This window comes from Benincasa hispida, chromosome 7 (assembly GCF_027475165.1).
Source record: "Benincasa hispida cultivar pf3 chromosome 7, pf3_genome.v1.1, whole genome shotgun sequence".
Classification (NCBI taxonomy): Eukaryota; Viridiplantae; Streptophyta; class Magnoliopsida; order Cucurbitales; family Cucurbitaceae; genus Benincasa; species Benincasa hispida.
The window spans coordinates 38,961,466-39,033,554 of NC_143484.1; the positions used below are offsets into that span (position 1 = coordinate 38,961,466).

General features: G+C 30.7%; 4 protein-coding genes across 4 annotated transcripts in view; 1 reads left to right on the forward strand and 3 right to left on the reverse strand.

Annotated features, from left to right (window-relative positions):
• Positions 1-10,064: 10,064 nt before the first annotated feature.
• Positions 10,065-17,139, reverse strand: LOC120082071 (annexin D3). The gene is given in 9 exon segments (XM_039037292.2): positions 10,065-10,514; positions 11,129-11,279; positions 11,281-11,328; positions 12,841-13,038; positions 13,537-13,626; positions 13,722-13,934; positions 14,393-14,620; positions 15,414-15,559; positions 16,861-17,139. Coding segments are annotated over 9 exon segments (1,536 nt in total). The 5' UTR covers positions 17,051-17,139; the 3' UTR covers positions 10,065-10,242.
• A 17,365-nt stretch (positions 17,140-34,504) lies between these two features.
• ANNAT4 (annexin 4) lies at positions 34,505-38,355 on the forward strand. Its single transcript, XM_039035605.2, has 6 exons — positions 34,505-34,764; positions 36,474-36,646; positions 36,748-36,972; positions 37,388-37,621; positions 37,721-37,792; positions 37,905-38,355. The coding sequence occupies exons 1-6, from the start codon at positions 34,722-34,724 to the stop codon at positions 38,112-38,114; spliced, it is 957 nt and encodes a 318-aa protein (XP_038891533.1). The 5' UTR covers positions 34,505-34,721; the 3' UTR covers positions 38,115-38,355.
• A 953-nt stretch (positions 38,356-39,308) lies between these two features.
• LOC120081526 (annexin-like protein RJ4) lies at positions 39,309-43,368 on the reverse strand. The gene is made up of 6 exons (XM_039036484.2): positions 43,132-43,368; positions 42,857-43,002; positions 42,213-42,431; positions 40,652-40,864; positions 40,145-40,237; positions 39,309-39,672 (listed from the first exon to the last, which is right to left on the reverse strand). Exons 1-6 carry the CDS (start codon positions 43,205-43,207, stop codon positions 39,472-39,474), a joined length of 948 nt encoding a protein of 315 aa, XP_038892412.1. The 5' UTR covers positions 43,208-43,368; the 3' UTR covers positions 39,309-39,471.
• A 26,699-nt stretch (positions 43,369-70,067) lies between these two features.
• Positions 70,068-72,089, reverse strand: part of LOC120081525 (annexin-like protein RJ4) — a 2,529-nt gene continuing 507 nt past the window's right edge. The window contains exons 3-6 of the mRNA XM_039036483.2: positions 71,809-72,027; positions 71,038-71,250; positions 70,753-70,845; positions 70,068-70,459 (exon numbers count right to left, since the gene is read on the reverse strand). Of these exons, the coding sequence (XP_038892411.1) occupies positions 70,250-70,459; positions 70,753-70,845; positions 71,038-71,250; positions 71,809-72,027 (735 nt within the window). The 3' untranslated portion in view covers positions 70,068-70,249. The remainder of the gene's footprint in view (positions 70,460-70,752; positions 70,846-71,037; positions 71,251-71,808; positions 72,028-72,089) is intronic.

Below are 72,089 nucleotides of genomic sequence, written 5' to 3' on the forward strand. Positions count from 1 at the left end.
CCTATTTTCTTACTGATTTAGATTACCATTTTTTACCAATCTCTCAATCCTATTGAGATTTATGTGACCAAGTCTTAAGTGCCAAAGATAGGCGTTAGGAGAAATTTTTCTTTTCTTATTTTGAGTTTCTACTATTTTAAACATCTCTATATTTAAAATGATTTTTGTCTCAGTTGGTTTTAACACATACAAGTTATTTTCAAGTTTAATTGTACACATTTGAATACCTTTTGAACTAATGAACGCTTCATTTACATCAAAAGTGACTTTATACATATGTTCCAGCAAACAAGATACAAAGATTAAGTTCCTTTTCATTTTAGGTACATAATATACATTGTCTGGTAAAATGTAAGAATCTCCAAAACATAACTTGATGTCTTCACTACTTCTATTGAAATAACTTCACTTGTTTCCACATTAAAAGTCATTTCGTTTTCTAATAGCTACTTCCAGGAACTAGTTTTCTGAAAGAAGGTGCAAATATGATTAGTGGCGCCTGAATCCAATATCTAGGTTAAGTGAGAATTTTGCACTAAACATGTTTCTATTACAAGTAAATCGAATTTACCTTGATTTACCTTCTCAACTTTCTTCTCCACAAGATAAGAAAATTGCGTTTTCAATGGCTGTCGACGTTACAATGGAAACATTTTTCTTTTATGACTTTTGTCTTGCTCTTAGTAGCAAGAGTATGTTTATTCCCTTTTTCCTTTTTCTTTATTTGGATAGTCTTATCCTTTGAAGATTCAGACTTTTTTTCAGAGGGTTTTGAATTAGAAAATGAACTCTTCTGAAATTTCCTTTGGGAAACAACATTTGCTTCCCCTTTTTTATTTTTCATTAAAGATTGATAAGTCTAAAGTTCATTGAGGAGAGTCATCAATTTGTAATCAATCTTATTTATTATAGTGTTTGTATGAAATGTTAAAAAACTCTTCGAAAGAGATTTTGTTATCATACTAACTTGACTCTTCTCGTCTATGACACCAGTTTGCTTCCGTTATATTGAAGTGGATCATCATATCCAGGACATGTTCTCTAACAGAGATCTCCTTCTTCGTACGCAAATTATAAACGTATTTGATAGCATCATGTCGTGCTGAAGAGGACGGTTGTCCAAACATCCCCTGCAATGACTCCATGATCTCTCTAGCAGTGATCAAGATTTCATGCTTTTTGGTAAGCGCTTGCAAAAATATAGGCTCTGTCTTTTTCATTAGCCCAGACCCATCTGTCATAGGAATCCCGAACATTTTGGGTTGCATTAGGATTGGAAAATGAGGGCATTGCTCTGTTAAAACAAATCCCAGTTCATCAATTACTAGTATTGTGTTTATGTTTGACTTCCATTTTGAATAACCCTCTTCATTGAACTTATCGGAGGCTAAAAGTTATATAATCGAGTTTGACATGCTGAAACATAAACAAATTCTATAAGAAAATTGCATCTAAATCCAATTTTAGCAAAAGTAATAAAGTACCTATATTTCTTTATTTATTTGCAACGATACTTTAGTCAGTCAAAATATATGCTACCGAGAGGCAGTCAAATACTTCTTTACTAAAGCAAGACATTCTTGATCAAATATTATATCCAGAATAACTCTTATTCCTATAGTCATTTAGTTACCATTTTTGGTCGAGAGCTTACTAACACTTAGTAACTCTTGTAAGTGTGACCCTCCATTTTTCAGATTTCATAGAATGGTATGAATATTTTCCCGAATAAGAAGACAATGTTCAAACCGAAATTAAGAAACCCTATTCATTTATGAAGTTTGGGTTGTTCTGAATCCTATGTTACAACCCTCCAAGGTGATCGTCGTAGAAACAACTAGCTGGTGCCGCCTAAAAATGACAACAAGCGCAACATAAGAATCTCATGATTTAAACTAATGGAAGAGACCGTAGGATATGTTGACACATTTCCTGCACCCACTTACTATGAACTATTTCCTCTATTTACCTTGATGTTGACCCATGCAAACACTTTTCGAATGGAACAGTCACGGTAAAAGCGACACAAAGCCAAGCATGGATCTCATGGTGTGAATCCTTAGGGACGTGAGAGCTAAAAAAAATATATATCGTATATATTATTAATCTCCCACTAAAGTGCTCTAATTATAGTGTTCTAATTATTTGGGTATCTCTTGTACTTATGTATATTTCGGCTAAAAAATACCCTAAGTCTATATGATTTATCTAAGTATAACATCTATATTTGGATTTAACCTACGATGTCTAAGTGATAAAACCATTTTATTACCTCTCACCGCTCACGCATGCTCATAAAACTGGTTAACAACACTCGGCAATTCAGCTAAAATCCCCAGGTAGGAGGTGTTACGTAAACCATCAACTTAAGTACCTCCAACTTTAGACAGGATTATAGACTGATTGAGTTCGTAACCGTGTTTTATAAGATAACAACCTATTTTAACTATTAGAACATGTTGTTATTAAACCTAAGTGAGCATACATCTTATCTTTGTTATAGATTTTAAATGTCTAATTCATTTTATAACTCTTATAAACATATAGACATGCTATAATGTATACTTATGCATTCCATACATTAATATAACAATTATATTAATCAAATAAAACCCTAATCATGCATACAATATACATTATAACCAATTTATAACATATATTAATGAATAAAACATGCTTTCCTATGGTGGGGTTTTAAATCTACATGGTATACAATATGCACGTACATGTTTAATTTAAATATAACATACATCACATGCATAAAATATTTAAACAACACTAATATGGGCCAACTTTGGCATCCTAAGTAAGCAATGATGGAATATACAAACATACAACGGAAGCAATCAGAATCAATAAGCACTCTAATTACACTTCGTTTGAGTTTAAAAGCATGCAAGAAAACAAATTTTCAAAGAGAAGGGTTTCAAGAACTTATACCTTTGATGAACCTCTTCAATCTTTGCTCCTTTTTCCATGAATTCGACCTCCAAATCAACAATAGACCACCAAGAGAGTCTTATCTACTATTCTCCAACTTGGATTTGAATGGTGAAACTCTAGATTGAGGTTAATTAGGAGATGGAGGAGAGGGTTTCTGGAGAGAAAACTAGAATTTCTGAAAATTCTAATTGCATCAATCTTTTCCACTCTGAAATTCAGAGTATTTATGAAGTATTATCATGCAAGCACTTCAACTTTCAGCTCATTGACACATCAAAGAACAATATGAAGTGGGCTAGGTGTTGGTTAGTGGATTAATCCTACAAAACTTGGATTATTCCACTAACTCACTTAATTTTCTTAATTTTCAATTTTGTTTTATTTAATTTTCTATGAAAATTAAATTTAAACAAAAATTCAAATCTGAAATTTGAACTTACAAAATCGAAATTTTTTTATTTAAATAATTAATTAAACAAATTTAATTAATTAATTAAATAATAATTTAATATCAAATATTAAATTAATTAAACACCTAATTCATACATGAATGAATCATATTCATGTAATTAATATTTAAATCATCATCTAAATATTTTAATCTCTCCGATTACATTTAATTTCGATAAATTAAATGTTAATTATATTGAATATAATTATCCAAACCCTAAATTGAATTTGAACATTTCGAATTTCAAAACCCTAAATGAAAATTTGAACACTTCAATTTGAAACCCTAATTTCGATTTTGAACATTTCAAAACCACTCAATTTACTAATCCAATGGTAATTTTACGAGCTAGTAGAAGGACCTTATGGACCTACAAATCATGAGCTCCAACGATTTGAGATTAATTGGCTAAACTCTTTAAACCGAATTAATCAATATTCGTTAACTACCAAGACACACCACTATAACTCAGTAGTTGCACTCTCTTCACTATATATATATTTCTGTCCACTTGATTTAACCATAATCAATAAGTCAACCCTTCACAGGTTGTTCGTAATAATGGTTGGGTCAAATGTTGTTTTACCCCCGAAATTACATCTTGCTCATTAAGACCCACTAATTCTCTAATGAACAATTAGTTTAGTGATCCAATCACTAAATCGAGTCCCTCTCTGGCCAATGAGAGAGTGGGGCCCCTTGTTCAAGATTTGGATTCAGTACTTAAGAGAACAATCTCTCTAATATCCCTAAATCGGGTAGGTGTGAATTCCATCTTGCACTCTATGTCCCCAGCTATTTACCTGGTCTTACCCCTGAAATGGGAGGCTTATTGAATCAGCGTTGTTGAGCCAACCTTCACCTATGCAAATCTAAGGATAATCTTGAATAAATAGAAGTTCATAGTTAGCTCAGGATTAGGGTCTAGTTACCTAGGTCATCGATTTGAAACAGTCAGTCTTAAACAGTAAACAGCGTTATAAAGTAAGAGTGACTTATTTCTTGGTTTGATCTTATGCAAACTCATTGCATAAGGTGCCCCCGCTCCTCATTTCACTAAGTGTTCATTTAGAAAATTATCAGTAATTATATGATAATTTTTCAGTGATCGCTTAGGAATTATTACAAGATATGGTCTGTATTAAATTCTGATTTATACTTATATTTTTCTTTTTTGGATCAGAATATGGATCTTCTAGTGATACACATGCATCATAAGTTGCATTCAAAACCTGACCTGTGCAAGTATCGATTCACAGTAGTTAAGTCTAGCTTCAAGGTATGGAAAATTTCACATCGTTGATGAAATTACTCTTCATTCAACTTTATATTTACGTCTTGCTTTTCCCTATGATGCAATTATAGAGCCAGAAGGAATTTCTTCTAAGATCTAGCCAGAAGGTGTGGAAATGGTGGATGAAAAAGTGGCAGACTGGTTAGGAAGCACATATGAGGTTTTGGGAAGGCTCTCATAACTTTATTGACTAGTGTTTGGACAACATGAAGAATACAAACTAGCATGGACGAAAGTTAACTTCATATTTAGGCCAATCAAACTCAAACAACACCAGTTTATGCTTGTCATCGATCTAGAAATGTGTACTATCTATGTATTTGATTCCATGCCAAACTACATCGGTAGTGACATAATTGATGGTTATCTTCAATTGGCCAAATCAATACCTTCAATGTTGATTTCTGTCGAATATGACAAGCAATATAGAAAATTTAAGTACGGTCTATGGGAAGTGAAAAGATCGAAGGTGACACTCAAGTAGGGCAAGTCTCTTGATTGTGCCATTTTTTGTGCTAAGTTTGTAGAATATCTTGTAATTGGTATGAATAGGGATAGCTTAGAACAAACAAATATAGCATTGCTTAGGAAACAATATGTTACTTAGTTATGGGCAAACAAATATTTATGGTAATCTATACTTGAATTTCTTGAATTGAAATTGCACTGTATATTTATGTTCAATCAAATAATATTAGAAACATTACAATCAAACATAAGAAAAAAAAAACATAAATAAACGATCGTCCATAAATGAGTAAATGATCGCCCATAAATAAGTAAATGAACGTTCATAAATAACTAAACAATCACCCACAAATAAGTAAACAATCACCTATAAATTATATATCATTGAGCCTAGATGGGCCAGTGTCTGTTATGCACGTTTTTTTGTTATGTCTTCTCTGACACCATCGTGTACACATGTGGATTTGTCTTGGCTCCTCCCCAGTAGAAGGTATCCTAACGGTTTGACATAGACCGACACTTGGTACCTTTCATGGTTGTAGAATTTCGAAGTTTCGACTCCATTCTTATTTATGTGCAATTGGGAAGATCGGTCCAACATAATCAGCAAGTACACACTCAACTATAAACCATTTTGCACATAATGTTTGAACATTAATGTTTCTCAGGGTTGCTGCAGATATTACATGGGAGCACAAGATTTCCATGCAATTGAAGTCCATACAAGTACATGTTCGTGAACAAAGATCAACCAACTCCCCAAATATCCATCATCCACATTAATTATATGCATGTCCACCGAGGAAACATGATATGTTCTAGACATCAATTATGATTCCTTAAGAATACTCATTGCGTAATCAGTTACAATGCTTGTCCATCTGTTGCATGTGTATGTCGAACATAGAACCAACCTTATAACCACTCATGGATATGCTTCAATAGCTTCGTGATTGGTAGTTCTCGTGTATTTTTCAACACTCCATTGAGACATTCTACTATATTTGTCGTCGACTTATCATATGTACAATGGACTTGATAAACCCTTATCCACCGTTGTAATCTAACCTCCTCAAGATAGGTCATCACCCTAGGATATTGATGGAGCTTAGCCCAAGACATCTGAAACTCAGACATTCTATAAGTTTTCACCGCTAGGTAGAAGTGTGGGATTATGTCCTTATTCTTAAATTTGCCTATCAAATTGTTCTGAATATGGTATATATATAAAGCATGAAATGCATCCGAGAATATACTTGAGGCAACCTTTGCAATTGAGATGTGACGATTTGATATAATCACTAAATTCGAAATGTCTCCTACCAAAGCCTTCAAATGAATCATGAACCAAGTCCATGATGCATCATTCTCACCATCTACAATATTGAAGGCGATAGGAAATATGTTGTTATTGTCATCAATATAGGTTGCTATTAACAACATACCTTTGTATTTCTCGTGCAAATAGATCTCATCAACTACGATTACTGGGTGGATGCAATTCAAGAAACCCTTAATACACAGACCAAATGCCATGAAGACGTACTTAAAGTATTATTTGTCCTCTACTTCAACCTCAAAGATTGTACCTGGATTTGCAAGCTTAAGTGTTTGGCCATATGCCCTAACAATAGCATATAACCTTCTGATGACCCTCGTGTGAACACCAATCCATACTCTCTAGCGTGATAAGCCCACCCGTAACTTATATTCACTCCATAATCTCGTCAAGCGTCCTCAATTATATCCCTCGAGCAATATGTTGGACCAACTTATTCGTATTTAGACTTGATTAAGTGTCCAATAACCCAACTCTTTGCTTGTCGATGATTATTCATTCTCATTTCAAGAGAACATGTATGTTCGCTTGGATACATTTTAAAGGAATCACTTTCTTTTAATTTTTTTGCACAAACCCTCTACTTGCATTCTTCCACTAAACACAGTACAGTTAGCAAGCTCTTCGTTGACTTCTTTACACGGTAGTCAAAGTTCTTTGTTATTGCAAGTATTGACAATTTAACTAGCAAGTCATATTCTAACCAACCTTTATATCCTCTTCATTCAGACAGTCATGAGGTATTGTGATGAGGTTGTTATATGATGGGCCCTCTGATGATCTGGGTATATCTAAAAATTGTTAGGTTGGAATGGTGGAATGCATTTGAACCGAAGGCATCACCATTGGTGGGACAGAAGCAGGTGGGGTTGGAACATGAATGTAAGGTGTTGGACTTATTTTGTGATCTTAAAGATTGTCCATATTCATGGTCAGTATGGAACTGTGGAGTACATCTGGGTTCATTGTTGTGACCAAACTATGCTTCACTTCGATCATCCCTAAAGTTACATGGCTCAATATGATTATCCAATGAAGACATGATGGGAATATTACGTGTTGGAATGATTACAAACCCAAATTTTTTACTGGTTGGAATGGGTTGGTACGTTGGATTGCACTGTTGATACATATTATTTGTGTGTACTCCATGATTTTCGCGAGGTGTAATGATACAAATAAGGCATCTGAGATGCATCACTGCCTTCTAAAAAAAGCTAGGTCTTCATCATTGATTATATCAATCGGAGGAGCTAGGACCAATAGATTGTAACAACATTTGATGTGTATATCAAACATATCCAGATCGATATTCATTCATTGGAGCATAATACTCATTAATTCACTGAACGTTATATCATTTCTGACCTTCAAACCTTTCATATGACCTCTAACATAATTTCTTCTGGACTGATTCTTATTCTCCACAAAATCGTACAAAGATGCAAAGTAGCATCATTGATCTGCAATCAAATTAGCAAATTTTAAGCAATATCCTATAAAATTTTAAGAAATCACCCAGTAATTGATAAGCGATCGCCCAGCTATTTATAAGTGTTCATTTAGTATTGTATACGCGATCGTGTATATATTACTAAACGGTCGTCTATATATTATATAAACGATCGTTTATATATAATAAACGATTGTTTATACAATACTAAAACGATCATTTATATAATACTAAACGAGCATTTATATTGTAATGAACGATCATGTATATATTATTACATGATCGTTCATTTAATACCAAACGACACTTATTGTGAAAGCGATTTAGGACAAGAAATACTGTAGAATATCATTTACATTCTCTCCATTTCTGGATCTGACGAATTAATCTTGCTCTATAATCAAATACAATGAAATGAACAAAGATGAAAGTGATTGACAATGAGAATGTTTGACTGAAACTTTGAGAGAACAATGGGAAAACTTTATGAGGAGTTAGACAGAAAGTGAATAACTGAGAGTGACCTTCCATTCTTAATATCAATGTTATTCAATGCTATTGGTAGAATATTAGTAGAGAATAAATACTCTTGTGGAATGTTATTGTTGCATTAAATACATATTGAATGAATCATTGAAGAAATAGTTGAAGGAAGGAGACAAAAGGCACGGTATGAAGAGTTTTTAAAATTGGGGGTAAAATTGGTATTTCGCATGGACAAAAGGTCAGTTATAGATAAGTTTTTAGGAATAGATCATTCATAGAAGAAAAAAAATTATTTTTGGGTCATTTTGTGAAATTTTTCCACTTTCAAAAGGGGTTAGAACTTTGGTTGTTGGTCTCGGGTTTTATATATTAATGCTTCCAAAAAAAAAAAAAGATAAAAACTCTTACATTTCATGCATTCAATAAATTATAAGGGCACACGAAATAGATTGAACTTTCCAAAACAATGAAATTGGATTTTTTTTCTCTTTTTCTTTTTTCTTTTTCTTTTTTAATCTTTGGCTGAAATGGTTCAATGATCAATCTTGTGGATTTAATCGTGGCTTAATTTTGTATTTTCTTTTTCTTTTTCGGCGAGTATATTTATTTGTTAGGATAAGAAAGAGGGAATAGAATAGGTTGTTTTTTTAGAATTATGTATATAATTAAAAGGGTATAATTGTAAAAGGATTATGATCTGGGGATGTTATTTTTACATGACTATGTTATTTTGAATTCCATAAACATGGCTAAGTGTAGAATATGGCGTTGATATTACTTGGTAGAGATAATGGAATCTATCATGATATTTCTATATTGATGTGATATTATCAACTTTGGATATAAATTTTCGTAATCATGTCTTTAACTAACACATCCATAATTATTCCATTGTCTTTGATTGCATTCTCAACACATCACTCTCTACTGTAGACCATATTTTTTTTCAATGTTTAAATTAAAACTAGGTTTAACTTTTAATTTTAAGATTGAGTTGTCGTTTACTCCATCTCATTTTCAAACCTTTTTCATCATAAATTGGATGTGTTCCACCTCTTAGCAGTGACATGTTGATACCAAATTTGGACAAAAAAATGTATCGAACATTCACATGACAACAATAATAAATTTGTAATTTGGAAGAGAGAGAAATAATTCAAAAGTTTAAGTTCTATATTATAATACAAATCTTAGATCAAGTTAAGTTATAAATAATATATTTATAGATAAAATGATTAGGATGGGATGAATCTTTTCTTATATCTCACATAAGTTAGGATTTTATTAGATACGGGATATGATTTGATTAGATCATTTGCATTTATTGAATTTGATTTGACTAGATCATCTTCATTTCAATCCACTACACTTATTAGATTTGATTTGATTAGATAATCTGCACTAATTTGATCTAAAGTCCACTTTACCTTGGATTATCTTTTCTTATTTTTTTCTTGATCTTTGGCTTATTTGGTTTGATCTAAATTTACTCATAACAAGACCCAACACTACTATTTCTCTCTCATGGATTTCTTAGAAGAGAATCAAGTGGGTTCAGCAGTGCTTAAACTGATCCATTGTTAAATGAACAAAAACTTCATAATTGAAACTTACAATGACCTTTTAAACAGAAACAACACAGAAACAAAGCTTTATTTGTAAATAACTTCATCCAATACTACACTTGACACAAGTTACAGTAATAATAGAACTGACCCCTTCTTTTTTTAACATCAAATTCATTTCTTCTTTATGTCACAGACAGCATTTCTTATTCTTATATAGCATATGAAAGTGGAGGGTGTTTTTCAAGGATGGCTATGGAAGACTGGTGGTTTAATTGGCTTTGGAAATGGCTTCTTGAGGAATGGATGAACTGGAATTGGCTTCTTGAGAAATGGGTGAACTGGAATTGGCTTCTTGAGAAATGGGTGAACTGGAATTGGCTTCTTGAGAAAAGGATGCTTGTATGGAACTGGCTTTAGAAATGGTTTCTTGAAGTATGGCTTGTGGTGATGAAGAAACTTGAATTTCTCTTCTTGCTCTTCTCCTCCATTTTTAGCTGTTACACCAGCTGCACCTGTATAAAACAAAATGCCCTTCATTTACACTATAATTTGGTCTGGTCTTTGCTAAGAGAACAAACTGAAAATGGTTCAAATTTTATTCGACTTAGTGATAATTTAGCAATCCTCTCCATGTGGGTTTAAATATTAGCCAAAGTCAAACATGTATTCTTAAGATGAAATTAGAATACATTGACCTATGCTATTGATCAACCCGAACATGGCCAACTAGCTTAGGCACATACTCTCAACTAAGAGTTTAAAAGTTTAAATCTCTCCACTTTCTATTTGGACCCACGTTAAACCACAATAGACCATAGAGGGTGTTTGGACCATCGACTTCATAAGTTGATGTTAAATAACTCAACTTTGCCAACTTTACTAGTGCTTGTTATTGAAGTTTTCACATTTACTGAGTAACTTTATTTTTTTTCCTTCTCTCTTTTGTACATTTATCAAGGAACGTCATCTTCACAACTCTACACTCCAAACATAGACTTCCTAACTCCATCATTCCAAACACCTCTGAGCTCCCATGTGAGAGGACATATAATAAAGTTTGTCAAGACAAAGAGAAGTGCAAATTTCATTTAAAGGGATGGTGCAAAACAAGCAAAAAATAAATTACCTTTCCCAGACTGAAATTCAGTAACACTTTCCTCTGCTGCATAGCAGAAGTTAACAAACAAAAGCAAAGAGAGAATAATGCCAAGAAAAATGGCAGCAGTTTTCATTGCAAAGAGAAAGGTGAAAAGGCACAACCAAATTTGCTTCAAATTAAATGTAGTTTGGTCGAAAAGGCTTTGTGATGAGTTTGTTTTGCAAATCCTCATTATATAAGTTCATCAGTGAGGCCATTTTGAGGGGCAACTACTTTTGAAGTTGTATTAATGCTGCCCAAATTCTTGGTGTTAAAAGCTGTTTGGTTTAAGAAGGGAGGTCTCTTACTAGTCTCAGCCTCCTTTTTTGTTTAGGATTCATTATTATTTGCTTTGATTGTCAACTACCACCTTTTTTCTTAGTAAAATAGGATCACTAACCATTTTCTTTTGTTCTGTCTTCTCCTTTTCTAATACTAAATTATTGAATTAAAAACTCGGTCCATGATATTTGAGTTTTGTGTTTATTTAGTCTTTGAATATTCAAAGTTATAAATTTAGTTCCTAAACTTTAAAACTTTTTAAAATTCATAGATCCACTAAACATAAAATTGAAAGAAGATTCGGAGACTAAATAGATAATATACAAGTCTCAAAGTTGAAAGATTGAACTTATAATTTAACCTACAAAGACTTTGAACTCAGAATGAATCCATGATCTTATCTCTCTCTATTGGGTAGATATGCAACATAAAACAATATTCTTCATATAACAATCTTATTCATGAGATTATTCCTACTCATACAAATATGTTTGATAGCAATTCTGCACTCAGAAATGCAAAAAGTTTAAGATGTTGCAGTTGGGTTTGCTTGTTGGCTGATAATTTAGGCTTGTTTTGCTGCTTGGCTAGCGGATTTTCCTCATTGGATCTCTCAGTTTGTTGATGATGATAGAAAGCCCTTTTTATTTCTTGCTAAAGTATCTTTGTATTTCTATATAAGAACAGAAACATTCTTCTCAAGCCATTTCTCACATAAGAAGAGATATTTTCTTCTTTATTATAACTCTTTATATTAAACTCCACAATAAAGGAACATTCTTCTCAAGGCACGACATTATATTATTTAGACCCCATTTGATAATCATTTGATTTTTTTTTATTTTTAAAAATTAAACCTATTTCATCCACATTTTTTACAATAATTTGTATTTTTCTTAAATACAATGGTTGAATTCTTAACCAAATTCCAAAAATAAAGATAAGTTTTTGAAAACTACTTTTTTTTAGTTCTCAAAATTTGGCTTGATTTTTTAAACTATTGGCAAAAAATAGATATTAGAGAAAGAAATTTGGAGATGGAAATAGTGTTTATAATCTTAAGTGTTAATTTTTCATCAATTTATAGGCAATTTGGTCCAAAATGAATTCTGTTATATATTCTAAGCAAAGGGAAGGACTTGGTTTTTTATTTGAAATGTTGTTAAATTTTCTTCTTAGGGACACATGGTAGGGGACTATTTCAACCCTAAAATAAATAAAATCGTAACAAGATACAAAGAGTTCCTTTTTATTATTTCTTATTTCTTTAGAAGAGGGATAAAAAATCAATCTTCCAAACATATATACAAAGACGAACAAGTTTATTTATTTAAAGGCCTACAAATCAATACCCAAAACCAAACATGGAAATTGCAGTGAGAAAGAGAAAGGGAAGAAGAAGACGGCAAGAATCAAACTTTAGCTCCAAGCAAGATCATCAACATGTCCTTGTAGTCTCCAGACGTGTCGCCGATAACATCGTCGTCGAGCTTGTTTTTGAACATGTTGGAATACTCTTCTCTAATTTTCATTGTGTCTATCTCAGCTCGACTTACAATGGCTCTGGTTAGTGAATCTTCATCTGTTCCAAGCCCAACAATGGCCTTGTTGATTACCTGGACCAATATTCACAATGGAGAATTTCCATGTAAGATGATAACCCAAGTATTCAACAAAAATTACTCTCCTATTATGAATTCAACCAAATATTATTTCCACGTCCGTCAATGATTTATGTGTTGTTATTCAAATATAGAGCTCTTGACAGTGACCAAAATGGAACAAACTTGAAAGTTCAAAATTAAACGAAAATTTTCCTCTATTTTATTCAATTGGAAATGTCTATTTGTTACTCTCTAGGAAATTGTTTCTTATCCAAATCCAAATAATAATAATAATAATAATAAAACAACCTCAAAGTTCAAAAACCATAATGTGACTTAAACCAACAAAGTATTTCAATCAAATAATTAATAAACAGAAGATACAGAGTTCAAGAAACAAAAAAAAAAAAAAAAAAATTGTTTTTTTTTTTTTTCTTCTTTTACTCCAAAATAAAAATACAAAGTGAGGGAAAAAGCAGACCAACAAACTAGAAGTAAAGAATATTTCACCTTAGCGAAGTGTTTTTCAGGAGTGTCAATGCACCAAATCGCTATTTTGAAGAGAGATTCTAAATCACTATTTCCACATTTCACAATGTCCTGTAAATGGAAAGCATCATAACTAAACTTCCAAGAGGGAGAATGGAAAGACAGAAAAAAAAAATTACAAATCATTTGTTATTTAAAGGTTGAACCTGGTCTATAGGGTTTCCATACTTTTGCTTATAGCATGCAAAGGTTGCTCTAAGCTGAAAGAAATTCCTTGTGCTCAGTATCCAAATGACACCACTGCGGTTTAATTGCTTCGCATTGATAGCGTCGTGTAATAAATTGGCTTCTGAATCAGCAACGACACTGTCCACCACCTCTTTATCATGCCTGAAGGAACTCACCAAACCAACTAGAAGCTACACAATATCCAAAACAACAGGTTTTTCAAGATTGCAACCTCAAAAGTAAACAATGGCATTTGGCAAGCAGAAAAACAAGTCGAGACATCAAGTTTTTCAAAGACATACAAAAAGTATCGAACATTTTATGGAGCAAAATGACAAGCCTGACCAACTTTTTCAGTTCCATTACTCGTTTCATGTAATCATATTTTTGCTAATTCATGATGATTGAATGTATCTGCTGTCAAAGAACAATGTCCTAAAGAATGAACCACTTTCTTCCTTGCAACTTATCTTATATCGTTTGGAGCACCAAGCATCAATGGAGAAAAAACTTCAGTCTCATTTTGTGGAGATTTCATTTATATTCTTTGGCTTAATCAAAACTGGATTTTGAGCAAACGTGCTTGATACTTCAAAAATGAAATACCAAAAACGAAATGCAACAACAAGAAACCTTTTTGCCATTTTACCTTTCTAAGAGGCATGGAGATGGTGGAGAAAATGTCTTCCTCAAGCGAGCAATCAAAGAGAGAACAGTAGGCCTGCCTTACTGCCATCAGATGGTGAGGAGATGTGGCACAGGCTATCTCCACTAATACTTGAAGCTCATGGATGCCTTTCTTATATGACCTCAAAGCTTCATTTGCCAATCTTGCATCCCTCTCTGCAGGATCATATGCCCACAAAATTGCGGCTTTCTACTCATAAAAAGCTTAAATTAGAGATGGATAGGGGAAAAGAAAAATATTTGTGGAAATGAAGTGGCTGTTGCTCAATTTCAACTTTAAGAACAACTCCTTGAACAGCCAAATTTTCACATCCAAAAGCATGAGAGAATGGGGAAAAGAAAGCAGAAAATAAACAAGATACAAATTATTTGGCTACAAAGTTGGACGCTGGAACTGATGATCCCTTATAGAACAAGTATCAAAACAATGGAAGAAATTTGTTTATTCCAAATGCCAATGAAACTTTAAAACTAGAAATCCCTAAGAAGCACGGATATAGACATCTCAAACATGCCAACAGACACGGCGATTCAAAATTATTTTAAAACCTAGGACTCAAACACACCAAGAGCACATTTATTAAAACATACATCTTGAAAATATGTATCATGTTTATACAAGAAGAAAAATCAAAATAAATGAGCTTGTGCATTTATATGCCTAGAATATTTCACTTTTAAATTTATTATTTTGGTCATATATATGTCTATTTGGTTTATTTAACAAGGATTTGATACATGTCTAACAAATGTTGGACTTACTTTGACTATATGTTCAACACATTTTTTGCACTGACAAGTGTTGGACACGTTCCCAATAAGTGTTGGATTGTTCACGTGTCCAACACTCACGCTAGCCAAACCAAAATGTAAGTGTTTCTTATATTGAATGGTTGATTGGCTATGAATGTGAAGTGTGAACAACAAATGGGAAAATATTTCTTGTCTGCAAATATAAAAAGAGTTACTAGTAATAAGCATACTCTAAAATCACCGGAGAGTTCAGCATGGATGCGATCAATCAGCGACTCGTTGTATAGCTCGAGATAAGTCTCTCTAATTGCCTTCCTTTGAGCTGCATTTCTCTGTCCTAATATCCTTATCAATGCCTTCTCATCCGTTCCCCATCCTAACTCATTATGAGAAATAGTATTAGAAATAGACAACACGAATAACAATCATGTATCAAGAAGATAAGAAAGAAAGCATGAAAATTTGATATCTAGGATGTCATTGATCAATGACTTGATGAAAAGTACATCAGAATCCCAGAAAGAAAATCAATGGTAGAAGAAAAACTAAACACATTAAATTCCCATTCTGCTGCAGAAAAAAAAAATATGGCAGAAAACATGGAATCAAATAGTTCTATTCCATCAGAAAGCAGACTATAAAGGAACTTGATTACTTACAACGGCTCAAATGTAATAAAAAATGGAGATGAGTATCAGCTATTGTATCGATATTGAGCAATAGGTCTACTAGGAAACGGGAAAAGAAAAAAAAAAAAAAAAAAAAGGAGAGAGAGAGAGAGAGAGAGAGATTTTAAGATTGTTAAATTTTGGTTATGGCATACAGTACACAAATTGAGAAGTACAAAGTATCCTAGCTAGCAAATCACTCCCAAGTGGAAAAATACCGCACTTAACAAAAAGAAAGAAGAAAAAGCATGATAATTTGACATTCTCTATTTTAAGTACAAGTGGGAGTATGGGTATTTGAATATCCAATCTCAAGAGAAGAAGTACATGTCAATGACTGATAAAATTAGGTTCATTTAGCTGCCTAATTTTGATTATTATAAAAAATGAGAAGAATACCAGAGAATCAAGAAAGCAACAAAATGAGAAACCGTAAATAAATCAATAAGGCTAATATTGTAACTAAAAATTTAACTCTCATTTACCATTAATTTGTTTACTTACTCTTTCTAGTCAATTAAATTTTTAAAATTTTCTAATTTTAGTTCATTTTGAAAATCAAAATACAGATAAAGATTGAGAAAATAAAGTAGCTGTCAGAAAACTGACTCCAGTTTTTAAAATTAGCCCAAAAAGCCAAAATATTTTAAAAATAAATAAATAAAACAGAGAAACAGATACTAAACAGAATTAGATAACAGAAAAACAAATACGACCATTCATACGACTACAAAAAGAAATAAATAAATAAATCAAAAGTTCAACATTGTCTTAGAAACCTAGATGAGCAAAAAGGAAAAACTCCGAGAACTCAACTGACGATAGCTTCAACTTAAACAAAATCCACACATTACATTGAACTAATTTCAGCAGAAAAAGTCACAGAGAAAAACAAAAACATGCAGAATCTAACAGATAAGTTAATGAAATATGAAGAACTTGAAAAATTCAAAAGCCATAAAAAAATAAGATTAAAATGTGAAAAAGGAGTTAGTTCATGGAAAGCAACCATCAAAAGCTTTCTTGAGCCTATCACAGTCCTCGGCGGGAGATGGAACGGTCTCCGGCACTCTCAGAGTTCCCATATTTTCCGTCAGGAACCGCTCTTCCTCCGGCGACGACGAAAAGGAACGGCCGGAATCCGATTTCGAGGATTTGGATTTCCTCCACGAGAAGGATTTGAAGGAGAAACTGCTCATTTTGAGAGATTTGTAACGTAACAATAATCGTTGAATCCAAAAACAGAAATTCTTTCCGTTTCGTTTTTCCCTCCCTCAAACTTCGCTACAATACAACGCAATATAGCCGATTGTGTTTTGTTTTTGTCGTTCTTCTGACGAAAATACCCTTTCTGTCCTCCTGATTTCAACTCCATTTCCCGGTTGATAAAACTTCTTTCAAATTAATTTTTATCGAAATAAAAAATAATAATAATATGATTAAAAATGAATAAAAACCACAATGATTTTCACAGAATTCCCATTGCTCGATGTTTGCGAAGAAGGCTTTGCATCGAAACTTTTTGCAGTTGAGCCCTCGATGTCTTGGAAATTACATGAAGCTACCGTGTTTTATAGAATATTACGCTGGGTGCAAATTTAGTTTTTGATGAGTTGTGTACTGAATTGCAAAGAAAGTAACGGATGGGATGGCCACTTTTTCCTTGAGGCGTTAAGGTTGGGTCCCCAGCTCAAGAACAAAAATCAACGACGAAGACGTTTGTGTTTAAACGTTATCATTAACGGCTAGCGGTGAAGCCAGCTGTATTGAATCAGAATGAATGTATTGAGGCAATAAATTGGTGTAATAATCATGTTTTGTAATAATCAAATGGGGTGATCGGATGTGCGTTAAGAAAATGGATGGCAAACATTATTTTAACTCTTCATTTTGCAATATTAATACAATTTACGATTAAAAAAATATATCGATATCGATAAAAATTTCGATAAGCTTTATAAAAAATGATGAAAACTATTATACTTGGTTAATAAAATTTTGACTGTGACTGAAATAGACTATAATTGACCATTTTTAATAATCATTTCTAAAGTAAAATAATATTTAGATATATATTATAAAATATCTATGAAGATATCGCTGCGAGAGCAAAAATTTAAGAAAATGAGAAATAATTACAAAATAATATCAAATATCATAAATTTATTGCAAAATTAAAATACGTGAAATATTTGTATATAAAATTATTGTACAGTGTTTATTATAAAATAAAGTGATACAAAAATAAAAAATCATAGCAATAAACTAATATGACATAATATGATAAGAATTAAAAAAATTTATAATAATAAACATAACGCAACATAATGGAAAAGAAATAAGAAATAGAAAACTCTACAAGTAAATAGAGAGAACATTAAACAAATATTAGAAAATTCACATTAATTCAAGTTTTGGGGATGGAATAATATGAAAATCCAATGGAAAATATTTGAATGAAAATATGTGATTTCTTCAACATAAAGATTTTGTATTGTAAAAGGAAAAAAAATAACTTTCCTAATTCCTAAAAAAAAAATAAGGAGAAAATGGAAAATCTCCCCTGGAAAATTTCGAGATTTCAAATGTGAATTATGTTTACAATTTAGTGAATTTAAGGATTAGGGTTAGAAAAACAAAATCATAAATGAAATATAATTGGGAGTGTGAAGTTGAAAGGAATAAGACAACAATACGTAGTAAAAAAAAATTGTTCACAAATATACGTCTCATGTTTTTTTTTTTTTTATTTCTTATTTTTATATGTATGTATTTAGATTTACTTACATAATACAAAGTTTTACGAGGGTTGTTTTGAAATAACTTCATACTTCAATGATTAAAATAAATTTTTTAGTTGAAGAGAACAATTGAAACCAACTACATAGTTAACGATATTTTTTATAGTTTAACCTAAAAAAGTAAAAATGACTTTTCAAATTAAAAAGTTTTTATAAATATCTACTTTTGCATACAATGGTAGAATTTGCTAAATGAGATATTTTTTTAATTGATTAAGACATGTATTCTCGACTAAGAAGTTATATATACACGTATGAATGATAAATTTAACAAAAAAATAGAAACTAAAGCGAGCATGAATACCTCCCAGAGATTGAAGGTTCAGATTTCTCCTACCTTTTTTATCCATACTAAAAAAAAAGAAGAATAAAAAGGGGTATATTTTATAGTAGTTCCAAATGGAAAAGAATGAATTAAAGACGTCCAACGAGGTCAATGTTCTTTTCTTCAAGATCAAAATAAATCTAAGACTAACCATTTTGCTTTTGAAAATTAAGTTTATGGACACTGCTTCCACTTCAAAATTTCTTCCTTTATTATCTATTTTTTACCAAGGATTTAAAAACCAAACTAAATTTTGAGAACTACAAAAAGTAGCTTTCAAAAAATTTATTTTTGTTTTTTAAATTTGGCAGAGAATTCAACCATTGTACTTAAGAAATATATAAATTATGGTAAAAATGTGAATGAAATAAACTTAATTTTCAAAAATAAAAACCAAAAATCAAATGATTATCGAACGGAATCTAAATAATTCCTCCACCCACCCCTAGCTAACATTAAGATTCTGGGACTTACCATAGGATTTGGATGCTATCCACATTTCATTATTTGTTGTTATATGGATTTACCATAGCTAATAATTATATATGACGTTTAATTATTTTCTAAACATTTTGTATGTTCATTTATATTTCATTATTTTTGTGGTTGTTAGTTATGATGAAATTTAATTTTCTTGTTGGACATTTGTCTTTCAGCATTTAGTGAACATCTTTTCATGTTTGGTTGTTTTGGAAGCAAAGACATGTTTTGTGACTTTTAATAATTTTAAGTTTGTTGTGAATTTGAGGAAAAAAACGAGACACAACGTGAATATGGATATCTAAAAAATATAATATTAAAATAATATATAAATAAATAAAATAAAATAGCTAAATTTAGAATAAATAAGGAAAATTATTTATTCACTTTCTCCAAAATTCATGGAATTTCAACCAATGTATGTGTATCTACAAAATCCGTCTATAAAATCCATAAATGGCACACTTGGACACTATGCATAGGAGGTTAAATGATACATGGCTAACACATGTGGTAATGAAAAAATGACACTAAGCATGGTACTAATAGATATCTATTATTATTATTATTATTATATTTACGATATTCCCCTGGAAAAAAATCTTAGTAAAAGAAAAAAGTACATATTTCATATAATTTATACTTTTAAAAGAATATATTTGCTCCCCTCATGAAAACATCACAAGATCTCTGAATCACCGCATTTCAATGTTGTGCACCAATTTTTCAAAGGTTGCGGTAGGTAATGTTTTTGTAAATAAGTTTTCTAGTAAAAATCTTCCGACGATAGTATACGAAGACAACACAACATGCATATCACAAATCAAAGGAGGATATAATATCGAAATATATCTTTCTTCTAGTGAACGAACTTCCATTGGAATTTCAATGGATGTGCTTTGTTTATATAAAATCTTTTCAAAAATTTTCCTGTATAAGTTGACTGATGAATAGATATCTCATCTACCAAATGCTCAATTTGCAAGTTAAGATAAAATTTTGTTTTTCCGAGATCTTTCATCTCAAATTGTTTTTTAATATATTATATTGTCTTTGAAATCTCTTTAAGAGTTCCAATTATATTTAAATCATCAACATATACAGTTATAATAGTAAATCCTGACTGTGATTTCTTTATAAAAAAAATGGACATATTCGATTGTTTTGATATCCTTCTTTCAACAAATATCCACTCAGGCAATTATACCACATTTGTCCTGATTGTTTCAATCCATATAGCGATCTCTGTAACTTTATTGAATACACAATTCTCGAGAATTTGATTTATATGTTTCAGGTACCTTAAATTCTTCTAGGATTCTCATACAAATATCATTATCAAAAAATCCATATAAATATGTTGTGAATACATCCATGAGATGCATGTCCAGATTTTCATACACAGTCAGACCAATTAAATATCTTAATGTAATTGCATCCACCACCAAATAATACGTCTCCTCAAAATCAATATCAGGTATTTGTGAAAAACCTTGTGTAACTAATTTTGCTTCATATCTTGTGACCGCATTATTTTTATTTATTTTCCTCACAAATACCCATTTATATTCCATAGGTTTGATACCTTTTGGTGTTCGGACTATTGATCCAAAAACCTGACGTCTTAAAAGTGAGTTTAATTCTACCTCAATTGCTTCTTTCCACTGCAGCCAATCTTTTCTATGTCAACATTCTTTAATAGATTTTAGTTCAAAATCTTCATTTTCAGATATAATATCAAGAGTAACATCATGTGCAAAAATGTTGTCAGTAACTATATTAGTTTAGTTCCATCTTTTTCATGTCATGACATAGTTTATTGAAATCTCATTGTTATCTTTAAGTATTTTCACCTTCCTCACTACTTATGTCGAGGATTTCTTCATAGATATTTACATCCTCAACCAAGTCTTATTGACTATTATTTTTTTTTTTTAGGATTTTTATCTTTAGAATCCACTAGTCTACCACGCTTCTGGCGTGCTCCAAACTCATTAGTGACAACTTGCTGTATTTGGATATCAATTTTCGATGAACATTTGCAGCTCGTATATGTGACTTAGTTGCTTTCTTTGCATCTATAAATGCATCTGGTAACTGGTTTACTATATTTTGCAAATGAATTATGTTCTAAACTTCAAGTTCACATTGATTTGTACGAGGATATAAACGAAACAATAACGATGCATTCCATGTAGAGGATTTTGGAAGAATTTTCTATTTTTTTATAATTTTCCTTATTCATTCCAAATTTAGTTATTCAGTTATTTTATTTATTTATTACTTTAATATTATATTTTTTTCGATAATGGTATTTCCATTTTGCTTCATTTTTCTCCTCAAATTCACAACACGCTATCAGCACGAGCTCTTGTCGTTTCCTTCGCTAGAGGTAGGTCATAAAGGTATGTCGGTTTCTTTTCCTCTTCATTATAATTAATAAATTTAATGTTATTTCGCATATTTAAGATCTATTAAATTTCTAACATAAATATAATATTTTATAATAGTGTTGCCCTGCCATGAAAAATCTCACAAAATTTGGAATATATATTGGATATGATTCCCCATCAATTATCAAATATCTTGAACCCCTGACTGGTGATGTACTTACTACACGATTTACTGATTATCATTTTAATGAGACAAATTTTCCAACATTAGGGGATGAATTAAGAAGTTGGAAAAAGAAATTACATGGAATGCATCATTATTGTATCATTTAGATCCCCCTACAGATCAATGTAAACTTGAAGTTCATAAGATAATTCATTTGCAAAATATAACAAATCAATTACCAGATGCATTTATAGATGCAAAGAAAGTAATTAAGGTACATATACCAGCTGCAAATGTTCCATTGAAAATTGATATCCCATCAAGTTGTCACTAATGAGTCTGGAACACGCCAGAAGCGTGGTAGACCAGTGGGTTCCAAAGATAAAAATCCTCGAAAAATCTCTACTTTCTCCAAAATTCATGGAATTTCAACCAATGTATATGTATCTATAAAATCCACAAATGACCACTTATTTATAGGGAATTTTGGCAAACATGTAGTGGCACACTTTGACACTATGCATAGGTGGTTGAATAATACATGGCCAATACAATACATGTGGTAATGAAAAAATGACACTTGGCATTAGACATTAAGCATGACACTAATAGGCATCTATTATTATTATTATTATTATATTTCTAATAAAATAGCATTTTTCTTTTGTAGATAAATAAATTTTATCATTAGTTTTAAAAAAGTCAAAGCATTCTTCTAAAAAAAATTTGCAAAAGAAATCAAATACAGTGTAATTAAACAAATATACTTTTAATTTTTTTATTAAAAGAGCTAATAATTATCCAACAAGTGCTTAAATATTTGTTTTGAAATAACATTTTTCCTTAAAAAATAAATTGTTTTTCCTTTTCCATTTTCTAGATTTTTTTTTTTTAATGGCGCTTTTTTAGACAAATTTGAGAAGCAATTTTGATGAGAAAAAAGCAAAATAGATTAAATACATTATCCAAAAACTTGAGTTCATGGGTAAAGATAAATTTAATTATATATCACTAACACTTTTAATCACTTGTGGACTTGAAATGTGAAAAAGACTTAAAACGTTTCTGAACCATATACTCTAATACTATATTAAATCACTAATTCAGTAAAAAAAAGTGAAACTCAAAGATAAAGATAAATTTAATTATATATTACTAATAATTACTTCTACGTATTTGAGCTTTCAATCTAATTATAAAATAGGTTAATTTGATTTAGTTCATGTTGTTAGGGATATGACCCTAACGTACTCAACTTGTTTGTGTAATGATTTGTTAAAGTATGATTTTATGCATTTTATTCAATTAGGACTAATGTTTTCCATTCTCAATAATGCTTTTTGTTTTTTATTTTTCTTATTTCTCTTAGATTACTTATGCTCGAGTGGTTTTTTCAAGACGAAATGTTATACAAGATTTGATTTAGTTAACATCAAGGCTATACTTTTTATTCATATCTTAATTTTCTAATTTTATGTATGAAATATATCTTTCTATAAACTATAATCCATACTTCTTCTATAGTCTCTATCTAACCTTCCCGCATTATACAAAATAGATGGAAAGAATTCCCCATGTGTTCACTTATTCATACAATTTCACACGCTTAAAAAAGATTAAACTTAATTGTGACAAACTAATTTAGTAAAAAATCTTCGATACTAACCTCACAGATGATAAAATATTAAATTTACTTCATGCATCAACACTACAAGAATTTAGACTTTTGTTGACAACGAAAATCGTCGAAAAAAGCTTTTTAAAAAAATCGTCGATAAAACCTATCTTGACGGTAATCCAATCGTTGGCAACATCGTCGAAAATACCTTTTCCGACCCAAAAAAGCCTTGTCGTTGCGAAAAAAGATATCTCGACGGACAAGGATGGGGGCTTTTACAGACCTTAAGTGATACCGTTGGGGAAAGTTATTTCTCCTGACGGTAAGAATAATTTTCCACCGTTGAGAGAAGTCAGTTTATACCAACAGTTCCATTTGGCGTCAAGAGATGGTTACTTATTCCAACGCTTAATCTATGATTTGATCGTCGGCAAAAGTTATCTTGAGAGCTATTTTAGCGTGAAATTACACTTTTCCCCACACCTATACCATCGGGAAATGGTTACTTATGTAAACGGTGACCTATTTTAGCTTCGAAAAAAGATTTTTTTAAAAAAAAGCATGAAATTACACTTTTTCTTGACCCCTGTACAATTGGGATTAAATATTTAGGCGTCGGCAATATCTTTTTTCTTTATTTACTAAATTTTATATCTTTTTTTTTTGTGTGTTACAAATACCATACCTGTTTGAATCTTACAAATATCAAATAAACTAAAATAAAAATTGCTAAAATTAATTAGATGTCTACAATATTAAATAATATATAGAAAACATGTTTGAATCTTAAGAATTTGTCAAATAAACAATTACTAATTCTATTAATCTTAAATATAACATAACATCCATGAATTCTTAATTCCAAAATAACATTACATAATATCCACAAACTACCTATAAAACACAATTCTATAACTTAACTTAGCTTGTAGTGAGATACATCTTTAACATAAATCTCGAGATACCTACAAAATACAAATTTAAATAAGTTTAATGCTCAATATACCATATACCAATTTCAAAATGATGCATCTTAAAATTAATTAGATGCATCTCCAACGCCTCATCTATATCATTGAGATAGACACTATCCCCTGACGACGTAATTTTAGTGTCAAGAGGGGCCAACGAATATTTTCCCTAACGCAGTTTATGTCGATAGAAAACGGCGTTGGGATAGCTAATTTATCCTGACGCTAGTCAAGTTTTCGTTGGAAGATTTTTTTTGTTGGATTTTATGTCCTAAAAACTCACAGTTTGTAAAATGATAAACATTTTCTATTATCAATATACTTGTTATTGATCTCATAAATTGTATGAAAGTATAAATCCAATAAACTAAGACTCATGTCTATTGTATGAGTACTTGAACTTTATATGGAGACATAAGAGTGGATCGGGTTCGAGTAAATAGTCAAAATGATCTATGGTACATGAATGAGATTAGGTACCTTATTCTGGTAACACCATTGGATGCGGCCTACTTTGTAGTTGTTACAAAGAGTTGTAAAGTGCTACATACGATGTGATCCTAATTCGTACATGTTATGACATGAGGAGTGGGGGCGTCCTAGCAATGAGTTTACATAAGATCTAGACCAAGAAATAATTCACTCTTACTTTATAACGTTGTTTACTATTTAAGACTGACTATTTCACCTAGATGACCTAGGTAACTCGATCTTAATCCTGAGCTAACTATGAACTCCTGTTTATTCGAGATTGCCCTTAGATTTGCATAGTTAAGGGTTGGCTCAACAGCGCCGGCTTAATAAGACTCCCATTTCAGGGGTAAGATTGGATAGATAGCTGGGGACATAGGGTGCAAGACGGAGTTCACACCTACCCGATTTAGGGATAGGAGAAATGTTGTTCTCTCAAGTACTGAATCCAGGTCTTGAACAAGGGGTCCCACCCTCTCATTGGGCTGAGAGAGTTTGGTTTGGTGATTGGATCACAAACCAGTTGTTCATTAGAGGATCAGTAGGGACTTGAGGAATAAGACGTAATCTTGGGGGTAAAACGGATATTTGATCTAGTCATTATTACGAACAACCTGTGAAGGGTCGATTTGCTGATTATGGTTAAATCATGTGGACATAATATATCTATAGTGAAGGGAGTGCAACTATGGGCTTTAGTGGAATGGCCCATTAATTAGTCGAATGGAGATGCCAATTAATCTCAGATCGTTGAAGCCCATGATCTATAGGTCCGCGAGGTCCCCCTACTAGCTCGTAACGCTCTAGAATAGTGTGATAAATTAATTTGAAATGTTCAAATTAGAATTAAGAGAATTTGTAATTATATGAGATATAATTATGATTAATTTTAGAATTAAACTGAATAAGTGAATTTATATATATTTAAATATGATTTAAATATATAAAGATGGATATGTGTTAAAATTAATTTAATATTTGATATTAAATTAATTATTTTTTCATTTTTAAAATCAAATAGATTTTTTAAATCAAAATTTGATTTTTAGATAAAATTGAAAAAGGAAAAGAAAACAAAACACAATTGGAAAAATGAGTTTTTCCATTATCCATCTTTGAAGTAGCTCACACATGAAGCAACATTTTGGCCTTGTCTTCTCCAAGCATGAGTTGCAACTCATGCAGCTTTCTCTTTGCACGTTGATCTGCAATATAATGAGAATATTGGAGTGAAAATCGGGCATGCAATCTACAGAATTTTGAGAGAAAAATCGGTTTGAAGAAAGGTTCTTCAACAAAGGTTGCTGCAGTGAGTTTTTCTCCTTCATCCCTTGATTCAAGCTTGTTTTGAGTCCCACAACTCAATCTAGAGCACTAAGAGAATAGTGAGGAAGATCTTGAGGTGGTCTACAACAAGAAGATTGCAACTGGAGATGGGGCTTTGAAGAAATTCTACAAGAGGTATGTCTTGAAACCCATTTTTCTGCAAAAGCATGTTTTATATTTTGCCAAAATTAGTGAATTTGAATGCTTAGATGATCCTTGTGCTTCCGTTGCAATTGATACTATCCTACATTTTTTCCCCCGACACTATAAAAAAACCGTCGGGAAAAATGAGTACTCCAAATGCAGAAATCGAGAAAAACTAAAATTTTTGTAGTGCAGTTTTAAGCTTTTAAGTCAATTGATGAAATTAAAATGGTAGAAGATCTTGTGTGTCAAACCCTTCAAATGTTATGTCCTTCCCATTTATGGCTCAAATTGCATGTAAAAATATTGTAACAATCATTATACTACTTGACGTTTTGTTTTTCATATTATTTAAAAAAAAAAAAAAAAAAAATTGTATCTCTTACCAACAACGTGAAGCTATCTATTTGAATCAAGGAGTTTTTAAATTCAATGTAGATCTCACGACTTGTATTAACATTAATAATAGGGTTTATTAATTCTTTACATCGTAGACTTCACGGCTAAACAAACTCTTCAAAGTAAACAATTCAATTCATTGCTCCATCCATTCACTTACTAGTTTCCTATCAGTATCGTCAACTATTTAGTTAGTATATGAAAGATTTTTCTTCCTCTTTATTTCTATTGGTAAAAAATTTTATCAAATGAATAATAAAGTAGTGTCATTAATTTGATACGATTTAAAGTGTGTTTGGAATACATTTTCAAATATTTAATTTAAAAAAATAAATTATTTCAGAAGAAATTAGAGTATTTAACAACTATTCAAAATAAATTTTCAGGTGTATTTTAATCTATTTTTATCAAAAATATTTAAATAAAAATGAATTTTTCAAAAATATTTTTTTTTCAAGTTATCCAATCTGTCTTAATTTGTTAGTATATAAAGGTAATAAAAATGTCAAAAATTGAATGTACCTAAAATTTAGGAAATAAAAATAAAAATAGAAACTCCAAACAATAAGCTCTCGAGCTTCACGTGAGATATGTTGGGTTTAACTTTTTCCAAAAGCGAAAGGTAGCGATTTGGATTATTTTCTCATTAGTTGACTGAATTTGTTTGGCTCTTTATTTATTTTTACTATTTTAAAACAAATATTGAGTGGTTCTTTTTTTTCTTTTTCTTTTTTAAATAATTATTTTTAATTGTATGAGGACAATAATTGATGGGCTGGCAATGTTCATTTCATCAGATGTTGGAGACAGACATGATGCTTATCGCTTCAAATTTGTATTTTCAATTTGTTTGTTTTTCACGTGGGAGATAAATAGATTTTCTTTTCATTTTTTTTTTTTAGATCAAGATATAAATATAATCTTATTTCGCCAAACTTCACGTCATATATCCACGGAAAAAATATTTGAAATAAATAAAAAAAAAAAAAGAACATAAGAGAGAAAAAAATCGTTTATAATTTTCAAATTTGATCAAGTATACAAAAGCCTGTTAAAAAATAATAATAAAATCTGAGTTTCTAAAAACACTATAAAATAAAATAAGGACAAATATCAAATTATATTACCTAAACTTTGGGGTTGTATCAATTTAAACCTTAAATTGATAATTGTATCAATTTAACTCTTAACTTTGTGAGTTCTATCCATTTAAACCTAAAACTAATAATTGTATCAATTTAAACCTTAAATACTCTTCATTATGTTTCATATGGATAAAGATAGTATAAGACTTGTAATTTTATCAATTAAACATCTAACTTATATAAGTTAGATAAAAAAAAATTCGATATTTTTATGATATTTTTCAAATTAAATCTAAATAATTGTATAAATTGATAAAATTATGAAAGTTTAGAGTTTAAATTAATATAATTATGAAAGTTTAGAGGTTAAATTCATACAATTATTAGTTTGAGGTTTAAATTGATACAACTCTAACATTACAAGAATGTGAACATTTCCTAATGACGGAAACTGTCGGTAAAAGTTTAAAACACCGTCGGCAAAACTTATCCCGACGGTCAAACAATTGTCAACAGAATCGTTGGCAAAGCATCGTCAGGAAAATCTTCCCTGACCCAAAAAAGCCTTATCATAAAGAAAAAAAATCTCTCGACGGATCAAGGATGGGACTTTTTGCCAACCCTAAATGAAATCGTCGAGATTAATCATTTTTCCTGATGGTGATAAGAAATCACAATCGTCAAGAGAAGTCAGCCTATACTGACGGTTCTTTTTGGGTGTTGGGATAAGTCATATCTCCCAATGGCAAAAGTAAATTTAAACTATTGCGATAAATCAACTTATGCTGACAATTCGTTTTTGTCGCCAGGATATGGTTACTTATCTCGATGCTTCTCTACGATGTTACCGTCGGCAAAAGTTATTGTGAAAATATTAGCATGAAATTACACTTTTCCCGACCCTTACACCGTCGAGAGATGTTATGCCGACAATAATCTATTTTAGCGTCAGAAAAAGGTAATAACTTTTTTTTCTTCATTACTATATTTTAGATCTTTTTTCTTTTTTTTTTTTTTTACAAATGTCATACTTTTTTGAATCTTAAAAATATCAAATAAACTAAAATAAAAAATGTTAAAATTAATTAGATGTCTCCAATAGAAAATAATATCTATAAAACATGTTTGAATCTTAATAATTTGTTAAGTAAACAATTATTAATACTATTCGTCTTAAATATAACATAACATCCACAAATCTTTAACTCTAAAATAACATTACATAATAACAAACTACCTATAAAACACAATTTTACAACCTAAATAAGCTTGTCGGGAGATGCATCTTCAACATAAATCTCAAGATACCTACAAAATACAAATTTAAATAAATTTAATACTCAATATACCATTTACCAATCTCAAAGTGAATATAGAACTTAAAACTCAACTAGAAACATTAATGGATTGAAACAAAACTCAAAATTACATATTTCAATCTCAAACTCAATATAGAACTTAAACCCAACTTAAACTTAATCATAACTATACATTTATCCATATACCAACTTTAAACCCAATATAAGAACACTAACAAATAAAACCTACTTTAGCTTCAAACCAACTCGTATTTACACATTTCAAACTCAAACTCATTATACAAATAACAATCTCGACATCAATATATAACTTATAACTCAACCTAAGCATAATCATAATTAGACAATCATTATTTTAATCATAAACTCAATATAGCGTATACTCATCTCAATCATTCTCAATCTCGGTATAAAACTTAAAACTCAACTGAGAACATTAAGAATTGAAACAAACCAACTCATATCTACATATTTCAATCTCATATCCAATATAGAACTTAAAACTCAACTTAAACTTAAACATAATTGTATATTTACCTCTTTACCAATTTTAAATCCAACATAAGAATATGAACAAATTTAAATGAAGTTTGTCGGGGAAAACCAAAATTCTTATAGTGTAATAGTTCATAATTTATATTAATGAAATTATTAGTTTGAGATTTAAATTGATACAACCTCTGAAATTTAGAGGTACATAAAATCAAATAGGCATGAGGCGTCAATTAGAGGTATATATAGATTTTTTTTTTTTTTTTTTTGAATAGTAAATCAGATATTTTTCTATAGAACTCTTATGTGGTCTACATTAGTAGATTATACATGCCGATTTAATTGTGTCATACTATTACTGAAAGGAGATAGGGTCCATATGAATATTAAATTAATTTTAAATAAATTAAAAAAATAAGTCCATCAGGTGATTCACACTTGATGTGATAGCCCAACCTACTAAAATAGATTAAAAGGAGAGAACAATAATCTCCATATAAAATAAAAATGAAAAACATTTATATATATATTCAAACACTTTATAGATACATTTGCGGTAAGACAGCAATGGGACGTTTAAAGCAGAGTATTGGTTATTGCAGTCCTAGATTATTATAGATAAGTTATAATAGTTTGTGTTTAGGGTATAGATTATTTTAGTTTAGGTTATAATAATATGTGTATGAGATTTAAACTATTTTAGTTTGATAAGAAAATAATAAACATTGTAGCAACGAATAAAAAAATGATAAATATAAAATAGTAAAAACTGTAGCAAATAGTAGATACTATAGTAAATAGGGTTTTCAAATAATATTGACTATAGCTAATTGAGAACTACAAAATAGTATTTCGCCCCCTAAGAGCTAGAGTTGCTTAGTTATTGTGACGATGAGTACATAAGAAAATAATAAGCTATTGAATTGATGTTAGTTAGTCCACCCCATCCACCCAACTTTTCCTCCCAAAACTTCCTTCACCATCAAATTATGTAAAAAATGAACATCTAAACAAACTATTAATAAAATAGTCGTTTCCAAATATAGCAAAATGTCATGATAGACAGTGATAGACATCATTGATAGACTACCATTCCACTTTGTTTGATATATATTAAAAAAATGCTAGGGTGACTCGTCACTTGATATATAAATGTTAAACAGAAAGAACTGACAACAATTGTAACAACAAAGATACCAACAACAAGTAAAGACACACAACAGCTGGTAACCTAGTTCGGTGATAAACACCTATGTCTGTGGGTAGAAAGCCCAGGAAAGATAATTCATTAATATTAAAAAGTTAAGCAATTTACAACATAGTACTTATCTGTATTATAACATAGTACTTATTTGTAATACTCCAACTACTACACCCACACTGCACCTAGGCTCTCCCTAAATGTGAGACTCCCTTTCAACTAAACTTAGACTCCCCCTAAGTATGTTAATATTAGCATTTGAAACTTCAACATCTGACAGTGTGGGTGTGATACTCCTCTCAACTTGATTATCTTCCTCTTGGATCAGTGAACTCCCTTTACTAACAACCCTTAGGTCCCTCTAAGACAAAGAACTCCTCTTCTGAAGCCAAGTCTTAGACTCTTTCTAAGATTGAAAATCCTTTCTCTGGCAACAATGACTTAGGCTCCCCCTAAGACCTTGAAACTCTTCAAAGTGTTGCACTCAATGGATGAAGAACATACATAGCAAAATAGTGAGCAAACAAGCAAGAACAAGATGTATAATAATTTGGCCATAGTACAAAAAAAAATGTCTTGCTCAATTACACAAATGCGACAATCCTAAATGGTTTGCAAAACTCACTTTAAATAAACAAATCTAATAAAAGAAATAAATCCTCATTTGAAATAAAAAGTCACGCTTCAAAAAGAAACATATCAGACTAAATATCAAAGCCAGATATTTTCAGATATGGAAACTATTTTGTAAGAAAATACTCTGATGTCACAACTGGATGTTAATACTTTATTTGAGACATTTGTAAAACTATTGTCTTAGAGAAAATTATAAAATCAACAAACCAAATCTCCGACAATATGTATATAAATAAAATAATAAAATTTTGGATAATAATAAAAATAAATAAAATAAAAAGATAATTTTTTAAAAATATAAATCAGAGATGGAGGGATTTGAGCCATAAATATTTCATAATGATGTTAATTGAGCTAAATTCTGATCAGTAAAATATATAAATTAAAATTAAAATATTCGTTAAAGATATGCGAATAATATTAATAAAATTAAGCTTAGTCAAATGATTGAATTGGAAAGACATGTACTATGTTATCTTGGGAACTTGACACAATTGACACATGTATATCTTATGGTTTGTGTGTGAAGAAATTGAATCCAACTAATAAAATAAAATAATACAAATCATTGGTAGGTAATTAATATAAAATTTCACGCATAATTTGAATGATATCTTAGATTTATTGTATGTTAAACAATATTTTAAAATAATTGATGGAGATTATCTACATAATAATATTCGTAAATTTAAAAATATTAAACAATCTTACGAGATTTTTTGTTATCATTATTCTTACCATATTAAAACCTTCAACTCTTAATAACAAGTTATCAAAACTTAACTTTATAAGTTATTTGGTGTATAATAATAATGAGAGTAAATACATTGTTGGTTATGGTCTATTAAGTTCTTTAAATTTCAAAATGAACATTTTAATCCACGAAATTTGAATAATAATAATAATAGCTACAAACATTTTTTAAATGATAAAATGTAACATTGATAAAACAAATAAAAATTCACATAAAAATCAAAATTGTTTTAGTAAAAAAAAGTAATTTACTTCCTAAAAAAATGATAGTGAAATATAACCTTTTAGTTTGGACAGCTAAATGAATTAATTAAAAAAAACAATACAGAGATAAGTTATTGTGTGAAAAAAAACAAAGTATAAAGTATAATCGGGGATCAAATCATATGATATATTAATATAATCAATAATCAATGAGCATACTCATTATAAGAACAACAATAGAATATAGAAAGTCAAAGTCAACTTTTGGAATATTATAATAATTCTTAAAATAGTTGGTATCTATCAAATTAATTTTTAAAAAATGTGTATATAATAATAGGAAAGAAACATGTTGGGATATTTTTATCAAATGGTCCGAGCATGTGTGTCACCATCACGACATAATGCAGGTCGTAGATAATATTGTGGGTCCCATCGAAAAAATTTGTGGATTGAAACGCAATTTGAGTAAAGAAGTGTGGACGTTTTGTAATTTCTACCAAATTAAAGGGGCGTGTAATTAAACAAACGTTATGGCACGAATAGTAAAATACCAAAATCTAAGGACTGAATAGCAAGAAAGGAAATCAAATGAAAACTTCGTTGATGAATTGAAAGGAGTTCTGGAGAGAGAGAGAGAAATACATGTTTATTAGACACGTTATTTGTAATTGTTATATTTTAAAGCGTTTTTTTTTTCAACGGGTTTTTAAAAAAAGAAAAAAAAGAAAAAAATATTTGTCTTTAAGTTTACTTTTTTACATTTTTTTTTCTTAATTAATGTTTAATCTTAATACCATTCTTCACTTACTTTATTAATAGTTCTCTCTCCCTCTCACTTTTTTCTCTCTCCCTCTCACTTTATTTCCTATTAAAGATCTATAATAAATTACAAAGTAATGCAATTATCTCCCTGGTGTTTGGGATTTTTTTTTTTTTACGTTTATGTTTGGTTAAGTTCAGGTTTTATCTTGTTGGCTTTGTTTGCTTTTTGTTACTCTGTCTTTGTCTGTATTTTGTTACTTTGATACCTTGATCTCCGTATGTGGGATCCTTTTCCAAATTACAAAATAACGTGACATTACTTTTCCAAATTCTATATATATATATATATATATATATATATATATATATATATATATAAAGTTATAATGTATTTAGCTCAATGATACTTCACAGGGTCTATCTCTTTAAAGGTCGGAGGTTCGATCCCTCATCTTGACATCTATAATTGGCACAAAGATAAAAATGCGAAAAGATGAAAGGATCATTTAACTTTATAAGTGATATTTATATTACTCTAAAATTCTGAACTCCCAAATATAAAGTACATTAAATTGTACTAAAAAAATAAAAATGAATACATTTAATATTTATATGATAATATATAAATAAATAATTTTTTTAAATAGTGAAATTTCAGCTATATTCTCTTTTTTTTTTCTATTATATTAATTTAATTATACTCGTTTTGACATAATTAAATGGTTAAAAACAACACACACTCTGTCTGTGATAAAATATAAAATATAACTCAAATAATTTTTTAAAAGATGATTTTTTTCAATAACAAAAGATCTTACCGATAATATACCATAATTCAAAAGGCTATCAATATAAATGAATTATAATATAGTATATATATATCAAATTAACCATTCAAAAAAAGAATCAAACAACTTTTTTTACTCGCACCAACGAAACAATACAAAAGTTTTTATCATTTAAACTTAAACATAACTAAATTGATTAAAATATAAATCTTGAATCAATTGATCAGATGTCATTTTGGGAGGAAAAAAAAAAAAGAAAGAAAAAGTTATAATTTGAACTCTATAAATACATTTAAAAAATAAAAGAAAAACAGAAAAAATGTTTTTTTTTTTCAAAGAATTGGGATGTGCATTAAAAAAGTGGTTTTAATTGTTATAAAACGAAAAAATTAAAGTAGTTAGGGAAATGACGAAAAAGGGCATATTGAGTTTGTTTTATAACGCGGGAGGAATTAGATGAGGTGATTGTACTCTGCTTTCTTCTTCTTCTTCTTCGTCTTCGTCTCTTCTCCGATTCAATAAGCAACTCAGAAATGGCGGATTCTGCCGTCGAAGTTCTCACTCGAGCTCTCTCAGGTTAACTTCTCGTTCCTTTCCTCTTTCATTACTCTGCCATTCATTCTTTCTCTCTCTTTGTTTTTTCCTTTTCTTCTCTTCTTCATCGCGAAATTCATCCAAATCCGTGTGTCGATCTTCATTGTTTTTCATTCGGAGTTTTTTTTTTTTTTTTTTTTTTTTTTTTTTTTTAATTTTCTATTGAAAATTTAACTCGTTGCCGGAGAAATACGATACCTGGCCTCGACGTCGGCGTCTCTCTGTTTTCCTTACTCCGTCGCGAAGGCTTCATTATCTCGTTGATCTTCGCCGGAGAAATACAACTTCCGGACACGATCACAGTTTCTCTCTATTTTCTTACAGATCGTTTTCGTTGAAATTAACTAAAATAATTGTTATCACATCTATGCAATTTTGTCCTATGATTTTATATTTCTATTTATTGATGTCTAGTTAAATTCTGTGCAATTTACAGATAATGGATTATGAAATCCATTTCCAGTATTAATTTTCAATCAAATTACCTTTATGCCCCTGTGCGTTTTTTTTTTTTGGAATAAAATAATATTACTAGATTTTTGCTAAAAGTTTAATTCATACAAAATTACTTTTCCGTCCTTATGATCCTTAAAATTTTATAGTGTACTTTTTGCCGATTTTTAATTTTTAAGAATAAATTTAAAATGGTTGTACTAAGGTTAGCCATAACGTGTAGTCCATTTATAATATTTGATTGATGAAGAGTAATTTTTCCCGTTCTTTAGAAAATTAATTGTCGAATTTTCTATTTAGATTTAATTTAAGTTAATAATTTTATCTTGGAGGTTGAGAAAATTCTTATGCTTCAATATTTGTTGGGCATTGAACAACATTATATTGTTTAAATTACAATGGTTACCCTAATATGATATATCTACAAGTTAATTGATATATTTTTTTCAATTTATATGATACTTATTGAATATAAAAGGTGCTACTTATTGACAATTTTATTTCAAAATCTTTATTCATAGAAATCTCAAAATCAGTTCGCTAATTGTTTTTTTTTCTTTTTTTTGGGTAAAATTGTTTAGGTTTTAGCTGAATTTCTAAAAACAATAAATATATATATATATATATATATATTTCCTTAATTCTTACTATGAACCCATATTGAAAATTATTATTAAACCCTGTATCATTTCATGAGTTCTAATACCAAAGTTAAAGAAAAAGATTCTCTTTATATCTCTATAATGATATGATATTCTCTATTTTGGTGAAGAACTCTAGTGACTTTGTTTTAAATTACTATAATCATATAGAATAACTATCTCTGTCCGTCCTCAATTACGAGAGTACCTTCTCAAAGTTTTTTTGCTACTCAAACATTTTTTCACTCTCAAACTAGAGAATACAAAAGGAAGTTAATTAGAGGACAATAGAGTTTAAAATGTTTCTAACTAAGACATATTAAAACAAAGGAGACTATCTCCTTTTATAACTTAGGAGCCCCATCCCCCTCCATCAAAATAATCCAGGTGGAATTCCACATCTCGCCAAAAGAAAATCTCAAAAAAGACTTCATACTATTAATTAGAAATAGTTATTCTCACATATATACTATAGGTCATCCTTAATTTTATCTAGTCATAATCGCATAGATTATTAGAATTGAATATGATTTATAGAAATATAAAAAATGTTTGGAAAGTGAAGTGAATAATGTTGAGAAGTGAAATGAAAAACAGGGCATGGAATAAATGAGAAGGCAATGATAGAGACATTGGGAAAATGGGATCATGAGGAGAAAAAAATGTTCAGAAAGAGAAGTAGCCATTTTTTCAGTGAAGATGAACGTTCCTTTGAGCGTTGGGAAGAACATGGCATGAGACTTCTCAAGCATGAATTCATGCGCTTTAAGGTATATCCTTTTTTCTTATTTTAAGAAATTTCAAACAAATTAAAGTGAAAGATTTGTATAAATATACATGTGAATGTATTGTGGATATATGATATCTATAGAATGCTGTGGTGCTATGGACAACACATCCATGGGAAAGAGATGCTCGTTTGGTAAAGGAAGCATTGAGCAAAGGACACCATGGCCAAAACATCAACATTCTCATAGAAGTGGCTTGTACTAGGACTTCTGATGAACTTTTGGGAGCAAGGAAGGCTTACCATTCCCTCTTTGATCATTCCATTGAAGAAGATGTTGCCAGCCACATTAATGGCCCTGAACGCAAGGTAACTTCTTCTTCTTTACTTTCTCACATACTTCTCCTTTCTTGCAAACAAAATTGCTTTGTAACAATTGCATCATATATAGTCTCGGTCGATAACAATTTCATTTTTAAATTTATGTCTATTTTCTTTCAAGTTTCTTATTATAATTATGATCATCTCTTTTAAGAAAATATTTAAATTCTTAGTCAAATTCCAAAAACAAAAACAAGTTATTTTTTAGTTCTCAAAACTTGGCTTGATTTCTGAAAACATTGATGGAAAGTTAGATAACAAAACAAAAAAACTGATACGTGGAAGTAGTATTTATAAGCTTAATTTTGAAAAACTAAAAAACGAAAAATCAAATGGCTATCAAATGAGCTAAATGATTATCAAATAGAGACTGAGTGTTTGGTGTTACTTTGGAATATTGCAGCTTTTGGTTGCATTAATGAGTGCATATAGGTACGAAGGATCAAAGTATAAGGAGGAGATAGCAAAATCGGAAGCAAAAAAGCTTGCTCATTCAATCAAGGAAGCAAGCAGCAAAAAGAGCAGCCTCATTGAAGACGAAGAGGTTGTGAGAATACTCTCAACAAGAAGCAAACACTTTCTTCATGCCCTTTACAAACACTACAATGAAATCTCAGCAGGTCGCTCCATTGATGAGGTACCTACCTAATATTATGCTCTCTAATGATAATATACTTATGGATGAATGAAAAGATCTCTGCTAAGGTTTGAGATCTTTTTTCTTTCTTTTTGGTAGGATCTTCATGGTGACTTGAGGCTTCAAGAGGCAGTGTTATGCTTAGCCAATCCTGTTAAGTATTTTACTCAGGTATGTAAATTTCAAACCCCCTTGCTCTTTCACAATAAAATCAAAATTTTCATGTCTTTTTATTATCATTATTAAGGTTACTGAATAATGTCATTTCTTATTCTGTGGTTAGCTTCTAAATGTATCGCTAAAAGTCGACGCAGACAAGAAGATAAAAAAGGTATTGACTCGAATCGTCGTTACGAGAGCCGATACAGACATGAAGGAGATCAAAGTTGAGTTCAAAAATCAGTTTGGAGTTTCATTGGCCGAGAAAATTGGGTCTGTTTGCAATGGTAGCTACAAAGATTTCTTGCTCACTTTGCTGGCAAGATCAAATTAATTATTATAGTTAAGATAAATAAAAAGATTTGAAAATTGCTGTTTATTTTTTCTCTTAGAGGATCGGAATTTGCTGTGTTTAATTTATATGTATGAGTTAGTCGTTTTTCATGATTCTCTATTGCTTATGAGGCTATGTTATTCTCTTTTGCCATAATAAATTTGAACAATTTGAACATTGAAAATTGTTCACATAATTGTTTGTTCAATTATTATATATATCCTTTGTATTGAGCATTCTATTTCATGGACACAATATCATTTTAACTCTTTTTTTAGTCAAAATATATAACTATATGGTATATCGAAGAGCCAAGTTAAATTTCATTAACATTAAGTTCTGATTCCCAAAAAGGTAACTATGGTTTGCCCTCATTAAAAAAATTGCGAAGTACAATTGATAATACTAACATTGGACATTCTTTTCTAGTTTTTATTTAACAACTTTGTGATTATCCCCAAATAAAACTGGGCATTAGAACTTGTGGGTACTTAAAGTGACCAAAGTATCAATCTAGAGGACGACTCACTTACATTAAAACACTATATTACAACTTGATTGTAATTCTTTTTGAGCACCAAGTTTTTGAGTTGTAGAAATTGGTAATTAATTAGTCTCACTTAGAATCAAGTGGAGAATTCGTTTGGTATGTCTAATTTTTTTAACGTTGAATATGTTCAGATTTATTAAAAGTTAAATGGTTTATTTTGACATGAATTTTAAAGTCCAATAAGATATTGATACTTTTTAAAGTTCAAAGACATTAGATACGAATATAAAAGTTTATGAACTAAACTTTATAACCTGATCTATTATCTTTACGAACTTGATTTGATAATTAATAAATAAAAAATAAAAAAAAGTCTAGTAAAACTTTCGACTGATGCGAATAGTTTATATTAAAATATAAATGAATGTCAAAGCGCTTCAGAGCAAAGACTAAAATTAAATGGTTTATTAGACACAAATTTGAAATTCAAATAACATTATAGACAATTTAACCTATTATCATTTGATTTGAAAAAAAAATGACTACTTAAAATTTGAAGAAAGAGAGAGTATTTTGTTTGTAAGACTTTCTGACTTTTATGGAAGCAAAAAGTTAAGGGTAGAATGAATGAGAAGAAAAGACAAGTTTGTGAGGGAGCTTCAAAAGCAGAGAAGCATAGGATAGGATATGATAGGATAGCACAATTCAACTAAATAAGTGTTCATATTCATACAAAACCAAAGGTCTGCAATACAAGACACTGATCATATATATAATATAGCAACATACACTAAATGAAAGCCGATTATTAGGATACTCATAATAGGATGATGATAAGCACGCAAAGCAGAGTACTTAATCAAAGCTTTAATTACCAAGAAGAGCAAGGATGAAACGCTTGTAGTCGCCAGAGGTCTCCTTGGACACAGCATCGTCAAGGGTAACACTGTTTCTCTTGTGATAAGCCTCTTTTATCTGCCTCAAGTCTTTCTCCGCCCTCGTCACCACCACTCGAGTCAATGCATCCTCGTCGCTCTTCCCGACCCTCTTGATTGCATTTCGCACCACCTCAAAGTTACCATTTTTTTTTTCAAAACGAAATTTCATCAGTCTCATCTTCATGATGATTTGATTTTGATCACTAATCAGCTTTATTATTTTTGTTTTTTTCTTGTTTGCATTCAGATCAAACGGCTCAAAAGTAAGAACTAGAAGCTTTATCTATGGTATAACTATTTGAATTTTGGTTTATGAAACTAAGCTTATAAAATACTATTTCTGTCCATAGGATTCTTTGTTTTGTTATCTACTTTTTAGGAATGTTTTCAAAGTTTAGACTAAGTTTAAAAAACTTGTTTATGTTTTTGAAGTCTAGCATCAAATGGTTTCTTAGCTAAAATGAGCATCGTTGTAAAATATGAAAAAACAAGTACAATTTTAAGAAATCAAATCATTATCAAACCTAAACAAATGCATTACTTCTGTGTATAGAAATAAATTTAGGCAGGAACATAAATCTAGTTTGACAGAAGGTGTTCACCTTCTCGTAGTACTGGAAAGGGTCATCGATGCATTCAATGATGGTTCGCAGTGCTTCTGTGAGCTCTTTGCCTGCTTTATCACTGGACAATTGCTACAAGAAAGAGCCACTTGTTTAGACTTTTAATATCATGTGGTTCAATTGTCTTAGAGGAAAAATGAACTGTTACCATTTCTATCTCCCAATAATATAGCTCAAATTCAAAGTTTTTTTATCTTAAAATTTCCAGGTAGATTAAAACTATCAGAATATGGTTTATCATGCAATTCATTTTGTCAAATGGAATATTGTACATATAAGCCTTATGTCCAACTTACAAATAGAACACCACTCACCCTCCATGCACATACTTTTCTTATGGCAATGTCATTTGGAAAATCAATCAACATTTTTGGAATTTTAGTGTTGAGAGGGGAGAGGGGCAAAAGAAGAAAGAACAAAAACAGAGTAGACCAAAAATGATATCAAAGGGTCAAAATTGGAAGTGTTGTGAGTTAAGTTGTATACCTCAGAAATGGAAATACCGAAGGCATCTTTGTAGTGATTGAAAGTTGCAACCAGCTGTGGCCTACTCCTTGTGGTTAAGATCCTGATAACATCTTCATGATAGAAGGTTTTGTCTCTGATTGCACGTTCAAGTCTCTCCGCTTCTGATTTAGCCAGGCTTAGATCTACATCCGCTCCACCGTAACGGTATGCACTCACTAGTCCAACTAACAGCTGCAAAGCATTTTATTTCATCAATAATTGGTAACTTCATAATTATCCTAACCTAAAGCCAAAAGAAGTCGAGATCAACTAGCATAAACCTTATACAGTCGATTTCAAGATCAGAAATTTGATTACCTTACATATTGTAAAAAAATAAATAAACAAATAAATCATGTACATAGAGACTATCTTTGCTTTAAATATATCAGTTCAGATTATTTACTATATTTAAATTCATGAACGTCACAATATTCATCTTCTACTGTTGTCTTACTTACCTAACTTGTGGGTTAATTGGGAAAAAGAAATTAGTACCATTTATCACATATACGGACATATTACTATTTGAACTTTTTTTTTTAATTTGAAATTGTCAGGAAAAAAAATCTTGAATATATATGTGTGTATGTACATATATATTGTACAATCAATTATGCATATTCACATTAGTTCATTTTGCTATTTGAAAATTTATTTTATTAAATTCCATTTGGAATTTTGTCCCAAAAAAAAGAATTTATAAGAAAATAAAAGTGTTTTTTTAGTTCGAAAAGATTTTATTAATAGAGTTCGAAAAGAAATTTACTGATACAGTTTATATATAAATATTTTGATACAGTTTATATATAAATGGTTTAATTAGTATTGTAAATAACATAAAAGATATAATGTTTCTTTCTCTTTAATGTTATTGCTCACATTAATTTACACAACTGATTTTCGGAAGATAACAATAAGACACTGCTTATTCAATCTTAATTAAAGAAAAGAAAAAAAAAAAATCTAAAACCACTTACGATTATGGTTCTCTAATCCTTTCCCAAGAGAAAAAGTAATTTAAATTGGCTAATGAACACTTCCTACTTTCCAGAATGTTGTTAAAAGATTACATAAGAATCCATTTCTCCTCCTCAAATATATATTACTTATTATTAATTGTTATTTTTAAAATACTCATATTATTAAAATAAGATTTAAGTACTATTTAAATCTCTCTACTTTTGATTATGATTCATTTTGATCGATATTATTTTAAAATATTCATTTTGGTCTAGTTAACTTTAGTTCATTTTGGTTTTTGTACTTTCAAAATATTTATTTTCATTTTTTTATTGAAGGGACCAAAATGATAACTTTTTTTAGAGTATAAGAATTAAAATTAACATTTTGAAAATAAAATCTCAATGAAGTAAATTTAAAAATATAAGGACTAAAATAAACATAAAAATGAACCAAAACTAAAAGTAAAAAAAGAATCTATTTAAATCTAAATTAAAATGCGTATTTTTTAAAATAAGTATTTCTGATGAAGTTAATTAAGAAAGTAACAAAAGGGGTGGGGGGTTAAGTCACGGACCGTGCGCAAATCGTCGTTGGTGCTGGCTGCAACATCTTCCTCTAGGGAGCGCTTGTAGCGGTGTTGGTAAGCCCTCCTGACCCCTAATAGCTCTTCAGGAGAGTAGATGCAAGAAAGCTCGACGAGCACAGCAAAATCTTCCTTGGGCTTCCTTATGGCTATGTTGGCCAAAACAGCATCTCTGTCCTCCGGATCCAGCATCCATCGGTACACCGCTCTCTGTTTCACCCACAAACAAATTAACTCTACCTATTCTAACCAACAAAACAATAAGAATCGGACCGAATCGATCTTCGTGACGAAATTTTTAGCAAACAAAAACCTAGAATCCATCCTTCTTTTTCTTTTCTTTTTTTTCAGCGAAAAAATTGTGGCGGACAACCAAACAGGAGTCGTAATCATCGATGTGAGACAATCCGACATCGATGATACCGATAATCGACGATGAGAACACAGCACACATGTATGGTGAAGATTATAATGACGATGAGCCGATGAACTCAAAAGTAGAAATAAAATAATGACGATGATCGATTTTCGAAAAAGACAGAACAATGAGCAGGACTAATCGTAACGGATGATGTCGATGAACACGAGTATGATCAGGACGATTTCAAAAAAAGAAAGAAAATGAAAATCAGAACCTCGAAGTGGCCAGAGATCTCCGATTCAAGGCGCTTGATAAGATCCTCCTGAAAAAGCTGTTCATAAGCAATCCTGATTTGCCTCCTTTGAATCGCATTTCTATGAGCAAGGATCGAGATTATGGCCTTCTCGTCGGATCCCCAGCCTATGAAGAAGAGAAAACAGATTCAGAAGCATAACAAACAACAGAACTAAATGCAAGAATCGTAATCAATCAAGGAAACCGAAGAATGATGAGTGAGTGATAGTTTTAGCGAGTGAATGGAATGGATACCTTTGAAAGCGGTTCTGAGAGCTTCGGCATCGACATTGGCGGAAGGAACATCGCGAGGAACAATTAGTGTAGCCATAGCTTAACAATTTTCTCACGGCTGAATTTCTCTCAGTTTCTTTTCCAGTTACGCAGCTCAAATAATACAATGTTTTTTTCTTCACTTGGCGTCTCCCCACTATTTATAGATACTATAATCCCATTTTTTCCCACTTCTTTATGTCTAACAAATCTCAAAGTAAAAAAAGAAAAAGAAGAATAATGGAATCAGTAATTTTAGTGGTAATCATTTTCTTTTTCAGTTTTCGTTTTTGAAAATTAAATCCATGGAAGTCATTTTTACTTCTAAAAAGAATTTTTTGTTATTGTTATCTACTTTTTATTAATAATTTAAAAAATTAAGCTAAATTTCGAAAGTTAAGGCTCGTTTAGTAATCATTTGATTTTTTTTATTTTTGAAAATTAAATTTATTCCATTCACATTTTTACAATAATTTGCATTATTAAGTATAATGGTCAAATTAGTAAATTCCAAAAACAAATATAACTTTTTGAATTTTTTTTTAATTCTCAAAATTTAGCTTGGTTTTTTAAATCGTGGTGAAAAGTGGATAACAAAGGAAGAAATTTGTAGGTGAGAGTAGTGTTCATGGACTTAATTTTCAAATACAAAATGGTTACCAAACGGGATCTAAAAAACTTATTTTTATCTTTTAATTTGACTAAGAGTTTAACTATTTTAATTAATAAAGATGCAAATCATTGTAAGAAATGAAGAGAAAATAAACTTAATTTTCAAAAACTAAAGATAAAAAATAAAATAATTATCCAACACGGTCTTAATTTTTCTATGTTATAAATCTTCCAATTTTAGATGTGTCTTAATTCTTAATCATTTAATGGTGTATTTAATGAGTTTTGTAGATTCTTTGTAAGAAAATTAAGTCAATGGATAAATCTTAGATACAAACTTAAATTTAATTTAAGTCCTCCAAAACAAATTTTTAGATTTCAAAATTTAAATTTGATTTTTAAAAATATTGATATAAAGTTGATAACTAACAACACAAAGAAACTTAAAAGATAAAATTAATATTCGTAAGATTAATTTTAAAATATTAAAAAAAATAGTTGGGTTGAGTCTAATAATAAAGTTATATTAGATTTATAGTTAGCCATCATTGAATAACGAGTTTTTTTTTTTTTTAACAATGGGTGGAAATTCAAATCATATATCTTAGAGTTGTTAATACATATTTATACGAGTCGATTTAAGTTTACTTTGACTTTCAATTTAAATTTTATATTTTAAAAATTTATACTTAATTCATCCTAATTGTTTGAATATAGCTTTTATCTTTTTTTTAAAAAAAAAATACTTAAATACCATGATCGGTTACTTTTTGAAAATTATGTCTGTTTTGTCACAATTTCTTAATTATAGTTTTCATAGTTCATAGGTAAACATTTTACTTTTTATTATTTTTTTTAAAGAAGAAACAAACTTTTTAAAATTACTATTTTTAATTTTCAAAATTTAACTTAAATATTGAAACGTCTTAAAAATTTGAAAGGTAAACTACGAAACACTATAATAAATAAAAATAGTATTTATAACCTTAATTTAAAGAAGTAAAAAAAAAAAAAGAAGAAGAAAGAAATAGTAGTTATAAACTTGGACTCAATTGGTTACGTATTAAAATAAAATTTAAAAAATATATTTAAAAAAGTCTTTAAAATTATTGAATAGTATGCGGTAATAGTACACATGGAAAATGGCGAGTGTTCAACTTCGGACCACTCGGGTGTCCGGTCCTTGGACTGCAACAAAGTTACTAGATATACGTAAGCTTGGTTGCTCTCTTGGTGATAATGGTTAGCAATTGTATTAATTTTTCATCTAAACGTCATATATTTTTATTTATATTTTTACATATTCGTAGATTCACCATGGATATTGAGGAGCAAATAAAAATTTTCATTTAATTATAAATATACTCATAAAATTTAGAAAAAGAAACTACAAATTGTCACAAAGGTTCGAAATATTGATATCAGTGGAATATGGAGACCTCGACTTTATAGAAATAAATTTTCAAGAAACTTTATGAAAATTGCTATTATTAGTTATTGAAACTTTAATTGTGACGGTTGGAACAACCACCTCCCATGGACAAAAGATAACTACGATCAAACAACGTCAAAAGTCGAAAATACCTATAAAACAAAAATCGGTTACAGGCTGAATCGCGGAGCTCACTCTCTTTAAGATGTTTCATGACTCTGTCCCTTGTGCAAGTAATTCAACTATGACCACGCCGTCTCAAGGATAAAACAACCCAGAAATTTTTTTTTTATCTTGATCGGAGCTACACTGGAACTGATCGGAAATTTGACATAGGTAAGTCTATAGAGAGTACTTCTATAGCTAGATACCCCACTTAATATCAAGTATAGACCTCATTAAGAACTAAGTTAAACCTTTCTTACGTTTCAGGATATCATGCTCAGACTCTAGGTCATAGGAAGGGAACTCTATGTTCGTTTTTAGCATGATTCACTTCATATCACTTGTGATAAGTTATTACTCGTTGAATTTGTTTCTTGGGATCTTCAGTCTACAGGTTGGATTTTCCTTACAGTGATTCATCTCTCTATAGGCATGAGTTTCATCATTTTTGAGGTTTTGAAAACCTTCTCTCTGGCCAGTCCTTTCGTCAAAGGATCTGCCTAGTTTTCATCAATCCATATGTGATTCACTCTAATTACACCAATAGTGAGAAGCTTTCTAATAGTACTGTATGACGTATTTCTCGTCTCTTTCAGTTGTAATAATGATTCTGAACTTTTACGATTACTGTAGTACTATTGCAATGAATCAATATAGTTGGTACAGACTTTTTCTATAGGAGAATCTTCGATGGCATACTTCTAAGCCAGTCTGCTTCTTCCCTAATTGTTGCTAGTACTATCATTTCTGAATCCATCGTAGATTGGGCTAAGATAGTCTATTTCTTAGACTTTAAGAGATAGATTTGCCTACTATATTGAAAATATAGTCACTAGTAACCTTTGAATCATCTGAGAGGGAGTTACTGTCAACATCGCTAAACTCTTCCAGGTCAGCGGAAAACTTCTGGTTTTAGGTTCTGGGTTTTCTTCAAATACCTCATAACCTTTTCTATAGCATTCTAATGCTCTATACTAGGTCTTCTATAAACCTACAAAGTAATACTACAACATAAGCTATATCAGGCCTAGTGCAATCAACAACGTATTTGAGATTGCCTATGATGCTCGTGTACTCAAATTGATTAATACTGTCACCAGTATTCTTTAACAACTTAACACTAGAGTCATAAGGAGTAAATGCTGATTTACATTCAAAGTAATTATATTTCTTTAGAATTTTTTTCTATATAGTGAGATAGATCTAAAGAAATTCCATTTTTAGACGTAGTTACTTTTATGCATAAGATTACACTCGTTTCTTCTAAGTCTTTCATATCAAAGTTTGCAGTCAAAATGGATTTCACATAATTTATAACATGCAAGTTCGATCCAAAGATTAACAAATCATCTGCATACAAACATAAGATAGTGCAAAGATTGTTCTCAAACTTATAATAGATGCATTTGCCACCTTCATTGACTTTGAAGCCTTTAGACAATATTAGGTTATCAAATTTTTCATATCATTGCTTAAGAGCTTGTTTTAGGCCATAAAGAGATTTATCTAACTTGCAAACCTTATTCTCTTGACCGTCGACTATGAAACCCTCAGGTTGTTTCATGTAAATCTCTTATTCAAGTTCACCATTTAGGAAAGCAATCTTTACATTCATCTAATGTACTACGAGGTTATATAGGGCAGCGAGAGAAAACAATACACCGATTGAGGTAATTCTAGTGACTGGGGAAAAGGTGTTAAAGAAGTCCATTTGTTTCTCTCTGTTTAAAACCTTCTACTACTAACCTGGCTTTAAACTTATCTATAGTTCCATCAGGTCTAAGCTTCTTTCTTAGAATTCACTTGCATCCTATTTGAAGGTTTGTGAAAATCCTAGGCAGAAGCGAGATCGTTTCCCAATTTTAATTCACACGGAATCATAGAATTCAGTAATCTAAATATGCATTATACAAAGAAAATTTACCGCATGTTTTAAACTGCAAAGAAGAGAAGAAAAGATTTAAGAAAAATACTAATCCTTGAAGTCCAAATAACTTCACAAAATCCTCTCCAATCGGTCACAATCTCTTCTTGGATTAACACCAAATCACAACAATTCCACCAAAATAATTCGTTGGGCACCACCACAAAAGAAACCTTTGTATTCTCTTTGAAATTGAGAATCAAAGAGAGAGTTGTGGGCTTCTCTTAATTTTTCAGGGAGAGAGTTAGAGATGAGTGGATTTTTTCTTTCTTTCTTTTCTTTTTTTTTTTTTTTTTTTGCCAGAGTAAAAATGGTTTTGTGTAACTTTCCAACTGTTTTGCGTACAGAATGAGGAAGAAGCAGTTCATCCAAAAATCACCCACGATTTTTATTTGAGAGATATTAGGGGGAAGGAGTTAGAATAACTCTCTCCTTAATTAGTTTAAAAAATAAAAATTTTAAAACTAATTAAATTGATTAACATACATACATACATACATACATATACATACATACATACATATATACATACATACATATATACATACATACATACATATGTATATATATATACACTTTATTATATATGTAACATATATCAAACTATATTTTATATCTAATATGTTATAACCTATAGTTTATATTACATCAAACATAATATAACTTATGGTTTGAAATATCTCAATATCTTATGGTATTTAATGTTAATCAAATTCATATTAAATTTAATTATATGAATCCAATTCATATAATAAATATTTGAACATATTCAAATATTTATTTCCTCTAAAATAAACTTTATATTATAATGTATCAAATACATTATATTAATTATATCACATATAATTAATTTAAAATAATATGATATATAATTAATTCACTCGATTAATTTAAACAATCCAAATTAATCCAAAATTAACTTGATTCTCAATAATCTCAGTTGAGTTATAGAGGGGACCTTATGAACCTATAGATTGAAGCTCAAATGGCACTTGGATAATTAATTAAACTCTTTTAATTAAATTACCCAACCTCCACTAACTGTCGATCACTCCACTAAAGAAAGGTGGCTGCATTTTTCGCACTATAAATATTTCTGTGTCCATTGTATATAACCAGTCAACAATGCAATGACCTTTCACAAATTACTCGTAAGTACAACTCGGCTAAAATTTCCATTTTGCCCTTGTAGTTGCATCTAACTCCTTAAGTCCTATTGATCCCTCTAATGAACAATAGGTCATCGTCTAACTATGACCAAACCCCTCTCGGGTCAAGAGAGGGTGTGACGCCACATTGTTCAAGACCTAGAATCAGCCCTTGAGGGAGCAGTTTATCTACTTACTCTGACAGTAAGAAAGGAGTGAATTTCGTCTTGTGTAGTTGTGTTCCCAGCTCCCCAATCAGAAGAATCCCCAAAATGGTAGGTATATTGAGTTAGTGAAATGGCCACTCTCATCCATACAGATCAAAGGATCGCCTTTCACTCTCACCCATACAGATCAAAGGACTACCTTCATAGGTAGGAGTTCACAACTCACTTAAGATTCAGGTCATGTCACCTATAGTTATCCTGGTGAAATGTAAGTCTCTACTATTAATGATATAATATAATGGGACTATTCATTTCGTGGTCTGGTCCCATACAAACCCTTTTGTATAGAACACCTTCACTCACATGTCTTTACATGAATGATCAGGGTCAAATAGTTTATAGAACTTTACAATAATTGTAACATCTACAAAGTTGGCTATATTCGTAGTGTCACCAAGATAAGGTACCTAGTCTTATCCATCTACTATAGACCATTCAGGTTATCACTTAAACACAATCCACATGTATGTCTCTACATACATGTTTAAGCTACAGAAGATAACCTTGGATGTTTGTTTATTGGTTTTTTGGGTTAACGCTACTAAATGTTGAATAAAATATCTCAGATTTTATTAAATAAATAAACTATATGTACAATACAATTAAAAAATACAGGATCAGCGAGATTTAAGGCATCAACCCCAACACTATTGCCTTACAACCCAAGGTTAGATCTACTAAGTGTCAAGTTCTATTTAACCGAACAGAGTCGGTTTCATCATTTATAGCTTCTTGCCTTAAGTTGGCATCTATAGAGGACAAGACTTCGTTTAAGTCTTTAGGATCTTCTTTTATGTTATAGATCTGGAAGTCATTCCCAAAGTTTCTGAAAATTCTAGTTCTTTTACTTCTTCTAGGCTTTGGGTCAGCTTTTTCATTAGGAGTTAGGCTTCTTCATTAGGAGTAAGGCTAGACACCCAAGCTCTAAAGTATGACAAGTTAGGTTTCTTATTCTTAAGGACTTTGTAGGGTGAAGTTGTGTTTTTAGATTTGGATATTCTATTTAGGATATAACACATGGTAAGGACAATTTCACCCCACCAATAAGGCACAACTTCAGACTTAAACAAAATAAAAACTATTAATTCATATAGGAGTTCTATTTTTCCTTTCTACTTTTCTATTCATTTCAGGAGAATAGGGTGCAGTCTTTTCATGTATTATTCCATGCACGTTATAGAACTCGTTAAAGCTGTCTGAGTTGTACTCAGTTCCCCTATCACTATGAAGTCTTTTAACCTTTCGTTTAAATTGGTTTTATACTTCAGTCACAAAAAGTTTAAAGGCATAAAAAACATCATTTTTATTTTTCAGCAAGCATATGAACATGAAATCCAAATAGTCATCAATAATAGTGATAAAATATCTCTTAATATTCCTAGTTAAGACTGAAGAAAATCTAAACCAGAGATTTTCATGAGCAGCGGAAGGGATCGTTCTAAATTCCATTCAGATTAAATACACACAATTACAGTCTTTAAACGAAAACTAACAGGTCATGCATAAACAGAAATTACAGCATGCTATGAGAGAATCAAAGATAGAGTATGCATACCTTTGAAGAACCATTCTTAAACAATCCTTTGATCGAAGTCCAATGCGTCCAAAACTAGCAATACTCGAACGCAACGGACGAAACACCAACAACACGAACATCTTGATGCTCCTCAAACCTAATCAAGTCTAACTCGATTCACGAACAGAGTAAGGACGCTACAACTAGTGTTACTTTGGTATTCTCGGTGTGAGAATCTAGGAGTTGTGGGCTCTGTATGATCTTGGCTTGAGGAATCGGGAGGTATGCGATCGAGTAAATGGGAGATATGACACTGTCTATTGCATAGACGATGTACTCGATTGTTTAGTAAATGAAGTTTATTGCATAGAATTTGCTAATCGATCGTGTAGCAACGATCAGTTGAATGACTGTTGTATAGTTAACTCTACACGATCGTTTTGTCTCTGTCAATGTTGTCGCTTAGTAAAACTCTTTTACTTGATAACTTTTTCCGTGAGTTATTTCCGAATAGAACAACTTCTAATTTTGGAAAACAATTTTTCTTTATCTCACGGTTATCATAAAACTTCCAATCACCTCTCACTCAATCAGTTATTAGAGAAAAAGAATTAATTATCATATAATTAATATATTATAAATAAATATGATAACCAACTTACCATATTATATTTATAACCTATAGTTTTAATATTTCATCATATGAAACATATAAACCATAGTTATTTTTCTATTTTATGGTACTTAATGTAAATCATATTTACATTAATTCCTCCCATTAATTTATCTCATACATCACACCAATTATATCACATATAACTGAATTTTCTCTGGTTAATTTGAATACTTCAAACTAACCCAAAAATCTAATTCTCAGCTTGAACCCATTGAGCTACCAAGAGGACCTTATGGACCTGTAGCTTGAAGCTCCAACAATACGTGAATAACTTGTTGGATCGGTAGCAGCACGCAGCGGAAGGGAACAGAATCCATAAGCATTTTAATTCATTAATTTTGGTAGAAAAGAAACATGCTTAAATAGAGTATAATGAGTTTCAAGAACATACATTTGAAGAATTGTTGAAATCTTGATTTCCAGCTGCAAAATCCTCCAAATCCTTGTGCAGACCACCATTCTTGATTTCCTACTATTCTCTTGGTGCTTTAGATTGAGTTGTGTGACTCAAAATAAGCTGAAATCAAAGGAAATTTGGAGATAGCTCACTGCAACAACCCAAAATGAAGAACATCTTCTTCATCCGAATTTTTCAGAAAAATTCATTCGGTTGCATCACCTTCACTTCACTCCAATCTTTTCAATATATTACAAACTATCATGCAAAGAGATTTACTGCATGGGATGCAACTCATGCTTGGAGTAAATGAAGGAAGAAGTGGGTTTCATTATGAGCTAGTTGAAGATGAACTTAAAAAACTCATTTTTCAATTTTGTGTAATTTTCAATTTCTAAAAATCCAATTTTGATTTTAAAATCATATTTTATTTCTAAAATCAAAATTTATTAATTTTAAAAATTAATTTTCTAATAAAATTAATAATTATTTAAAAAATTTTAAAAATTTTAATTAATTTAATATCCAATATTAAATTAATTTTTACACAAATTCATCTTCATATATTTAAATCATATTTAAATATATTTTCTCCAATTTCGTTTGATTCTAATTTGAACGTTTCAAATAACTTATCACGCTACTCTAGGGCTAATCCATTTTCGAGCTAGTAGGGGGACCTCGTGGACCTACAGATCATAGGATCCAACGATCCAAGATTAATCGTTTAAACTCATTAGACCGATCTAACCCCCATTCGTTAACAGGTCACTCCACTAAAGCCCATAGTTCAACTTCTCTCACTGTAGATATATTATGTCCACTCGATATAACCATGATTAGTAAGTCAGCCCTTCATAGATTGTTCATAATAACGGCTAGGTCAAATCTTTATTTTACCCCCGAAATTACCTTTAGTTCCTTAAGTCTCCACTGATCTTCTAATGAACAAATTTTTTGTGATCCAATCAATAAAATCGAGTCCTTCTCAGGCCAATGAGAGGGCGGGGCCCCTTGTTCAAGACCCAGAATCAACACTTAAGGGAACAACATCTCTACTATCTCTAAAGCGGGTAGGAGTGAATTCCCTTTTGTACCCTATATCCCCAGCTATCTATCTAGTCTTACCCCTGAAATGGGAGTCTTAATGAGTCGACATTGTTGAGCCAACCCTCACCTATGCAAATCTAAGGGTAATCCCGAATAAACAGGAGTTCATAGTTAGCTCAGAATTAAGGTCAAGTTATCTAGGTCATCACTTTGAAATAGTCAGTCTTAAACAGTCAACAACGTTATAAAGTAAGAGTGACTCATATCGTGGTCCGATCTTGTACAAACCCTTTTACACAAGGATACCCCCACTCCTCATGTCCAACATGAACGAATTAGGATGACTTCATTTATAGCACTTTACAACTCCTTGTAACAACTACAGAGCAAGTCGTATCCAATAGTGTTACCAAAATAAGGTACCAAACCTTATTCATATACTATAGATCATTTTGACTATATTCTCGAACCTGATCTACCTGTATGTCTCCACAAAAAGTTCAAATACTCATCCAATAGTCAAGGGACTTTCAAGTTTATTGAATTTCTATTCAAGCAATAGATCTATTCAATAACACATTTATTGAATTTTCAGAATAAGTTTCATTGTTTACATACCACAAGTTTTAGGACATAAAACCCAATATAATTGACTAAACTCTTTAGTCACGAGATCCACTATCCGTTAACTGCCAGACACTCCACTAAAGACGAACAGCTACACTCTTCTCACTACAGATATATTTCTGTGTCCATATTATTCAATCAACAGTGCGATAATCCTTGCAAATCACTCGTAAGTACAATTGGATCAATTTACCGTTTTGCCCCTATAGTTACATCTAACTCCTTGAGTATCATTGATTCCTCTAATGAACAATAAGTCATGACTGGGTCCTCTCTTTGAAAGAGAGGATGTGACCACTATGTTCAAGACTCGAAATCAGCCCTTAAGGGAGCAATCTATCCACTTACCTCTACTTCGGGGAATGAATGAATTCCGTCTTGTGTAACTGAGTTCCCAGCTCCCCAATGAAGAAAATCCCTAAAAAGGTAGGCTTATTGAGTTGGCAATCTGGCCACTCTCATCCATACTAATCAAAAGACCGCCTTCATCAGAAGTTCCCAAAACATTCAGGATTAAGGTCATGTCACTTATGGTCGTTTTAGTAAGATGTAAGTCTCAATTATTAACGGCGTTATATAAAGAGACGAATCATCTTGTGGTCCGATCTTATACAAACTCTTTGTATAAGACAACCCTGCTCACATGTCTCTACATGAATGGTCAGGATCAGACCATTTGTACCACGTTATAACACTTATAACTATCTACAAAGTGGGTCGTATCCGTTATGTCACCAGGATAAGGTATCCCTCCTTTATCCTTATACTACAGATCTTTTAGGTTATTACTTAAGACATGATCCACTTGTATGTCTCACATACATGCTTAAGTTTACATAAAATAATCACGAATCTTAGTTTATTGGATATGAGTAAATGCAAATAAAATAACACTTATTTTATTAATAACAATGTGTACAAACTGTTTACGAACTACGAGTGTAACGACCCGACCCCTTAGGACTCAAGTTAGGCCGTTACTAAATACATGCATTCATGGAACTCAAAACGACACTCGATTATGGCGAAATAAATGCTAATTAAATAAGGTAAGTTCAAAAGACTTTCATTAAATTCAAATACTAAATCAATAGTAGGGTACCCATAAATCATAAAGGATAATAAATAAATCTGAAAAACGGTTCTTAAAAGTAAGTTTTAAACATCAAAACTAAAAATTAAGAGAAATATGAAAAGAACTTTAAATCTCATAAGCGGAAGCGTAAAAACTAGTCTTAGTGGCTCGATCACGAATTTCGCTTGTCCATCGTCGGTGCATCTCTACCCTTACCTAAAACAACAACATGAGAAAGAATGAGTATAAAATACTCAGTAAGTAACCCCACTGCTGGGGTCAGGCTAGGCATCTCTATCCTCTAGATACCCACCTCTGATGAAACATATACACTGCTCTAGTCCTCATGGGACACATATACACATGAAACAAGAAGGAGACTGAGTCCTATCCTACTGTAGTTAAGTATGCCCACTACCTCTGGTGAATCCCGAAGGAGACACAAACTGGTGAATCCCGAAGAAAACACAAACTTGTGAATCCCGAAGGAAACACAAACCGGCGAATCCCGAAGAAACAAAAAATCTAATGGCCATATAACTAATCAGGACATTTGCACAGTCTCAACATCATAATCATCACTGTACGAATCTATGACATACATATAAACCTCAACATCATGGCTCTACAACATACACATATACCTCAACAGCATGGTTCTACAACATACATGTATACCTTAACATCATCAGATCAAATACAACCATGGAAGCACATACCATCTCATACTAGCATTCAAGTGTCTATATGCATAAATAAATAATTCAGATCTCGTAACAGAACATACTTTAATCATATTATACTATCAATATTTCATGTTGTCATTCTGCCATAACATTCATTTAACATGCTAGCATACATCTAATGCCTGGCCCGTGGGCATTTCCAGTAGTAAGATTACTTATCTTGATATTAGGTCGAACCAAAAAGCAATTGAATTTTTGTGAAATTCTTGAATCCTTAATCAAGCCTAAACATAAACCAAACTTTAAAATTAATAGTTAAGGCCAAATTCCAAACACCCAAATATTACAAAATATTTCCAGATAACCTTACCTAAGGTGTGGTCTAATTTGAATTCGCCTTCAAAACCTCTAATTTTAAGTCCAAATAATTAGCAAACCAAACTCCTCTTCATCTTGAATGAAATTCTTGAATCAACCCCCTAATCATAATTTGAAATTAGGCTTACATGATTAAAGCTTGAATCAAATACATACTTCACTACCAATGTCTCAAATAAATTATCCATATGTAGCTTCGTCAAAAAATCACTTCCAAATGACTTTACCAAAATTTCTCAACAACCAAATTAATCCACAAGAGGGTAATCAAAGCATAAAACTTACCAAAACTCACTAAAACAAACTCCAACTTCACTGAACAACACCTCAATACCTTCACAAACTTGAATCCAAGGTTGAAACACAATGGGTATCAACCAATTGATGCCAAAAGTAAATGAGTATTCAAGAATCAACCGAAAACAAACCCAAATGGCAGAAATCTTGCCCAAATCGATAGATCCAGTGACGACAAAAGCGAACGACGCTCGAGCAATGGTGGACGGAGATCATGAAGAAGAAACTAACGCGGCGGCTTTGGGCGGCAGCAAACGGGCTCACGAACGTGATGAAGAAAAGGGGGTGAGGTTCGACTTTTTATTAAAAAAAAAAAAAAAAAAAAAAAAAAAAACAACAATAATAATAATAAAACAAAAAAGGAAGTAAATATAATTATATTTAATTCCTTTCCATTTTATACTATTAAATTCCTTTCCGTTTCAAAAGAAAATTAATTCCTGTCATTATTTTTCAATTTGAATTTAAAATTGAATAATTTTATGCCAACAATTAAATTTCCGCACTTATACTTGAAGTCCAAAATTCCAAAAATGCCCTCCAACTAATAACAATTACTGAAATTCCAAATAATAAAGTTACTGAAATTACATTATTACCAAAAAAATGTGCGGGGTGTTACAACGAGACTTTGGGAGAATTAGGACACCAATCCCAACAAAGACACTGTTGAATTCACATAGGTCAGAATGAACTAACTCTAGAGACTCAGATTCCCTTAGTACAGATTTATGCGAAGTCTTAGTAGTATGACTACAATATTCACATTTATCAAATTCATTCATAGATAACTTAATAATCATTTCTAACCTAATCATATTACTAATTAACCTTTTATTAACATGAAAAGGTCCAGCATGCCAAACAATGAATGAACACAACTATAAAAAGAAGATTTCATTTTATTCGAGTCAAGATTTAATTTAAACATGCCATCAGTTGAAGAACCCTTCCCCACGAAAACATTATTCTTAGTGAGGGTATATAAATCTGCTCTTATTGTCTGAGTGAAGTCAGCCTTGTTGAGGAGATAGTCCGAGACCACATTCTTTCTTATCTCCAGAGTATGCAAGACTTCCTTCAAAGTGAGAGTCTTCTTAGAGGTAAATTTCAGCTCCACCTTACTGATTCCAGCAAGTTTCTTTGAGTGGTGATCCCCCAACAATATGTTTTTATCCTTAGTTTTAGTATAAGATTTAAAAAGATTAAGGTTAGACATGGCGCGTAGTGCCAGTGTCTATCCACCACCCTAAGAGTCACCGATCACATTTATTTATGTGATCATGACTACTAACGGCTCTTCTGTTGGGTTCGTCTGCTTAGTAGAACGACGCCTGTTCCTATAGTTCTTGGCCATATGTCCAGGTTTGTTGCAGTTATAGCATTGAAATTGTACCATTTCTCCTGATGATGGTTTCATCTTCTTCTGATTGGTTTGGTTGTTGGATCCATGGTTCTGATTTTTCCTCTTGGTTTCTTTTTACTTTTGGTCAGGTTTCACAGCAGTTGAGGCTGGATTTCTCAATATAATGTTTACCTCCTCCCTCTGGTTCTGCTTCCGAGCTTCCCCCCCAATCCTCAGGCAGGTAATCAGACTCTCCAAGGATAACTCTTTGGTCTTATGCCTTAATGTATTCTTAAAGTCCTTCCACAATGGAGGTAATTTGTCAATAATGACAAGAACTTGAAATTGCTCATTCAGGGTCATATCTTCGCTTATAATTTTGTGGGCTATTGTAAAGCTCGAACCCTAAATATTTTAAGTAAGAGAAAGTAATGAGACATATCTTAATGAGTTGAATGAAGCCATGACTTAGGAAGGATAAAGGGTGGAAGCATGAAGAAATAAGCTCGTGTAAGCTAAGTGTAAACCCTGAAATCTAAGTTCCTAAACAAGTATGTTTCGTCAAAGGAATGATATATTAAATATTATATAAGTGAAAATCCATGTATAATCAATGTTGCGGAACCCTGTAGTGTAAATGTATTAAGTTATGAGTTAATATGTATGTATTCAGGGTTTGAGTATTAGTTAACAAGTAAAATAGGCAGTAAGTGCCAGCAAAAGGGTTGGTAACTGCTGCAATCACTATTCCGTCCAGGTTAGGAGGGTAATCTGGTGCGGGGTGTGACAAGTTGGTATCAGAGCAAAAGGTTTTGGGAAGAGAGGGGAAAAGTTTATATATGTAAGTCCGAGTCCTAAGTCCTTAGCATGTATGCTAGCTAAGTAAGAGGAAGATGTCAAGAAAAGTGGCAACCAGAGCAAGTAGACAGAAAATAGGAACCCTGACCCTGCCTTTAGAAGTTTCGATACTCGAGGGAATTCGGATTTTAGTGAACAGAAAGATAAAGACCCGGTAAATCAGGAAAGAACTTCAGGCATGGAGTCGAGGATTCCACAGACAGGAACAGATCCTCAGTTAGAGGGCAGAATATTTAATAAGAGGTTGGCAGAAAGTGTCAAATCCATTCTGGCGGATTCGGAAAGGAAGTATGGTATTGAGAATGACCTAATAGGTATTGATAAAGGACAGAGAGATACAAGTCAGCATAGGGTAGAAAGAAAGAAGCTAAGACTTGTGGTTAGTATGGCTGATAGATCAAGGTTTTGGCATCCTACCAAGCTGATAGTTGGTACGGGTAAGAAACCCTTATACACGACTTGTGATAAGTATCATTTAGAGACATGTTATAAAAGGAAAAACGTATGTTTCCAGTACGGACAAGCATGACATTTCAAGAAAGGATGCCTAGCTAGATTGAGGAGTTCAGATAGAACACAAAATGACTTTACAAGCGATGGACAAGCCCAGTGGCTCAGGAGCCGAGGAAGAAATTCAAAAGAACAAAATATGAAAAAGGAAGCAGGACGACCTCAACGTCAAGACAGGTTTTACGAAGTGTCCTACCAGGAGGCAGAGGAGTTACCTAATGTTGTGAATAGTAAAGTAACTTTATGTACCAGTATATTTATGAAGTAATTGCCTATGGTGTTATACTTTTATTGTTATCTAGCATGTTGTACTGCTTGTAGGAAAGATTGTGGAGAGCATGCCCCTAAGTAGTTATTATGATGTTGTAGAGAGGTTGTAATAGTATAAGAGTTTTACAGGCTCTGGAGTAATTGTTGATAATTATGGTTATGAAGTGATTCCATTAGATTTCCTGGAATTGATGTCACTCTAGAGCATGGATTCTCCGAATAAATGTTACAACCATATGAATTGATTGAAGGATGGATAATGTTCGAGAAATTTGGTAAGCAAGAGACAGTATTTGTGAGAAGCAAAGGAATACTTCATGAAGCTTAATAATAGCAGTGAATGCTAGGAAACTACTAAATAAAAGGTGTGAAGCGGCCATATGACGTTTTCATAGGAAGAGAAGATGAAACCTGAGGATGTACCAATTATACAAGAGTTCCTGGATGTTTTCCTTGAAAAGTTATCAGATTTACAATCTGACAAGAAAGTTAGGTTTACTAGCGATTTAATTCCAGATACAACACCTACTTATCAGGTACCATTAAGCATGGTGCCAGAAGAACTTAAGGAATTGAAGGTTCAGTTACAGGAATTAATAAACAAGAGTTACAACAGATCCAGTGTATCACCTTGATGACATATTGGTGTATTCAAGCAATGGGAAAGATCACGGGAACCATTGGAGGATAGTTTTGCAGATGCTGCGAGAAAAGCAGCTATATGCCATGTTCAGCAAATGTGATTTTTGGTTAGACTAGGTTGTATTTCTTGGTTATATGGTCTCAGCAGCGGGAGTGATTGACTCTAAAAGCTTTAAAAGTTTTAAGTAAATTGCTAAAGCTTATGAATGTTTAGCAATGTATGATCATTGAAAGTTATTAATGATAACTATTCTCAAATAGTTACCAAACAATGCACCTCACATCAATGTTGTATATATACTATGCTTTATAATGATCATGAGGATGCGTTAGTAAAGAATGCGTTTGGGAAACTAAGTTGTTAAGAGATAAAAATATTCAAGCAAGTAAGTATAAATAGCTCAGTACTGAGGTACACGAAGAAGGTACTGGAGCTTAGACTAGAATGTTAATAACTCAGTACATAAGTACATAGAGAAGGTACTGAGGCTTTGCCTTAGAATTTGAATAGCTCGATACCGAAAGACACGGAGAAGGTATCTGAGCAATAGTACCTAAAGCATGATGGTATTTGAACTAGAATTGTGCAAATAAGGGAAAAGTTGTGATCGATAATGTTGGGAACACTCCATTCTAACCATAAATTGATGTTGAGGGATTGAGTAAAGATTCTCTCTCAACTAAGAATACAAGTTATGATTGTAAGAAGAGAATCAGAAGAGTTCCTTCCCAGTTAAGTAAGCAGAACGGCCACTCTAGACTAATAGACTAAGGCATAGTTTAGTAAAATAAGAAAAGTGCTATGTGATATTTGTTTTATCAACAAGTGAAGCCTGGAAGGCAAAGGCCGACAAGGTACTCAATCCACTACTAGTACCTGAGTGGAAGTCGGTATACAGGTAAACATAGACTTTTCACTGGAAGTAGAATGTATAGCACGTCTATTCAGAGGTTGGTGGCAAACGTGAAGTCTATTCCAGTGAATTCAGAGGAAGGGGTGTAATCTAGGGAAGTCCTCGTGAGATTACTCCTAAGAGGAGGGAAAAAAATGAGCAACAGTGAGCTCAAAGTGTACCAGGGGTACATTGAGTATAAAGGTAAGGAATAAAAGGGTCATCAGAAGACAAAAAGAAAAAGGTTCAGATTTACTATGTTCCAGGTAATAGCTGGAAGTTTGAATTGTAACTGAGCTAGGGACTAGTACAGTGAAGGAAACCTTATGTATACGGTATGGTAAGCTATAGCTTGGGAAATTTTATAGTACAAAGAATGTCTTTCCTCAAATATGGATAGAAAGGACATCTTAAAAAGAGTGCCCTCAGTTAGGTCGAGAAGTCTAGTTGACACAATATGATGTCACAACTAGCAAGTAATTCAAGGATATAACAACTGGAAAAGAGTGTCCCAGTAGTACTATTAGGAAATGAAAAGGACCACCCTAGTAGTAAACGAATACTATGACTCAATGGAAAATGAAAGAATAACCAGAGGAATGTGACAAATACAGTGAACTATGATGATCAAGTTGTTCATACATACCAGTATTATTTAATATGAACAAAGTTAATATCAGAATAGCACAGCGAAAGAGTAGTAAAAAGGAAAAGAAGAAGATTGTAAGGTTTACAACCAAAGGATGTTGTCAAAACCTAAGTTATAAGTAGGTTCGAGCAAATTTCGAGGACGAAATTTCTTTTAGGGGGGAAGAATTTGTAAAGCTCGAACCCTAAATATTTTAAGTAAGAGAAAGTAATGAAACGTCTCTTAATGAGTTGATTGAAGCCATGACTTAGGAAGGATAGAGGGTGGAAGCATGAAGAAATAAGCTTGTGTAAGCTAAGTGTAAACCTCGAAATCTAAGTTCTTAAACAAGTATGTTTCCCAAAGGAATGATATATTAAATATTATATAAGTAAAAATCCATGTATAATCAATGTTGCGGAATCCTGTAGTGTAAATGTATTAAGTTCTGAGTTAATATGTATATATTCAGGGTTTGAGTATTAGTTAACAAGTAAAATAGATAGTAAGTGCCAGCAAAAGGGTTGGTAACTGCTGCAGTCACTATCCTGTCCAGGTTAGAAGGGTAATCTGGTGTGGGGTGTGACAGTTATCTTCTGCAGTTCATGGGATTGAACCTCCATAAATTTGTCATCTGTCATTTGGAACTTCAAGTAATGGCTAACGATATACTTTTTGGGACTGACCTCCTCGATATCGTACTTTTTCTATAGGGCATCCCATACTTCTTTTGTTGTCTTCTTTGTGCTATAATAGTCATACAGATCATCAGTCAAATCATTTAATATAAATTTTTTGCATAAAAAATCCTTTTCTTCCCAATCAGTTGCATCTTTGATTTGTTGTTAAGTCGAATATTCCTTTGGGACAATTGGCTTCTCCATAGTGCAAATTTCAACAACCTTCTTGACGATGAGGAAGAACAACATCTTTTACTTCCACATTTTGAAGTTTGTGCATTCAAATCGAAATGGACGGTTGAGGTCAAAGGACATAATATCGTTCTGAGTTGACAGGGTCATCAGAACAGCGATAGGTCGATTTGTCTTAAAATTATTGGAACGACTACCTCCCGTGGACAAAAGACAACTGCAATCGAATGGCGTCAGACATTGAAAATTAACCTAAAAAACAAAATTCGATTACAGGCTGAGTTGCAGAGTTCGTTCTCTTTAAGACATTTAGTGGCTTTGCCCCTTATACAAGCAGTTCAACTATGGCCATGCCACCCCCAAGATAAAACAACCTTGAAAAAGAAATTTTGTCTCGATCGGAGCTGCACTGGAACTGATTGTAAATTTGATACCCTTCAAGACTAAGTTGCTCGAAAAAAAATAAAAAATAAAGAAACAATAATAATGCCTCGCCTCACCCCCGGATGGAGGCGATGCACGAGTGTGGGATATCCATCATACCCACTTTTGCCTATCTCTTCATTCCTCTAAAACATGGGTACCTTTGGGGCTCAAACTCATAACTCATAGTGCGATTTTATAAAGAATATCCCACTTCTTAAACTTAGCAATGTGAGATTCTCAAAAGATAAATTTTTTTCCATTTAAGATTAAATTTTCACTAACAGTGACTGAATTAGACTATAATTGACTATTTTTAACCATCATTTCTATAAAACTAGACTAGATGTATATTGTAAATTTTTTGTGCAAATGTCGGAGCAAATATTTAAAAAAGAAATGAAAAAATAATTACAAAATAATATCAAATATTGAAAATTAATTACAAAATTAACGAACCTCAAATATTTGCATATAAAATAATTGTATATTGTTTATTCATAATGAAGTAAAGACACAAATGAAAAATCATAGCATTAAACTAAACTAACATAACATGGTAAGGATAAAAAAATCATAACATTAAACATAAGAGGGACGTAAAAAGCATAACTTTGAACATAACACAACATAATAGAAAATAATGGGGGAAAACCCGAGAAGTAGATAGAGTTTAGTTGGAGAGAAAATGAGAGAAATATTAGAAAATTCACATTAAATCAAGTTTGATGTGAAATGATGTAAAAATTCAATGGAAAATATGTGGTTTCTTGAATTTTTTTTTTTTTTTTTAATGGAAAAAGAGGAAAAAGCTTCCATTGAGCTAGCATAGAAAAAAAAAATGAAAAATTGATGGAAATTTTGAGAAATTGGAAGGAAATTGAAGTTTCTCCTACTGAAATTTCGATCTTGTTGAAATCTCGAAATTTAGAGATTTTGATCGAAATTTTAAATTAGGATTGTCACCTCAATAATTCCATCGACAAAATATAAAATGTTTAAAAAAAAATACTAACTGCTTTAAAAAATTGTAAAAATGTTGCTAATCTATATTTTTAATCTTTTGTTTTTATAATTTATGCATAAAATTTCATTAAGATCTAACATTTTATTTTTTTTTCATCAACATTTTTATAAAATTGAAATTTTGATACGTATTTTCGTAAATATCGATATTTTAAATCTTGCAGATAAATTAATTTTTATGGTTTTTAAATTTTTTTTATTTAATCTTAATAATTTTGATTAAACTTTAATTTGATTCTTTAGTTTTAATATTTTTTAATGTGATCTCTACAATTTTGTTCAATTTCACACCTAGTTCCTAAACCAATTTTCACTCACAACAAATCTCAAATTTTATATATATTTTTACCAAGCAATATGAATATCTAAACTCTTCTGTACTAATCCAATAGAATACATCAACTCATTACACATAAATAAAAATATTTGGTAAATTGGTACAAGAAAATCCGAGGAGTGAAATTAAACTAAATTATATCCAAGCAAACTAAACCTGTAATTTCACTTATTTTTAAATCATTATTGATAAAAAAAAAAAATTATAAAAGAATGGCATTCTTTTTAGAATTTACTTATATAACATTTATTTTAAAGTAATTACTTAATTAAAAAAAAGTCAGATTGATTTATAATTTAATTTAATCGATTTAAATTATTCTCCACGATATAGATATGTTTTATATTGATAAATTATTATATCTTCTAGTATAATTGAAAGTAGAGTGACTCGAACCACAAACTTCGTGATTACTAATATATTTATATGTCAATTGAGATATACTTATTTATATATATCATTTTGTCGTCCTTAATTCTCATACTTAATTTAATTTCAAATTTATTAACGTTATATTCAATCACATTCTTTAATTTTTTTTTAAAAAAATGAGTTGTAGAGAAATATTTTTGGTATAATTTTAAATTGGGGTTAGGAATCATTTGTCAGTGTTTCTGACATGGCTAATTTTTTTGGTGTTTGGAAGGTGAGAAAATGTGACGAAAGATGGACTCCATGCATTGTTCTTCATTGATATTAACGCCAACAGCACATGCTTTCTCTCTAATACATATCTTATTAATTTATTGAGTTAATATATATTTATTTACTTAATTTTTATTTATGTTCCTCGATCCTTCCAAAGTTTGATGGAATTTGTGTCCCTCTGTCATAATCTTTGGATTAATAATAATAATAATTAAAAAAAAATTGATCTCCTTCACGTGTTGTGTTAAATAACATTATCTTAATATTTAAAAAATATCGAAATCTTATTTATAATTAATTAATCTATAGCTCAATTGATATAAATTTATACTATTAATTTTGAGATAAGAGACTTATTCTTTTAATTAGCTTTCTATTTAGATTAATTAGTAGTTTTTTATGACTCTTAAACTTTGTTATTTATTTTTAAAAAAATGTTTGGTACTTTTTTTAATAATTACAATATTACTTTTCATATTTGTAAATGTTTTAAAATTATTTTTATAATATTTTTTAAAAATTTCAAACAAAAATTGAGATTTAGAATTTCCTCTAAACCTTAAATCTTAAACTTCATTTGGATCGCATTCCAAGTTTAGGTTTCTCCCGCGTTGTACCACATTCCGACTTTCATTAAACATTTTAAAAAATTTCAACTTCATAGTTTTGAAATGTTTGTAAGAAGTGAATAGTAATATTAATTCGGAAAAGAATACAAATATTTTTTTAAACAAAAAAAAAATAAAAATTTAGGGTTTTTTTTTAATTAGTTTGCTTTTTAATGGCTACAATACTTCGAGATGTTCTTTGACATCATAAACTGTCCCATTTATTTAAGTTGAATTTGAAATAACTTTACAAATGATATAAAGTATTTTAGCTTGTTAAAAATAGCTTACTTTTGAAAGTTTTTCATGAGCTTTTATAAAGTCATCTCACCCAAAATAATTTAAAATGATTATTTTGATCCATATACTTCAAAGTTTGTTATCAATTTGTATCATTATATTTTTAGTGGTTTAATTTTAGTATCTATGGTCTTGAAAAATTTTAAATTATTATTATCATTATTTAATCCATTTGGATAAAAATCAACACTCAATAACTAAATTTAAGATTTATTAAAAATACATATTAAAATTAGATAGTTAAAAATATAAAGACTAAATCTAAACAAACTTCAAAAAATGATACCAAAATAATATTTTAATCTAAGTAAAATTCTATAAATACTTTTAAAGTTATTTTAAAAATATAACCACCACTCTGATTATATAAACTCACTTTCTAGTTGTATTGAAACATATAAAAATAACAAAAAAATATAATTTGAAGGACAATTAATTTAAACTACGTGTCAAAACGAGTTTTACTTAATGTACTCATCCTCCAAAAATAAAAATAAAAAATGAAATGCACTAATTTTTTTAGGTCGAGATTCAATCTTTTAACTTTTGAATTGATGAATTAGAAAAAAAAAATATGATAACCATCATCTAATATTCAAACATATTTGGTTCAATCCTTTCTCCAATAGTAAAAGAAAATAAAAAGGGAAAATCATATTCTTAATGGCCATCCTTATAAAGAAAAGAAAAAGAAACTTCACATTAGATTTAAATTTTGAAAAAGAGAAACCAAAGCTTTGAAAATACCTTGCTTAAATGTAATGATGCCAAATGTTTGATTGTGGTATCTGTCTATAAGCTTTTGTCCAAAACAAAAACAATGACATTGGAGTTGTTTTAGGTATGATGATTTAGTTGCCAATTTTGATTTGTATAATTAAAATGAGTTAGGTGTTGAGTTGGCAGCTTTGAACAAATTACCTTATTCTCTTCTTTATGCTTTGTTTTTATATATATAATCTAATGCATGAATAAATATATGGCTCAAAAACCTGATCGTAATTATTTAATTTTTTATTTTTTTCTAAAAAATAAACATATTTTTTTTTTCTAATTTCTTATCATGATTTGTATATTTCTTAGATACCAAAGGGGCGTTAATGTATTAATTTATTTAATTTATTCAATATCTTTTCTTCCTTATTGTTGTTGCAAAAAGTCTTTCCAAATGAAAGAAATGGGCCCAAATACAAGAATATGAAGGGAGCTAGGGGATCAAACTTTTCCTTTACTTCAATCACATTGTTGACTAAGATTATTGAGACCATGTACGGACAAATTAGAACATAGCTTAAAATTTAAGAAACCTTATTTCTCAAGTTAAGCTTATATATTTAATAATGATTTGTTTTTAGATTAAAATTTATGGTTGATTGTGTGACAGCTTATGAAGCAAAATAAGTGTGGAAAGAGTTAAAAGTTGCATCACAAGAAGAATGCGTTTTCTCAAACAATTATGAAGGCTACTATTTATGTTTAAATATTCGACTTTTACTAATAATACAAAAGTGCTTTCTGCCACGGTCTATAATTTGAAAATAGAAATTTAAAAACAATGAATTAAATAGGAAAAAAATGTGATGGTACTCTACTGGTGTATAATTTATTTAGATAACAAGGTCTCGTTTTGGTCGAGAATTTGAAAATAGAACTTTGAAAACAATGGGTTAAATGAAAATAAAATTATATTTCATGTTTTCAGATATGTGTTTGGTAGCTGAATTTAGAAATTAGATTCTAATTTAAATTGCAAACTAGTTGTAATTATCCACTAAATATTGGTCCATAATAAACTATTAATAATTTTTTGATGAACATAGTTTATGTTAAGAAAAATTAAAATTATTATTTTGTAATAATATATAATATAAATTGAAATTTTTTTTACCCTATAGTTTGGAGAAGTTAGAGTTTGGTTCTTATGATTAATTAGAATTTACCCCATATGGTTCGATAAAAGCTTCATAAATAGTCCCCTATGGTAGGGATTGTTTAAAAGAATTTAACAAATCATAGAGATTATATATGAAATTATATCAAACCATATTAACTAAAATCTAAATTTTAAAATTATATAGGCTAACTTTTAACTTTTTTTCAAACAATAGGAACTGAGTTTGGAATTTAACCTAATTTATGATATATTACATAATAAATATTTTAGTTTTTAAAAAATTAAATTGAGTTATAACACGACATTTACTATATTTTTAAATGTTTTTAACTTTATTTAATATAATTCTTCATTTTAAATTTTAAAATTCAAATTTTGGATATAATGTAAAATATAAAAATTGTTTGTTTTTAGAATTTACATTGTTTGGGTCACAAAATCCAAAAACATTTTTCAGAAACAGAATCTGGGTTGTCTGCCAAACATATATTCACTGAATTCAGTGAATTTGAAAATATAAAACAAAATCTGAATTGCGAACCAAATATGTCCTAAGTGATTTCAAAATTTTCAAAATCACTTTGATCATTTTTAAAAGTAACTTCTATACCATGAAAATTAGTTTTGAATGATTAAAACATTTTTATAGTGATTTAAAAATGATAAAAGTGATTTTAACAATTTTATAATCACTCTAAAGTGTCATAGTCATGCTTGTTCGGAGCGTGTTGCTCATGGCCGCATGTTCAAGCAAACCTCTTTTGATCATACTTTCATATTATGTATTTCATTAGTCAAACTAGTTTACTTTCTTTGTAAGTGACCAGTCACCATTTTGCATATGCAAAGGTGTCAATCCCAACAATGATTATAACATATTATATGGGGATACCACTAACCATCATATTTCCATACCCAAAACTGTAAGCTATTAAGTTGTTGTCCCTTATTGCTTTCTAAGCTTATGACATATTTTCTTTTCTCAAACATGCTTTCATACGTTAGCAAAAATCTTTTTCTCTAAACTCATATTTTAAAATCATTTTCTCAAGAAACGGGAGTGGAGATTGCAAGACACATCCATTGTGCTATCGACTATTCAAATTCAGATTGGCTACTTGTTCAAAGATGAGAACAAATGTCGCACAATTGCTTCGATACCCTTACGAGAGTGTGATTGTGACAACAAACATGTCCTATGACTTTAGGATCTATAACATATTATATATACACATTTTAGCATAATAAATACAAATTGAGGGATTTTTTTATTATTATTATTTAAAAGCCAAATTTTGAAACTCATTAGAAAATATTATAATTTTATTATAAATACACATACGACCTTCTTCAATATTAAATTTTGGATGAGTAGTATCGAATCTCAACTAATGCAATGGTACTTTTTTCCAAATAAAACACAAGCTATCTTTTCATTTCTATTTTTTTTTTCATTTTTGTTTGTAAAATTGAAATATAAAAAATGATTATTATTAAATGGTATAATAACTAAATTATAATTCAAATATCAAACACTGTTTAAACACAAAAATAAATCAAAATTGTCGATTTATTTTTTTTAAAAAATACAATTTGAGTTTATAATAAGAAAGACTATATTTATTAAAATTTTTATATATTTTCTAATACAATCATATATTTTAAAATTCCAATTTTAATACCTATGAAAAATTTAGCGTAAAGAGTAAAATAGTGAGGAATAAAGAATTATGATTCATGAAATCTAGAAAGATATAAGAAGATAATAAAATATAAAATTAATATTTTTTTTAGTAACGAAACCTATTCAACTCTTTAGATTTAACTGGAGTGAAATTCTTGAATTTCTACTTCTATGCCTAAACAAGGGAAAGAAATGTGGGTCAATAATTAGAAGTGCTTTCTGAAAAAGCGTGTCTGCAAAAGTTGTCGAGTTATGGAAGTAGCCAATAATTAAAAACTAGATAAAAGTATTTTTTTTTAAAAAAAATAAATGAATAAAGAAAAGTGGAATGACTTGATTGCCCTTCCTTTCTTCCCTTGAGAATCACACTAGAACCAAATTTGGTAAAAAGAAACTTGGGGGGACCAGCTTGTGAATCAGGAAATGATTTCCTGAATCCGCAAGTATGTATGACGGATAAATAATGTTTCGTCTAGTATTCATCTGATTTAAAAGTTATTTTTAAATTTATTTTTTTTGTTTTATTTTTATGATGGTTTAAAAATTCATCAATTTTTTAAAATTAAAAAAGCAACTTTTTAAATTTTGTTTTTGTTTTTGAGGTTTGACTAATAATTCAATCTTGTATTTGAGTGACATACAAATCATTTTAAGAAATGAGGAGGAAATATACATAATTTTTAGAAACAAAAAAAAAATGATTACCAAATAGAGCATAAGATTTTGGTTTATTTTCTATTCTTTTTTTAATAATGCTCCATTTTTCTTTTTGAATTTTTATTAAGTTAAATTACAAATTTAATCTTTAAATTTGAAAATTTGCACCCACTGTTTTCTTATTTTCAAAATTATAAATTTAAATGTAGTTGATTAGACACAAAATTGAATGGATGGAGTTTCTTTAGACGTAATCTTTAAATTTGTATTTAAATAGCTTCATTAATTTTTTAAGTTTTCAAAATATTGAGGGCTTGTTAGGTATAAAGTTTTAAAGCTTATAAATAGGCTTAGAGACTTCAAACAATTTTGAAAGTTCAAATATCAAATATGTAAATTTTAAAAACTAAATTTATATTCTAACCAATTTTGTTAGAGTAATTATAATGAGATTAATAATTAAATGTGTAAGAATATTTTTAAAAAAATTATAAATATAGCAAAATATATTAGTGATGTATCATTGATAGACTTCTACTAGTAATGTAGTCTTATGACTGACAGACTCTAAAAACTAGATCTAAATTTTTTTATATTTATAAATTCATTTATATTGTGTTATATTTGCTAAAAGTTTAGATCTAATTATTATATTTGATCCAAACAATAACAATAAATATTTTTTTTTTAAAAAAAAAATATCCCTTCCAAAAGTTACAATATTAGAATTATGTTTGTGGTGACCCAAAAGTCTCAATTCCTGTTCAAAATTTTCAAAATTTTAAAAGAATCCGGTATTGAAATTAGTTCAAAACTCTGAGAAATATTGGACTTTTAAACAATAGCAAAGTTAGGAAATAATTTTTGTAATTTAGCCGACTAATTTATAAGTTTCTTGGCTTATGTGAATATTCATTAATATCGACTGAGGGTGAAATGAGATATTTACTTGAAGTATAAAATTTCAAATTCGTTTGATAAGTCTTTCGTTCACCAGATTTGGCACCCAATATCATATATTTTTAGTAGAAGAAGAAACATATAATCAAATAAATGAAGAGAGATGTAAATGAAAACAGGGGAAAAACAGGGGAGAGGTCAACAACAGAGAAATTTAGAACACCACGCAGCTTAATTAATATAAATATGTCCTCATTACAAAACCAAGCATTCTTCAACAAACACAAATCTCAGGACACAAAACAGCTTATTATTTAACAAAGCAACTACTTACTAGCCGATTAAAACACTCATAGGTAATATATATATTATTATGGATTCAAGAAGCAGAGTTTTCACTCAGCTTGATTACCCAGAAGAGCAAGGATGAAGTGCTTGTAGTCGCCAGAGGTCTCCTTCGATACAGCATCATCAAGGGTAACACTGTTTCTCTTGTGATAAGCCTCCTTTATCTGCCTCAAGTCTTTCTCCGCTCTCGTCACCACCACTCGAGTCAGTGCATCCTCGTCGCTCTTCCCAACCTTCTTGATTGCATTTCGCACCACCTGTAACCAATTTTTTTTTTTTTTCAAAACAAATATCGATCTTCTCCGAACCGTTCTAATATTATTAAACTATTGATCTCAGCTTCTCTTAGAATATTAGACAAATAGAGTTCAGAGTAATCATGCAATATGGGAATGTTGAAATGATTTGCATAGCTTCACCATCAAGAGGTGGAAGGTTTTTTAAGCTCTTCAGTGAAGATTTCAATGCAAGCATTGGAATAGAGAAACACATTAAAACATGCACATGAATGAAGAACATAATCTGCTTTGATAAGAGTTTCATTCATCACCTTCTCATAGTATTTGACAGGGTCATTGATGCAACGAATCACAGTTTTAAGTGCTTCTGTGAACTCGTTGGCAGCACGGTCTTGGCCCAATTGCTGCAACAGGAAAAGGGGATACCAACTTAAACGTCAACACAGTCCAGCTTCAAAGATGTTTTGTTCTAAACTCTCAAGGTAAATTAATAAGCAATATCAAAATGTGGTGAACTATCTCTTAATGTCTCAAAAGCAATATGATTCAACATTAATATTAAGTGTAATCTAGTATCTTTACTCTCAGCTTTATACCTTAGAGATAGAAATACCATTAGCATCTTTGTAGTGATTGAAAGTTGCAATCAGCTGTGCCTTACTCCTTGTGGTTAGGATCCTTATAACATCTTCATGATTGAAGGTTTTGTCTTTAACTGCACGCTCAAGTATCTCAGCTTCTGTTTTGGCTAGTCTTGCATCTATCTCCTCACCATTGTAACGATATGCACTCACTAATCCCACCAACAGCTGCACCAATTAATCATAAATCATCATCAACAATTCACAAAATCTATTATCTTCATTCTTGAGTTAAATCTGTTCATATCATTCTATTCAACCTGATATTCCCTTAACTTATATCATTAACCATTTAAAGTCTTGTTGTTAGTAGAATCTCTGTAATCAAGTTCCATCATTTCATTTTAGCCTCTTCCAACTTCAAATTCCCCCAATACATCAGATCAGATCTTTAACTTTTGTTTTTTTTTAAAAAAAAAAATTATATTTTCAATAATGGGGTTTGCCCCTGATTAGAATTTCTTCTCAATTCAGAACGTGGGACTGAATCTATATAATAATGGAAAGGAAGATCCTCTCTCTTGGAATACTGTTTCAGGTAAAATAAATTAATAAGATGAGAAGTTCTTTGTTCTCGGAAATAACTATATAGCGATCTGAATCCCCAAGATTGAAAAGTTGATCTGTGACCTTAAGTTCAGCGATCCAAATACAGACGATCAACAAAGGAAATCATGATCAATGGATAATCGAGTTAATAAAATGGATAAGGGACAAGTTACGGACCTTGCGAAAATCATCGTGAGTGTTGGCGGCAACATCTTCCTCTAACGATCGCTTGTACCGGTGTTGATACGCCCTTCTGACCGCCAAGAACTCTTCAGGAGAGTAAATGCAAGAAAATTCAACCAGCACTGCAAAATCTTCAGTGGGCTTCCTTAGGGCTACGTGCGCCAACACAGCGTCTCTGTCCTCTGGATCTAGTATCCATCGGTATACAGCTCTCTGTTTCCACAACAAACAATCAAACTCTCATATTCCACAAAAATCTTATAAACAAGAAAATC

Coding starts and splice junctions, on each gene's coding strand:
- LOC120081526 (XM_039036484.2), bottom strand. CDS start 43,207: ATGGCTACACTAATTGTTCCTCGCGATGTTCCTTCCGCCAATGTCGAT. Junction 43,003..43,131: donor TCTCAGAACCGCTTTCAAAG/GTATCCATTCCA, acceptor TCTTCTTCATAG/GCTGGGGATCCGACGAGAAG. Junction 40,865..42,212: donor CCAACGACGATTTGCGCACG/GTCCGTGACTTA, acceptor AATGCTTTGCAG/CTGTTAGTTGGACTAGTGAG.
- ANNAT4 (XM_039035605.2), top strand. CDS start 34,722: ATGGCGGATTCTGCCGTCGAAGTTCTCACTCGAGCTCTCTCAG. Junction 34,765..36,473: donor TCTCACTCGAGCTCTCTCAG/GTTAACTTCTCG, acceptor AATGAAAAACAG/GGCATGGAATAAATGAGAAG. Junction 36,647..36,747: donor ATGAATTCATGCGCTTTAAG/GTATATCCTTTT, acceptor TGATATCTATAG/AATGCTGTGGTGCTATGGAC.